The sequence below is a fragment of the Mirounga angustirostris genome, unplaced genomic scaffold (genome assembly GCF_029215605.1).
Source record: "Mirounga angustirostris isolate CCGP_5_RB_7025 unplaced genomic scaffold, mMirAng1.0.hap1 SCAF_10, whole genome shotgun sequence".
In the NCBI taxonomy this organism is placed as follows: domain Eukaryota; kingdom Metazoa; phylum Chordata; class Mammalia; order Carnivora; family Phocidae; genus Mirounga; species Mirounga angustirostris.
In genome coordinates, this window is record NW_026991718.1 from 30,066,065 (window position 1) to 30,138,153 (window position 72,089).

Sequence of the window (72,089 nt, forward strand, 5' to 3'; positions counted from 1 at the left end):
TTTAGGCTTGTTCAGGACTGTAAGTGCCCACAGGCTCCAAATCACATTCTTATTCTTCTTTAAACCAACACCATTTTAAAAGCTTGCTATAATGGTTCTGTCTTATTGTAGCAAACAATAATAAATTTCTATAGGGCTATATTCTTTTATAAGGTAGATAACAAAATGTGTAAACATGGAAAAACAATCCAGATCCATGGAAACATTTGCAAGTATATATATATATATATTTTTAAAGATTATATTTATTTATTTGAGAGAGAGAATGAGATAGAGAGCGCATGAGAGGGGGGAGGGTCAGAAGGAGAAGCAGACTCCCTGCTGAGCAGGGAGCCCGATGCGGGACTCGATCCCGGGACTCCAGGATCACGACCTGAGCCGAAGGCAGTCGCCCAACGAACTGAGCCACCCAGGTGCCCTATATATATATTTTTTAAAAGTCTCAGTCCTGTTAGTCTCCTTTTAATACATTAGAGACATGCATCATACCTTGTTTTCTTTTTCTCAAAAATTCTTTTTCAGAATTTATGACATGGCTCTCATCTAGCTAAGGCTCCTGAAAAGTCTTAACTTCTTGTGGACTTTATATCTTGTGGACTAATAAAAAAAATTCTTCGACGAGCATTAACTTTAGTTGTCTACTTCTTACCCATTTACTCATTCTTTCATCTTCGCCTTCATGGAACAACAGCCCCTGAGCCTGGCTGGGGGTCCGGTGTGAGGACGGTGTCATCTCTTCACAAGGATGAGCTCAGCTAGAATACTGTGGAAGACCTGCCGAGAGAGGCCTGCACAAAGCGTGATGGGACACAAAGGAGAGAGCAGCTGACCGGCAGGGTTTCTCATGCAGGCATCACAGAGAAGGTGTCAGTGGGTTTGGAAGAGGGGAGGAGCTCCTGCCAAGATACAGAGGCTGAAAAGTTGGGCATTTGGGGAAGTCAGCCATAGTTGATATGATGGAAGCCAGGGGTGTAAATGAGGTTGGTTAGTGACATCTACAAAGAGAAGATAAGTGGGTTCATATAACCTCAAATCCTGTGCTAATCCTTGTTATCAGTCCCCAGGAAAGGGACATGCTGTTACCAGCCAGAGCTTTAGCTCTCACACCTATGCGGGTGCCCATTCTGGCCCCCACACCCATGGGATAAGCCTTGGGTGACATGTAAGGACCCCCTGCCTCCTCTAATCTCAAGACCAGAAGCAGGTGAGGGGACATCCCTGGCTCCTTTCTCCTGGACTTGATCTGGTTCCTGCTTGACTTTCTAAGAGTAGGAAGAAAGATGATGCTTCTCTACAATCATAAGGAGACCCCAAACCCATTTATCCCACCAGCAGCTAGGAAGGAGAGACAAGTGATCTAAATTTTAAGAAAGTTGAAGTTTAAAGATTTTTATTTATTTATTTATTTGAGAGAGAAAGAGAGAGTACATGAGCAGGGGGTAGGGGCAGAGGGGTAGGGAGAGGGAAAGAATCACAAGCAGACTCCTCGATGAGCGCAGAGCAGGATGACGGGCTCTATCTCATGACTCTGAGATCATGACTTGAGCCAAAACCAAAAGTTGGATGCTTAACTGACTGAACTACCCAGGTGCCACGAGAAAGTTGAACTTTAAAGGAAGAAGTTCTGAATGAAGAACCCACTCAGAAGTAAGGATGTTTATCTTCTAAACTTAACCCTTAGCAGCATAGATCCAATTTTTACCTCCTTGGATATTTAGATTAGGGTGTTGCGAAGGCGGGGGGTGGGGGGGGTGGGGGGGGTTAAGCATTAGATTTGATCTGTGAAATTTGTTCACAAATTTATGTTTTTTTATGTTCAGCTTCTACCACTAACACAGTAAGTTCATGGAGGGCCTTGCATGCCTGCCTAGGAGTTTGGGCTTTATATGGTAAGAGGGAGTCTCTGAAGGTTGTTAACTTGGAACTTTATGGGTTTAGATATTCATTTGCACAAGTCTAGAAGATTTTTTTTAATATTAAAAAGTATTTTGAAAACTCACCACCAGCAAAATAACAAAAAAACATTGGCATGGGTCAATATGAAGACAGGGAAATAGTCCGGAGATGTTGCTATAACATAAGCAAGGGATGATGAGGAACTGAACAAAATTAGTGGCCATAGTAATGGAGAAAAGAGGTTGGATGTGAGAAATATTAAGGGGGTGGAAGGAGAGGGTTGTAGGAAGGAGTCAGTTCCCATGTTTTTGTCTTGAGCAGCTGGATGGCTTGTGGTGTCATTCACTAGGATGGGAGAAGGGGAGGGAAGCATGTTGTTGGTGATGGTGAGCTCCGTTTGGAATACAGTAAATTCAGGGTTCTTGCAGGACAAACAAGTGGAGGTGTGCAGTGCTCCATTGGGTATGTAGGTATGAGGCTCAAGAGTTGAGTCTGGGCAGGAGATACAGATCTGGGAGTTATCAGTAAGTAGCTGGGAGTTGAGGCTATGCCACAAACAGAGAGAGGGACAAAGAGAAGGACAAGGATGACCCTGGGGGGAAGAGTAGTGACAGTGTTACTGATCAATCTATCACAGCCACTAACTTAGGAAAGGAACAGTGAGCCCTGGCCCTGCTGGGGCCACCCACTCCTCCTGGGGAATCCCAAAGGGGCTGGACAAATCGGAAGCATAGCTCCTGGCTGGATTCACCAATGCCATTGCCAAACAAACTCAGATAAACTCGTTGCAAGAGAAGCCATAACTCAAGGGATGAGGGTTTGGAAAAGAGAAAGGGAGAAATTTCTTTCAGGTGCCAGCAGCCCTGGGAGATGGTAGGCACAAGGTTTAACCACTAACCTCTCCACCCACAAGATGGACACTAGAGTTTTATAGAAGAGGTTCAGGGGGGTAATGGTAATAGAGGCTGAAGGTGCTCTGGGGGGCAGTAGGTGTTCAACTCATGATCTTGAGCAGACAAAGGGACGTGTGGCGTGTGGGCTTCTAGGTATTCTGTTGCTATCAGGGCTTTTCTGGTCCGGCAGTTGGAAAGTTCTGGTCATTGCAAAATGTCAATGACTCAAGAAAGTGCAATAAGAAATAAGCACACTGGGTTTTAGAGCACAGTTAAGCAGTCTTCTCTATTTCTGATTTCGACTGTTGAAATCTATAGTGGAGTGAGAGGGCTTGCTGACAATGGGGCAGGTTGATGAAGAGGAACAAGAAAGGATCTAGACTGGAGTGGAGGGAGAAGGGGAGAGAACAAGCAGGGGATCAGTTGAGTCAAATGCTGCAGAGAAGGAAGGAAGGAGGGTTAGGAAATGGCCGTGACTTTAGGAACAGAGTTCATTGGTGACGGGGTTGAGGCAGCTTAGGTGGAGTGGAGTGTAGAAAGCCAGAGGACAGTGGCTTCAGTGAACGTGAGATGAGGAATGGGGTCAAGGGTGCAAACTACCCTCTCGAGGCTCTGTAAGAGCCTGTGAGGGGTTTGGTTTTCAGAGTGGGAACTGAGCATGTTCTCCATCTCACATTCTCCAGTGGTCGATGACATGGATGAGCTATTTCAGCCCTGGGTGGTCCCCGGCAGACTCAGTGCTGCTTCTCCCATCATCGGATGGAAGGATTTTTGCTCTTTAGCTCTTCTCTTCCACTCCCTGGGCTCAACTCCTGGGCCCCCTGTCCTGGCTTGGTTCCCCGTCCCCTGTTAGAGGTGAAGGGTTTGAAGTGTTTGTCACCACATGGCACTCAGGCGCCATGTTCGGTATCCCTCTAGGGTCACTTTACTCTTTCATCTGCTTGGGCCACACATGGGTCCCAAGTCTTGGAGTCCAATGAAGAGCTCAGGGTGGTCCCATAGTCAGAGGGGCCAGTGGGATGACAAGTTCTCTGGGGTGGGACTTCCCACAGTGCTGCTGTTGGGTGTCCAGGCGTTACCAGGGTGCTGAGTCATTAAACCCACAGCATCTGTGGTGATAGGTATGGCCTGCCTCAGCTGTAACAGTCCTTTCATTCCCCAGGGTGTCCTTCAAATGCCTCCTTTTCCTTTGTGTGCCATGTTGTGGGAAGCACTGACCAAGGAGCTCCACCTTTAGCACTCTGGCTGGCTCTTTGCCAGTCAGCTTCCCAGAGGATATTTACAATCCCCTCAGAGCACCCCTGGGTTTCCGTGAGCTCTCTGGCCTCTTCCTAGATTTGCTCTCTGTAGACTGGGAAGGCCAATTTACATTTGCCTGCATTTGTGTGGGAAGGAACACGTCTTAGGCAAAGAGCTACTGAAGGATATGTCCCTATCAACAACCGAGCGCCCCTCTGAGGTTTTCGTTGCTTCCCTTTTGTTGTTATCTGGATGACAGGGATAATCTGGCCCACATCAAATACTGTCTGGCGCTGGAAACAAGCCTCAAAACATGTTTTAAATCCTTTATTTCTCTCCATCTCCCCCAAATCTGCCCACCGAGCACACACTTGATTAACCTCACACAGCAACAATCAATTGGGAGTGACAGTGACCCTCCTGAAGGTAGCCGCCATGGCCCCCATAGGCTAAGGCATCATACCTGGGTCTGATTAGACACTTTGTTACCCATCTACATAGTGTGGCACATGAAAGCAGCTTTCTCTTGTGCACTTGTAGGGGAATGCTTTCTGGAAATGGTAACGCAGGACTAGACTTTGCTCCTGCTGATCTCCTGCCTGTAATGTTCTCCCCTTGCTCACCACCAGCCGGCCACCACAGAATCAGTGTAAAATCCTCATCTTATGGTGGAGACTGAGGTCCAGGGAGGTGGGGTCATGCTTGGCCTTATCCTCTTAAAGAAGCACTCTTAAAGGGAGTCTTCTTTGTTAACTCTCTATTGGTCTGCTTGGGCCACCATAACAAATGCCACATATGGGCAGCTTACATAATAGGAATTAATTTTCTCACTTTTCTGGAGACTCTAAGATCAGGGTGCCTGAGGGGCTCTTTTCTCCAGAGGTCTCTCTCCTTGCCTTGCAGATGGCACCTTCTTGTTGGGTCTTCACATGGCCTTTGCCCTGTGTATGTGGGTGGAGAGATGTGGGGAGATTGGGGGTGGAGATCTTTTTCTCATCCCCTTCTTGTAAATCCACCAATCCTAGCAGGCTGGTCCACCCTTATGGTCTCATTTAACCTAAGTATCTCTTAAAGGCTCTATTTTCCAAAAACAGTCACATGGGGATTAAAGCTTCAGCATATGAATTTAAGGGGAAACACAATTCAGTCCATAGTATGCTCTGTCTTTAACATGCTCCATTGTTCTGCCTTCTGCCCAGTGCTGGTGGATTTCCTATGCTGCTTTAACAAATTACTTCATATTCATTTATTATATGAATTATATATTCATTTCCTATGCTGCTTTAACAAATTACTACCAACTTGGTGACTTAAACAACGGAAATTTATTCTCTCACAGTTCTAGAAGCCAGAAGGCTGAAACCAGTATCCCTGGGCCGAAATCAAGCTGTCGACAGGCTCACAACCCCTCTGGAAGCTCGAAGCTCTAAGGGAGAATCTAATCTGCTCCTTGCCTCTTGCAGCTCTCACTGCCTACCAGCATTCCTTGACTTGTAGCCACATCACCCCAATCTCTGCCTCTGTTGTCACATTGTTTCCTCCTCTTGTGTGTGTCACATTTTCATCTCTTTCTTGTAAGGACAATTGTGATTGCATTTAGGGCCCACCTGGATAATCCAGGGTAACTCCCCATCTCAAGATCCTTAACTTAATCATATGGGTAAAGATCCCTTCTCCAAATAAGGTAACATTTTCAGGTTCTAGGAATTAGGACCTGATATCTTCGCGGGCCATTATTCAGCCTACCCCAGGTATACTGTTCATATACTATCATTTGGTGTTTTCAGAGGGGAGTCAGTCTATGAGAGGAGCCCTCACTGGAAGGGTAAGAGACACACACATATCTTTCTTGGGCATGTCTAGGCGAGCTCACATCCTGCAAAGCATCCTCCAGACAGCTTGGCTCTGTCCTCTCCCATGGCCTTCTCAGAAGATCTGAAGGGAGGGCTGGGGACTGGGGGCTGGGGAGGGGGTCTCCCTGGAGAGGAAACGCTCAGATGATCAGGGGTAGGAAGGAAGGAGAGTGTCTTCTTTGCAACCCCATTTCACGGTTGCTAAGAAGGATGGGCTGTTTCACTTGTAGTACTTTGTTTACTTCTGATTCAAGCCATCTCTGAGAGTGGGGTCTCCACTAGGAAGACCCTGATTCCCCTCCTCTCTGTTCTCCTATCAGGACACAATTTCCCCTTTCAATTACCTAAAATGCCTGATCAATTTTCAATGTGCTTATGAAGTCTGGAGAGCCAACTGTGTTGAAAATTGGCAATTTTAATAACAGTGAAGCTACCACTTTTTTTTTTTTTTTGGTAAAGAAGGGGGGTTAGTGTGTAGTGAATCTTCACAAACAGTGCTTTATTTGGTCACAGGACCCATGGTCTGCTATGAGGGTGGGAGAACTTTATTGGATGCTAATCTAATAGCTAGGCTTGTGTTTGTCTGATCTTCCTTCTGGCCATTTATGGTAAAAAAATCCGAGGCCAGAACACTGTAAATGTTTTTCTTCTTGTATCTAGTCCCATCCCAATTTCATTTTCATGCCATCAGAGTAGGGATTAGAAGATAATGAGCAATTTTCTTATCCCGCCTTTGACAACACCTCTGCTTACTTTACAAAGAGATGTTTGAACGTTCCTGCTTACTCTGAAAAATTCAACATGTAATTTTAATGTTGTTTCGGGCTTTTCAAAGTTTCATGTGCTTCTGGAGCATTGCTAATGGTTTACCTCAGAATGCAGAAAAATTATTGTAAAGAAGACTGTAGGAGAAAATCACAATCTCCTTAAAGAAGCCATATCACTAAGATGGCATTGTTTAGTGGCAAGAGGGGAAAGGCAGAGGGAAGATGAGTGATTCAGAAAGATCAACACTTGGCATCAAGGCATTCATGCCTGTAGCCTGTAGGGTGAGTGGAACCATGTCAATCACTGAGAGCTTTACTTTAATCTCTTCCTGTACTATCTAATTTGTGTCGATTCAAAATTAGATTTAATTGCAGCGGTTTAATTTACTCCTCTGGCACCAGGGAGACCGGCCAACTATAACTTTTATTATCTCTTCTGGTGAAGGCCACATTTGGTGATAGGTAAATATCTTGGAAAAGCCTGTCTCCCCACCTCCTCTTTTATTGGGTTCCAGGCAAAACTCTGCATTAAGTGAACTCACTCTTTGTGCTTTTCCCGGTGTCTCTTAACTCTGTGTGTCCCTTGGCCCAGGCCATTTGCTAGAAGCTTGTGTACCTAGAGTGGATGTCTGATAAACAAGTTCATATCCCATTGTTAAAGGCTTTAAAATGCTGATACTCCAGGGAGTATTCTATGAGGACTAGTTTCCTGGGCGCCTGGGTGGCTCAGTTGGTTAAGCGACTGCCTTCGGCTCAGGTCATGATCCTGGAGTCCCGGGATCGAGTCCCACATCGGGCTCCCTGCTTGGCGGGGAGCCTGCTTCTCCCTCTGACCCTCCCCCCTCTCATGTGCTCTCTCATTCTCTCTCTCTCAAATAAATAAATAAAATCTTAAAAAAAAAAAAGAGGACTCCTTTCCTAGCATAATGCCTCATCCAAAAGAACCCATCTCCAATGATGGATTTTCTGGCCCTGGGGTAGCTACATAAAGAAGTTGTTTTGAGTGGGATTGTCTTTCTGGGGTCACTCAAGTTTTCTGCCTATTTCACTTTCAAACAACTCTGGTCATGGGTATGGGGACAACACATCCTTTGGGGGTTTGAATCCGCATTTCTTGTGACTCAAATTAAAGACGGAATTTTCCATGGAAACATTACCTCAAGGGCGTCTTTGTTCAAGACCCAAATGTAATAGAAAGGTCTTCCCCCTTCTCACTGGTGGTTATTTGTAAATGTTGGGGACTTCGTGCTATGCTGAGATGACCATTTTCCTGATGTACCTTGTAGGGTAAGGGCTGATCCCATGGTGAATGTGGTCTTCCCTGAGGGGTGGGCAGACCAGAAGTCACCGCTCGGAAGAGGCAGGGACTGACAGGAATCCTGAGTCCTGAGTCTGGATGTCCAGGGCTTCTGCCTCTTTCTTGGCCTCAGTTCTGTGAGTGTGGACTTCAAGGAATTTGCGAGAATGTCAGGGGCTGTTTGCTTCTACTCCGATGAGCTGGTTTTCCTCTCAGCTGAGACTCTTCAATGACATTTAAACTTTTCTATTTCCTGAGAAGCTTTATCCTTTGATCTTGGGGATGTTCAACCAGAAATTGCAACCCAGCTGGGAAAAGATGGTTGAGAAGGGGGCTGGGAGAAGCAACCTGGAGGTTCTGTTGGTGGGGCAGCTGCCCAAGTTGGTTCAGTCCAGGTACTGTAATAAGAACTTGTTTCATCTGGTGCTGTTTCAGGAGATACTTTGCCCCTCTTGCTTCTTCCATCATCATGAATGAATTTCCCTGAACACTCATTGGCCTCACAGTCAAAGTGTCCCCAGGCTGGCCTTTGGGTCATAGTGTAGGCACCGTTCACTGGACGTGAGCTTTTACAAGATGGTGGCTTACTGTATATCAATTTCTAAACTTGGAAGCCACCTGTTCAGCAATCTCTGATTCCAGAGTCGTCTTACTCCACTGGGAGACCTCCTCAGGCACGGGCCCAATTCTTTCATTTTCTACTTCGATCCCTGTTCCTGGACTGTTTTTAGTAAAAAGCCTTCCAGGATGCAGTGTATTCTTTTGTTTGCCCAGAATCTTCTTCCTCCTGAGTATTTTCCCTCTCCTGAAAAACAAATCTCACTATTTGGGCCCTCCTCTTCCATGAAGCCACCCAGGTCTTTCCCTCCCCAGAACTCAAAGGTCTTTTTTCCCGATGATCTTTTGGCAATGAATCACACACGTCTCATGACTTATTCCAGTAATTGTTTTATGGCAAGCATAATATCCACTTTACCTATTCAGCCTCCCTAATTTTGATGTATGGCAGGCATCTTGGTCTGCACAAGGAGACTCTGGAATGTGAACTGTATTCGGCGAAGTGGCTTTGATTTGGGCAGATGTTTTTATGTATCTATCACCAGTGCTGATCTGCTTTCCATGAAGGAAATTTGGCTGACCTTCAAAGTATAAAGATTATTGACCTCCCTTGGGAGCCAGTGGAAGTGAATTCACTATAGAATTTTTTTTTAAGTACAAATGGAGGACAATTAAATGCAGTATATTACGGTTTCCCCCCTTATCCACAGGGGATATGTTTCAAGACCCCCAGAGGATGCCTAAAACCACAGATAGTACCAAACCCTAGGTATACTGTCTTCCTATACATCCATAAAGTTTAGTTTCTAAATTAAGCACAGTAAGATTAACAATAATAATAAAACAGAACAATTATAACAATATACTGTAATAAATTTATGTGAATGTGGTCTCTCTCAAAATATCTTATTGTACTGTAGTCACCCTTTTTGTGATGTTTGATGATAAAATGCCTACCGAATGAGATGCCATCAGGTGAGTAGGCATCGTGACAGAGTGTTAGGCTACTGTCGGCCTTCTGGCGATTAGTCAGGAGGATCATCTGCTTCTAGGCCGGACGGCACGGGTAACCGAAACCGCAGATATCGGGTACTGTAGTGACCCAGCCTTCCCTGTGTTACACATCTCTTTGCAGAATAAGCGTGGTTCCCTTTCTTCCACATGACTTCCTCTGCAGCATTTTACCACAGAATGACAACTCCCTTACAACTCAAGAAATGTTTAGGCCTACTTCTGAATAATCACTTGCTCTAAGAATAAGGAGAATTCAACATTCTCAGATGGAAGACCGGCTGGATGAAATCATGTGCCATCTATCCCAACCAAGCATGCAACTCTCCAGGTATCATCAGATGAAACAAACATGTCAATCAAGCAACCAACCAGGGAGATCTTCTTTGGAAAATAATTGTATTGCTTAGCAACACGTTAAGTTAATGTGTGAGTATCGTTTTGGGTATTGTGACATTCTCAAGCCCCATACAGCCAAATAAACCAGAAGGCGACCCATCTGAGTCAATGCTAGCTTATCATTTAACATCTGGAAACTTCTCTTATATTGCTGGATCTGGCCGGAAAGTATGGGTGGAGACACAGGGAGGCAGCCAATAACCTAATTATGTATGTGGTTTATTGACTTGCCAAAGAAAAAAAGTCAGTCATTCATATTAGTTTGGTAGACTAACTCTAAAGTCTGAGGACTTCTATTAGAACTGCTAAATTAGGGACTAGGTTGGCAACGGTTTCCAAAGGAGAAACTCTTATTGGAGAGAAACCATCATGCCAACTTGTTTTATCGTTTGTATGTTTCACTGTAAAATGATTCATATTAGGAGGTGCAAAGCCATCACGGAATATATGCTTTTGTCTGTGTAAAAACATTTATCACGTTAATGGATTCATGACTTCCTCCATTCCACAACTTCAAGTATTTTGCGCGGAGACTTGAAAACCTGTAACTGAATAATAGAAGATCGTGATTCTGGAGACCTGGGTTTCTGTTTGACTGATTTAGTCGCCCGTATTTGTTGACAGTGATCTGAATCACTGAAATGTGCTAAGTAATGACTTTGTATTTGTGAAGAGCTAAATACCCTGATGTTCTGATTTTTTTAAGCAAATAAGCTGAGGCAGAAATAATATATGGTGTCCTCTGTTAGGTCTCATCGCCCAGGGAAAAGATCACCTCCAAGAACCTCGCCTACAACACAAAAGAGTCTCTACTTACACAAACTGCATGGTCTTCTTTTCTGGTTGTTGGGTCACAGGTGGCTCAGCATTCTGAGTTTGCAAATAAAGTGCATCTTGATAAATTAGGTTAAAAGTGGGAGAATGTTCACAGACTGGGAACGTCAATTCAGCTCTCAGCAGGTGCAAGATGAAAGTGCCTTTTTGCAGAAAGCCACCACAGCTCTGCACCTGCTCCTTGGAGAAGGAACCAGGTATTAGAAGGGCTGCCACGGGAGAAATGACTTCACAAAATCGTAAGCAGGATGGGGCTCTGTTTCCCCTCTAAGAGGGGCATGTTTGTGCCCTCTCAATTATACCTACCTAACCTAATGGGAGGCTCTATGTGAGAGTGGCCAAAGTGTGATCGTTAAATACCTGTGAGGATGCATTATTACTCAGATTCTATCAAATAAACCCAAGCAGAAGAAATGTGCAAACATTACTGTTTCAGCTAGTAGTTTAATCTTTTCCTTGAGGCCATGCTGAAGATGAAGAGTAAAATGAGAATAAACGTGACCGCTAATGAAGATGGGGAAAGTGTTGAAAGGGTCTCGTTGACAGAAAAAGAACACTAGAAAATCATGGGCTAGAAATGCAGCTGGGAAGTTAAGGCTGGTACTTGGTGCTCTAGGGAAACTGGTTTCCTCTTCTACTTGGTGAGTTGTCTTGTGTCCTCCCCCCCCCGCCCCACAGCCCCCACCAACCAGGTGGGACAATCATTGACGTATTTGGGAAGAGGAAGTCATTTCAGGGATATAGTTCTAGGAGAAATGAAAGTTATTATGTGCAGCTGTTTGACTTTGAAGGGGGGAAGGGTGGGTGACAGGACAGGAACTGCTGTATACATTTCCTCTTCCTGTTTCCTTAACTGATGTCCTCAGGCATCTCTCCGTGGCAGCGGCGGGCGGGGGTGGGGTGGGGTGGGGTGGTATTTTCTACTGCCTTCTTTTTAGCCTCCTTCATCTTGTTTATATGGCACCTGTAGCCAGGAAACATCTGTCTAACAGGGACGGGATTGGGGTTACAAGAGTTTGCTACAGAGTGTGTTAGAGTGAGGTTAGGAGATTCACAGAAATGAGTTTTGAGAGGCTGGCTTCAGTGTTGACTTAAAAATTCTGATCTCACATGTTCATTTTTCCTAAAACTGAAGGGTCCCGTTTCTGGAATCTCAAACCTTTGGGCAAAAATCAAAATTGCAGAGTGGATGGAAATCACCTCTTATTTTAAAGGCTCACGTACACTTTAGAGAAGCAATTTTTCTAGCCCTGGACTTAAGGAAAATATTATTATTCTCTTACGCTTCTGTTTATTACTATAAACAAGCAACTTCATTTTAACATTTACTCTTTATTGTGTCGCATGAAGTACCTATGTAATGCAAGTATGTACTGTACTAAAATACCTAGATTTCCAAATAACATTATATGGTGTAGCCCACAGTCTCTGCAGAAGCATCATGAGTAACCTGTGCCTTTATATTTAACAATCCATTGTTGGGTGCTGTGAAAAGTATGCTAACAGATGAAGAAAAAGAAATAAAGCTAAGTATGAATACACTTTTCCAAACATATACATACACAGCTTACAATGGAACTCCAATGGAAACAAGTCAAATGACAACATTTGATGTAGTATCTATAAAATGTAGACTCTGCAATAAAAAGCCAAAGGCACATAAAAATATATTTTAACTTTAAAAATAACTTAGTTACAGTAATACTTTGCTTGTGTCTTACCAACATGTAGCTGACGGTCAAAATTGCGTGATATAGATATAATGTATAGGGATATATAAGAGCTACGAGAAAATCCCCCGAACCCATAGAGTTGTTCAAATGTGAAAACAGAGAACAGTTTTAATACTGAAGAATTTGCTATGGTGAGCCCAAATAATGTAATATAGAAAAGAGTCTAGAAAAAGAGGCTTAGGTGTTAAATAAATTTTGACTTCTTGCTCAGAAAATGCTGGAGTATCGTCAAGTTCTTTAATGTGACTTGAGCAGCCCTTCGTAGCTAGTGCCAATCCTGGCCAAGCCAAAGTTCTTACGTTTCTGGAAACAAAAAAATGTGAGCTGAACATCAGCAATACCCGCCGAAAATGGGTTCTGAATGACTCACTTCCTTTCTGCCAGGACGTTTTTTGTGTTTTTTTTTTTTGCCTTTCTGTTTTTGCAAACAGGGCATTACAGGTACAAAAAATATTTCGTAGGAACATTATCTTAGAAAACACACAACTGCACACATAGCCAGTGAAGCTCTTCTCTTCGACTGTGGTTTAGTTTAGTTTTTATTTTTTGATACCTTTTCCCCCAAAGGCCGAGAGTCGGCGGTGTCTGTTACTTATTTTTATCCATGACATTCAGCACCTCATCCAAAAAGGAGGGCCCCAGATCGAGCTGCAGGGAGAGGAGGGAACCCGTGAGGTCGGAGAGGGACTCCTCCGACTTCGTCTTCTCCTTGACGAGCTGGTCAAACATGTCCTCGGCCGGCCAGTCGGGGTACTGTTCGGAGAGGCTGGAGGAGTGGCTGTCCCTGCCCTGGCTAGACTGCGATGCTGAGCCGCTGGAGCCCCACGAGACGTCTCCCTGGTGGCCCGTCCCGTTCCCCAGCAGACTGCTCTTCTCCGGGGCCTTTTCCTCCACGACCGGCTCACAGCTAAGTCGGGGCAGCTTGGCCGGCCCAAAGGACTCCTGTTTGGAATGAAACGTCACTGGTGACAGCAAGGGCAACATGAGCGCCTGGGACCCTCCGATGGTCGGGAGGGAGATGGCGTTTTTGAGCACCGGGGAGGGTGTGTCCGTGAACATGGAGTCGGAGGTGCTGTTGGCCCGCAGGAACTCGCTGTGCCCTGGGAATGGGCCCAAGCGCGCTCTCTCCTGGTTTCCCGGGAGCAGTTCGTAGTTCCCTTGCAGGAACGAGATGTCACCGAAGACGTCATGCTGGCCTTCTTTGCCGATGTGAATGGTGTGGCGGAAGTCTCCGAGGGGAGGGCTGATCATATCAGGGGACAAAATGTCCCTCAGTTTAAATTTCTTGCCTTTCTTGTTATTGGCAGCTTTTAGGTAAATTGGGGTCTTGGCTGGCATTTTGGAATTGGAGAATGTCTACTTTGAGAAAGGGAAAAGGGCCACTTTCTTCGAAGGTGTTAGGTTTCCAAAAATCCTTTCTGATAGGATCTGTCACATCATCCTTTTTCTCAAGTAGCTTCCAGAAGTGGCTGGGAGAAGAGCTGGGGTTTAAGAGGCCTTCCTGCAGTTACAGCCAAGGAGGGGCGTCCTGGAGAGCCAGGGACATCATCCAACCCCTTCCAGGATGAGGAGAAACCTGAAAGGGAAACCAGAGCAGGTTATAGTTAGCTGGTCCTTCGGGGTTCACTGGGGCCTGCCTTTTTCACAAGAGCCTGTGAATAATGGCAGGCCCGGTTCCATCTAGAGCCAAGCTTGATTTTGTCTTCTCCCTCTATCAAGGAGGATAAAAACTTTAATCTTCGGATAAAAATTTAATCTTTGGGTCTTTTACTAAGGGTCCACTAATCTTAGTCTTATTTCAGGGGGAGAAAAGGAAAAAAAAAAAAAAGGAAAGAGATTGAAAAACCTCATGACATCAGCACTTTTTAAATGGATACAATTTTCTGCACATGTCTAAGATTTTAGATTTTTCCTCTATCATAAGAATGGCTGTCAGCATATGACCAGAGTGATTTCAGCTCCTTAAATACAAGTGGATTTGCTTTACAATGTGTTTTCTCCTTTGTCTGGTGTTCACACTAGCAAGACTGACAGTATTTTGTTGTTGAGTCCCGTGTCTAAATAAAATTAATGCAATACAGTGATTAGTCTTATAAACAAAGGGACTGGAAATATTTATTAAGTGACAGTAGCTATTTATGCAGCAAACTGCATTCTTACACATGAGAAAACAGGGATTTGGGGGTCAAAAAATAAATCACCCTTTCTCAATCACCTACAGCCAGGAAATAGAAGAGCTGCAGCTGGAATCAGGTTGTGGCACGAAGAACTGGGCTGTCAAGGGTTTCAGGACTTGAGTCCTTCTGAGATGGAAGCAAAAGAACAAAACTGCTTCTTTTCACAGAAAAAAACCAGCGTGATCATCTATAACAGGCTGGGTCTTCACTTGGGAATACTTTTGGAACATTTACTGGTAAAGCACATATCCTATCCCTGGGGTGGGCGGAACCCCAAGGAAACCTCCGTGATACGGCTCCTGGTGTCAATGCCTTTGTGGGCACAACCTGGGACTTGCTTCTAACCTACAGAATATGGCAAAGGGGATGGGATGTCCCCCTTGGTAGGTTATATTATGAAACAGTCCATCTTAGCAGACTGAGAAAGACTGCTTTCACTGGCCTTGGGAAAGTAAGCTGCCGTGCTGAGGGAGGACCGACGGAGATAAATTCTGCCAACGACCTGTGGGAACTGGAAGTGGATTTTCCCCCCAGTTGAGCCTCTGATGAGACCGCAGCCCTGACAACTGGCTCACTGCCTGATGAGACCCTGGAGCAAAGCCCTGCTTGGACTCCCAACCCACAGAAACTGTGGGGCAATCTCTAAGGGGCGGTGTAAGCCACCGAGCTTGCGGTCATGTGTTATCAGCATGGAAAACTCACACACCCTCCTCACACATGCTACTTAACACAATCAGAAGTGCTAAGCTAGGAGGTGTGGGGCTCCAGGTTCTCATCCTACAGAGGAGAAACTCTTCGTCTCTTAAAAATAATCCTCTAGGGGCTCCTGGGTGGCTCAGTTGGTTAAGTGACTGCCTTCGGTCATGATCCTGGGGTCCTGGGATCGAGTCCCACATCAGGCTTCCTTTGCTCTGCGGGGAGCCTGCTTCTCTCTCTGCCTCTGCCTGCCACTCCCCCTGCTTGTGCTTTCTCTCTCTGTCAAATAAAGAAATAAAATCTTTAAAAAAAAAAAAAATCCTCTAACTCTTCAGTCACACCGGCTGACATGGGGAAGTTAAAACCTTTCCCACAGTGGGAATTCCTGAAATGGCTCAGCTAAGACCTCTCTCATCGGGCTCTCCTCCCATTGGCAGCAGAGCAAATAGATAAATGTATCAATCAATACTCAAAGGGCTGAGTCGGGTGGTGGCTTGAAGGGAGAGCCAGCCACATTCGCTTTGCAGCAGTTGGAGGCCATCCGTGTCTGCTGCGTACTTCTTTCTTTTCGGCGAGAATTTTAAATCCATTTCCCCGTGGCAGGTGGAAAGAACGGTGCCCTGGCACCCTCTGGCAAGGTACCAATTAGCTGTTTGGGAACTGGCTTGCACCCAGGCTCGAAAAGGTGGAGAACGAGGAGCTGGAGAGGCCCACCATGCCCTGGCTTTGTGTGTGGGGAGGAGGCCCAGGCAGTGTGCGAGGGGGACTGTATCCGGAGTTCGCTAACCTAGCTGTCACCTGGGACCACACACCTGCCATCTTTCTTTTCTATTTAGTCCCGATCCTGGCTCCAAAAGCTCCCCAAGGTGTTGCTGCTGTAGCCACACAAAGGTGCCCCGAGCTTCTGCTTCCCACTTGAGGTTAGGATCCCAAGGAAACACTGTGTTACTAATAGAGGTGCCTGATACCAAAGGGGACATGCATATGTAAGAAGCCAGTCTGGTGGGTCCAGATGCTCTCTCAATTTTCACTCGAATTTGAGTCTGGTGGCAGTCACAAATGTTACAAATCCAAAGCCTTGGATTCCAACATCAGAACCTCCTGGTAAGTGTCTAACAGCCCGGGGCCCCTGCCACCCGGGGTAGCTGGCCTTGCCTTCCTGCGCCTATGGGCACAGCGTGGTGGGTGACAGCCTGCAGGGGCCGCCAGGGAGCCCAAAGAAGGTGGGAGGCAGCCCGAGGGACAGGTGCCCACCAGAGTGGTGTCCTCAGCACACACGGCCAGGACGACAGCTGCCAGGGAAAGATACAGCGTGTCCACCACAACTCAGGGGCAAGTGAGGGCTGCCCGTGCTCTGCTGGTGGAGTCAGGGTTATGCGAGGCCAGAACCCGAGGCAGAGCACCTCAAACTATGCAGAAAAATATCACGTAGATGCAGCCAGCGAACGGTTCCCTGCCCTGCTGATGGCATCCCACACCATCGCCCTGCACTTGAACAAGGCCTGGGTGAGCTGGGGAGAAGGGAGAGGAAACACTTGTGCCCGGAAGGCTCGGGGCGGGGGGAACGCCCAGCCCTCCTTCCCTCCCTGCCCGGCCACAGCCATGACCATGACCACGGCCACTACCATGGACACTGCAAGCCGTTCCCCAGAGGCTGGCTTGGCCTGGTCGGAGCTGGGTTTTATGTCAGCGGCATGAGCACGAAGGTGGGAAGGAAGTGACAAAAAGTAAGGAAAGGCTTGGTGAGTGAAAGCCACAAGGGCTACAGGCAATGAGACTGGAGTGGGAGAAGCGAGAAGATCCTGTAAAAGGCATTTTTCTTCCTAGAAACATTTACGTAGTGTTTACTGCCTGATAGGGATGTAGGCTTCTAGGACTTTGCAAACAATTTGTATTGAATTTCTTTTTTTTTTTTTTTAAAGATTTTATTTATTTGAGAGAGAGAGAGAATGAGAGACAGCATGAGAGAGAGGAGGGTCAGAGGGAGAAGCAGACTCCCTGTCGAGCAGGGAGCCCGATGCGGGACTCGATCCCGGGACTCCAGGATCATGACCTGAGCCGAAGGCAGTCGCTTAACCAACTGAGCCACCCAGGCGCCCCATTGTATTGAATTTCTACTATATGCCCATGCTATGAGCTCCCAAATATACTGGGGGAAAAAAAAAATTTTTTTTTTTTAAGAATTTTGGACAAAAATGTCAGTTTTACAACTTCAGATGAGTTGCTATTTGCGATGCGATGCTGGGGAAATGGAACTCCGACGCCATCCCTCTCTCTTATCTGTCCTTCTCCAGCTCAGGGGCAACCATGCTTGATCCCACATATCACAATCTAATAAGGAGGATGTCTTACACTGGCTGCTTCCTCCCCTCCTTTTTGGATATTCTGGGCTCCCGGGCTTATCAGCCGATGGACATCAATGCCCCCCTTTACTGGCCTGACTATTCTTTCCACATCTTCTCTGCCATTGCTAGTATAGAAACCTAACGCACAGTTTCTTCAGCGGAAACAAAGTGGCTGGTCCTGGGGGGGGCGGGGGGGCGGGTATGCGCATGCTCCTGGGAACCACCAGCACTGAATATTACTGAGAGCCTCTCTGTGTTCTGGGCACTGTTCCAACCTCCTAGCTCATGCACAAGAACCCACGAGGCTGCTACTGTTAATAGCCCCATTTTACAAATGACGCACTGAGGTACAGACCACGAGTCTTGAGTCCCTTTGCCAAAGCTACGTGGCTACAAGGCTCTAAGCCAAGTGGCCAGGCTCCAGAGAAGAAGGTCCCGACACTGAACAAACACACTTGCCGGGAGTTCATAGTCAACTCCCCAGTTAGGAAAGGGGTGCATCCCAAAGCCTGTTCAAGATACAAATGTGTGCTAATACACTGGGCTGATGAGGGGAGGGGGGGTCAGGCCTTGCATACACCCATGGTGGGAACCCCAAGAGACCCCACCTGGGTGGCAGGTGGTTTGGCAGGATCTATCAAAACTGCAAATCCCATGCCTTCGACACCAGAATTCTACTTACAGAGATTTATCCACTTACATAATACATGTACAAGATTATCAGTCCAGGAATTTACAACCGTCTGAAGTTGGAGACAACCTAATTGTCCACTGACAGAGGAGAGGACTGGTTAGATTGAATTAAGGTGCATCCAGTACAAATGAATATTATACAGGTCTTAAAGAGGATGAAGCAGCTCTTTGTGCACTGATATAGAAAGAGCTCAAAGATATCTATCTTTGAAGGAAGAACAGGTGCCGAAGCATATAGACACACTTGTCTCGGCTTGCACCTCTGTAAAATCTCTCTGGAAGCATACACAGGAAACTAATAATGGTGCTGCCCACAGGGAAGGCATGGACGGAATACGACAGACGAGGGCGGGCGAGAAACTTCTCACTGTACATCCTTTTATGATTTGGGGTTTTTGAACCATGTGAATGAATTAGAAATTAGCTATTAAAAAAAAAAAATGTGCTGCTTAGGGCTCAGGCTGCACCTTGGACAGAATTTTATATATAGGTCCCGAAAAGCCTACTGAATCTGACGTACTGGATCATAATGCAAACACTTCTGTGGCAATTGCATTCAAAAGCCCAAATCTAGGGTGGCAGCGTGTGTGGGGGTGAGACCTCACGAGAGGGCTGACCTTGTCTCGCTGCAGCGTGGCCAAGGGACAGATCACCCCTTCCTGCAGGGAACAGGCATTCACGCGTAAGAGGGAGCACCAGGGTTATTTGGCAGAATGGAAAAGCCCTCACAAGAGAAGGGTTTTTAGTCAGAAGGCAAGGAGAAAAGGCAAGAGGCCTAAGGATGCAGCAAGTGTCCACATGGAAGGAAGCATGGGCGGGAAGAGGCGCTGGGGCTGGGCGTAGAGCTCCTGTCCAGATGGCGGCTAGTGACATAGACAACGCTCTACGATGGGATGGTCCTAAATGCCCAACACGAAATCCCGTCCCTGCTCACTGGTTTCAGAAAAGGAGACCTGGGCTCCGCAGCTGACCGACGCGGCAGTAGGCAGAGCAAGGATGAATCCCAGTGGGAGAGCTTGGGTCAGGCTGACACCTGAGAGGCTTTGCCCTCTGCCCACAAGGAGGTGGGCTCACTTGCTGTAGGATGGGGTGGGAGAGAGGAAGGAGGGGCTTACGGGCCAGATGTGAACTACTCCACCAGAATTGGTGAGCAGGCCCTCCGGGTGTTCCACAGGCCAAACGAAGAGAACCGCTAGCCTTTTCCTATCAGGCAAGACTCCACCAACCATCACAACCACTTGGTAGGGATGCTGCCCGCCCACACTTGGGGGCTCTCCGGGCTCTCCAGCTTTCTTGTATTGCCCTCATTCCTGTACTCCCACTGTCTTTCTCAAACCCAAAGACAGAAAGTCAGAGAGAAGGCAGGAAGGCACGAAAGAAACAGAGGAAAACAGAAAGAAATCTTCCTATGTGTAGCCTTTTCTCAAAAACCCTCCCCTTAACCCTGAAATCTGAACTCTCCATGATTGCTAATCCCTTTCTCTGCATTCTTGGATCACTATTTGCTCCTCTTTCCCCCCTTCGATGACACTTGAGATAATATTCATCTCGTAAATTAGATCCCTTAGAAAACAAAGGTCCCAGTCCCTGGGCACTGGAAGAGGACAGATTTGCCAACAAAAGGGGTCAACTCCCTGGGCAGTGGCTTGTCCCCCTCTCTCAAGGTGACAGACAACGTCCGGCAGATGTGGAGGCATGGAGTCCAGCTGCAAATGCAGAGGCCCCCGCTTACAGGAATTTATGAGACATCCAAGGGTTCCAGGATACAAAAGGACTCGAGGGAAGTTTAAAGTCACGGTTTTGATAAGAATGGCAGTGTCGGGGTGTCCTTCTGGCCTTAGGCTAGCCGTTCCATTTTCTGGTGACTGAATAAAGTGTAAGTGACAGTGTTAATAAGAGAAATCATCACAGCAGGGATAATTCAATGAAAAAAAGAAAGAAAACCCCGAAGCGGCCCTTTGATTCATTGCCTTACTTTTGGTAAACAGAATGATGCCAAAAAGACCAAAGCAGGGCAGTGGCCAGGAGGTGGGGGGAAACAGGGTTCATTAAGAAGTGACACATGAAAAAATCAGTTCCTGAATCACTTAAGAGTTGACTGGACTGGCAACTCATCTGAAAAGAACAAAGAGGTTTAGATTTTAAAAATCACATTTATTTTAAGAAAGGAATGTTTGGTTGGTCCACTAATTATTTTTAGAGTAATTCTTAGTGGAGAGAGAGAGGATAAAGAAGTTCTTGCAGCCTACAAAATAGGTTGCAATGTTAATCTGAAACACACATGTATAAAAACAGGGACAGGTGGGGGGTGGGAAAACCATCCCGAGGGACCTTTGGGCTTTTTCCTTTCTTCTACTTTCGGGAAGTGACTATGTGTGTACTTCCCCTTGCTTGCTTCATTGTCACATCCTTCAAGGACATCCTAGCTTCTGACCACTCTTCACTTTGCCTCCCTTCTTCCCGGCATCAAGACCCAGGACTGCCGCACTACCTGGACCCCAGGCAGAAATATAAAACGGGTCCTCCTTCAAGTCTGAACCATCAGTCCCAGCGACGGATGATGACCCAGTTAAGAACCTCTCCACCCCCAAACATCTTCGGGGTATTTCTCTCTGCCACCAACAAGAAGATGCTACTGTGATAAGCCCCAGGAAACTGTATTTGACCCTGGACTCCACAATTTATTGATTTTTAAAATTATCTATTTATTTTAGAGAAAGAGTGAGAGAGAGCAGGGGGGAGGCCCAAAGGGAGAGGGAGAGAGGGTCCCAAGCAGGCTCTGAGCTAAGTGCGGAGCCCAGCGCGGGGCTGGATCTCATGACCCTGAGATCACGACCTGAGCTGAAACCAAGAGTTGGACGCTCAGCAGACTGAGCCACCCACGTGCCCCTGGACTCCACACTTGAGAAAGGATAAAGGATACCTGAAACATGTTCCTATATGTTCTGAGGAGTCCAACAGGGAGACAAAGAACTTGGTCATGACATGCGAGAAGCTGAAGGAGGGGAGCAGCTGAAAGAAAACTCAGACGGAGGGGAAAACAAATCTTTAGGAATCTGAAGGATTCATTCAACCGTAATAGAAAAGGGACTAACTTGTTCTCTGAGGCCCTAGGATTATTGGGCAGAAGATACAAGGACCTAGATTTTGGCTTCTCCAAAGGAGAAGCCAGGTTTCTCACAGATGGAGTGGGTGGCTGTGGGATGTGTGATCAAGGTCTGGGGACATCACAGGAAGCAGCCCTGATCCCAGGCCTCCTCGGTGGTGTGTGGCGGGTGCCTGCTCATTCTCTACTATCACTGCCAACTTCCTCATGGCCTCCTGTCACATTTGCCTGTCAAAGCGCTCACAGACTTTACCTAGAAGACTGTCCATTTGAAGATGGCTGTGTTTTTACTAATATAGGGAAGACAAGCCAACCTCCTGGATCAGAAACACTGAAACATTACCACAGTGTGGGCACTCACGCCAGTCCTTTTGCAAACCTCTGCAGGAAGGCTTCTCTGAATCAAAGAATTTGAAAGTCATGGAAAAAAAAATCCGTGTCAGAAGCTTCACCATTGAACTTCAATCAAAATCTAAGACAGAAAAAAAAAAAATGTAACCAGAGGAACACCCAATAAACAGCATCCTGAAGGGATGCTTTTCATATTTTTAGTCTATTTACTCCACCCATGAGAAGATAAGAAGATGCCATTTCTATTTTTAGATTCTTATCCTCTTGTGTATCATCCAAGCTGAGGACGACACAGCTACATGCAGGAGACTGTGAAACTCCCCGAGCTCCACCCCCAGCGGCTCAGCTTTCATGCAAATGAACTTAGAGCCAGACTGAGCAGACTCTATTTTATGGACCCACTCAGAAAGTCTGATACATCTCACCTTCGCTTATTTATAAACGGACTTCTCGTTTATGATTCAGCAACAGCTTGTATTTATTTTTCTTTTACGACCTGCTTTATAGAAACCCACAAAATACCACATGGGAGACTCACTGCTAATTCAGGTACACACCTCACATTTATGGGATCTAATTGTAGTAGTTGAGAGATTTTTTAGAAGCAAAAGTGGAAGACGGCACCTCCACCTCGGAAGTCTGCACTTTTGAAGACGGGCCATTACACACCCTTCCTCCCTATTAAAATCAGTTATTGGGGAGGACTCAATATGGACATTGATCCCTGGGTGTTGTAGTATAAGGTGGGAGGAGAACAGGTTCTCTCAAAATGCCTGACTCACTTGTCACAACTACTTTCGTATGGGGCACAGTCTCAGGGCTGGAAGGACCAGGGCAGTTTGGCAGATGTGAATCAAATGATGCCATTACTGTGAACTGCTCGCATGCTTCCATAACTAATGGATCCCACCTCATCTGCAAAGCTGCAATGACATTATCAATATGGAAAGAGAATTTGGCCCCAAAGTTTAGGCCCCTTGATTACTCTATTTCTCTAACAGGGTGAAAGGACAGATAATGGGATTTTCCACGTTATTCTCCCAACCTACTCCAGCCCTTGATAATCATTCATTCTCAGTGGATGGGCTGAAACATGGCTTCTCCACCTCATACCAGCACTGGGTATATTTGGAAGCCAGCAGTGGCCATTCCATTCTCCACCCACTTTCAAGGCAGACTCCCCTGTGTTATTTGTACAGAAATACCTGTACACAAATGTTTGTTCAATAAATGAACGAATGTCCCCTCAGACCAGGTTGAGAGCTCATCTCTGGACACAAACTGGATCTTCTCTTTCTGCCTCCCGCTACACAAAGCACGCAGTGAACATCAAGTCAAGAAGTTTTTAAATCCATAACCCCTGCTACCCCTTCCATCGTGAGGGATGAGTTGGTTTGCTCCCGAGGGCCATCCCCCAGTCCAAGTCTATAGGGGCTCCTCAAGGAAGTGGCAAATTTGAAATTCCTGTTTCTCTAAGGAATTTACACTTGTGAATATGAATGGCTATCATGTGAGTGTTTGCTATGGGCCAGGTGGGTATTAGAACACACCTCTGAGGAAGCAATCTTAGATTATGCCCATATCTCAGGTCAATCAGCCAAAGTCGTGGAGGAGCTGAGATTTCAGCCACCGCTGGACTCCACAGTCTGCGCTCTTAATTGTCGCTGGTGGGCAAACGTGACAACTCGCATGCAAGTGAGTTTAGAATGGAATGGCCACTGCAGGTTGCCTGCCTCGAGGTCTGACGGGACAAAGAAGAAATGATACACTATGATCTCAACATCAATGAGAGGCAGAGACAGTAACTGCACCTTGTCAGGGACCAAGAATGAATAAAATGGTCCTAGACAGCAGCCAAAAGAATTTTGTCAAAAAGAATCTCAAAAGGAACTTGACTTAATGTAAAAGAAAAGCCAAAAGATTAAAATTTTGCAGTAATGAAAGCCCCCTGAGGCTCGAGGAGAAAAACAAACATCCTGTTCTAGAAAACAGTGTTCAGCGCTGTTAATTCTTTTCCCAGAGGAAGCACGTGCACCGGGCCTCGCACAACCAGCACACGGCTTTCACTGGGGACAATGGCTCCCTTCCCTCACTGGGGACACTTCATTTCCCCCGCAACTTTCTGGAACTAAGAACCCTGTGTTCCTTATGTGGAATGTCCTCCCACCTTCTTACCATCAACCCTACTCATAACATCCCCCAAGATCCGCTTTAGTCACTTCCTTCCCAGAGAAAATTCTCTAACTCACCTCACGTAATCCAGGCTCAGTACCGCGCTGGCGGAGGCTTTCTGAGGACTCCTACCGAGCCTATTATTTATTTTTGTTTTCTGGTTTTGTGATTTTATGTCCGGTATCTCCAGGTAGGTGCTAAGCTCAATAAGAATGAGGTAGGCAAAGGTGTTATGAGTAAGAGCTACTGTTTTGATAAAAATCTCCTCTTTATGATGGATTCCCAACAGAGCCTCCTTCTGGGCAATGGACACCCAAGGCCCTCAAATGTTATGGAATAAACCCTTTTAGTTTTCCCTCTGTCCATCCCTTAGGCCTGCATCTGCAAATTACAGTCAGTGGGCCAAACCCAGACCTTGGCCTGTTTGTGTAAATGAACTTTTATTAGAACACATGTATGCCCATTCATTTATATGGCAATGTCCAGAGATATTCATGGGTGGGGCCAGGGGAGATGCTCGACATTCTACAGCGCACAGGACAGCCCCCCACAACAAAGAATTATCTGGCTCCAATTCTCAGTAGTGCTGGGGTTGGGAAACCCTGTTAGAGATGCTTTCACAAGACAAGGTCCGAGTTGGGTAGTTATGGACAGGCTATGGTGGCCCTTTAGGTCTGAAATATGAACTGATTCTTTACAGAAAAAGTCTGAGCCCCCGCCTTAGATGCGGCATTTCCACAGGGTTGGATGGGTGTTGTCCATCCCCCAACCCTTAACAGTCCCCCTACAATCACAACCCTGCCCGGGGCTTCAACTATCCCCTCTAATGATAACGTCCAAATCAGTGTGTCTTTAGCCCACACTTACGTAACTTTAGTCTCGAGTTAACTACTCAGGGTAGCTCTGTAGGCAATGGCCAGGCGATGACAAGATGAGTAAAGAAATCAAAAGTGAGCTACTAGAAACTCTTTTGACATTGCTGTAACCATCAAGGACAGGACCGGTGGATTTTCTCCTTGGATAGGCTACTGGCCAGTTTGGGAGCTGGGTGGCATCTGGCTGGCATGGGAGCTGGGTGTGGGCCCAAGGGACTCGTGGTGCACACAGCATCAGTACGCAGTGGATTGGAAATTATAAAACAAACACGAAGAAAACACTGCTCCTTCACAGAGAGCATTGGACTTTTCTCCCCCCCGGTCTTTTTAGACTTCACCTGGCTCCCCGCTGGGCACTGCCTAGTCAACTGTGCCATCTTTCCTCCTGCCTCCCTAGCACAAGCCTCCTGTACTTTCCTCTTGGTAAACGGTAGGAAGTCACCCAAATCCCAAACCCGGCTGTCATCCCCAACTTCTTCCCCTGCCTCATTCTCCACCTGCCTCCCTAGCACAAGCCTCCTGTACTTTCCTCTTGGTAAACGGTAGGAAGTCACCCAAATCCCAAACCCGGCTGTCATCCCCAACTTCTTCCCCTGCCTCATTCTCCACATCAAGGCCCAATGCTGTCTCCCCTCGTCAACCCCAAGGCCTCAGCCTTTTCTAGGCCTCAAGATCGCTCTCCTGCATAAGGGCATCTGCCACCCCACCTGTCTCCCTGCCTCCAACCTCGTCTCCTTGCGTGAGCCAGCTACAATGCCCAAGTGACCCTGTCACTCTCGGGCTTCGGTGGCTGGCCCACCCTTACAGCCTGGACATAAAACAACTCGTGTGAGGCCCACTTTAGCAGTCAGGGTCCTGCCCACCCCCGCGGCTAGTATTTCCAGCCGGCTCCCCCAGGGCCTCTTACACGGAGCTGCTACTCTGTCTTGTTAATACCTCAAACCCACCAGCTATGACACTTCGCTGTAATCATTACTGGGTCTCCCACTAGGCTGCCTTCTTCTGGGGAGAGACAACTAGATTTAATTCATAGTTGGCACTGGACAAATGTTTGTTAAATGAACAGATGAGAAAGTTTGAAAGAGACTGCCTTGACTTTCTTCCCTGCCCATCCTGTTGAAAATGCAAGATGGAGTCTTTCTAGGCCTCCTACAGGAAAAAAAAAAAATAAAATCATTTAACAACGGAGCTGTGGCCTCTTGTGGCAAAGGCTTTCTTTCCTTTTTCCGTCTGTAGGACATTTTAACCTTTCTCTATCCATGCAGAGTAAGAATCTTACAGCCTATCAGTGCAAACCCCAGTAATTCTCTAGGCTCTTACAGATCTTTGGGATTAAGGCAGAGAATATTTGTCATCGTGCTGTTTGAAAGGGAAAGGGCTTCTATCCTTGACTGCAATGTGCAAATAGCGTCTCAGAGAGACAGGCAAGACTCAAGAATAAATTGACAATACATTCCCCTGAATGCAGACTCGCTAGTTGTATTTAAGTCAGTCTTAAAGAATGAGGCCCTGGAGAAACAATGAGCTCGCCCTCCTGACCTTTCCTTTCAAAAGGAAACAGGTTAAGGGGAAATTTGGATTATTTGGCCCAAGAGGTACAAAGAAACCTCAAGAAACTCTAATGGACATTCTCCAGAAAAGGGTTGCTTTGAATAGCAATGTGGGACTAGCACAGAGCAAATACTTGCGAAAAACACCTACCGAATGAATGAACATACTGGCAAACACAACAACAGGAGACCAAGCTGTGGTTCTAGGCCTTAGCGGAGAAGACACCTGGGCTAAAACTTGGAGCCAGACTTGCAAGCTCCTTGTAGAACTCCAGACACACGTGGGTGCCAGTTGCCTTCTGCCTAAATGGAGATTATAACCCCAAACCTGCTTCTCTTAAAGGGGCTTATAAGAACTGAATGCTGTGCAGACACCAAGCATCATCTTTACACCAAATGAAAAACTAGAACATCTACTAGATTCAACATGAAGGAGGGGAGGCATTCTATTAATAAAATAACAACTTTCATTTTCTCTTTAAATGTTGTCTGTAGCAGTCATCAATAAAATGGTTTATGGCCACCCTGTGGACAATCTCCACAACTGGAAGGAATTCCCACCTCCAGCTTGCTCAGAGGGTAATTCCTTCCTCTGACACGGGGCTAACTTCCCCTTGGAATGTACAAGCATCCTTTCTCTCCAGGGCCAAATCTCTCAGCCTTGAGAACGAATGGGACTTCTTGGAGGTGGGCAAATTACTATCAACCGCTATTGGTCAGATAAAGAAATATGTAAGGGCTTCCAGTTATTTTCTTTAAATATCTGATAAGCTGTCAGGTGGGAGGGAATCTGTATGGTCCCAAGGACAGAACTAGGCATGTGATGAAAGTTCATGGGGAGGCCAGGTGGGGCCGTGTCTGAGGAAGAAGTCTAAAACAACTTGAGTTAATCAGCTTGAAGAAAGGGAGAGGCTTTCCCCGCTGAGTCTGAGTTCCCAAGTCAGGATTCCAGAGGGGAGGCAGAGACAAGCATTCCTGCCTGGGGAAGTTAGGGGAGATTTCCTCTAGGCCATGCTCCTAACTTAAAGGAGCAGTCCCTGGCAAGTGCATGCAAGCTACAGACACGCAGAGAGGATATAATCATAGATTTGTGTGGAAGATTTATCTATCCTTAGTATTACAAAGTATTTTACGATGGTGGTTCTTCACACCGCGTTCCCTGGAACGCTCGGAGCTCAAGGCAGGCACCTCTGGGTCACTGGTGGAGGGAAGGGAGACTGAGAAAAGTAGGGCCAACTTCCCTACCTGTTCCTTCCTCCTCTTTCACTAAAAAAATTTTAAAATCTGGTAATAGACTGGCTTTATAGTAAGATTTTCTTTCTTTGCTTTGGCTAGAAAGAAAAAAAAAAAAAAAAGCTTGAAAGAGAACAGGGCCAAGGAGGACTTGTTTTCTGTCACTCAACTCTTAGGGCCTTAGTGTTATCTTGTCACAATGAGAGAGGAGGGCCGAAATAAGGACCCTTCCATCTGTGAAATGTTAGGGTCTGTGATTCTACGTCTGCAGAAACATCTAGTTTCCAGGGAATTTTAAGGAAAAAATAGAATATTTTTTAATGAAGTTAAGTATCCTCAGAATCCTTATCTAAGTATCCTTAGAATCAAAATACTGGCCACCAGCTTATAAAATGTTCATCATCTTTTCCCATCCTTCCCGGTACCAAATTAAGGGTACAAAGCAATGCCAGTAATTTTCTCTGGGAGCCTCAGTTTGCTCATCTGCAGAGTGGGGATACTAACAATGTCTTCTTAGGAGGAGAAAACACACATCAAGTGCTTGACAAAGTTCTGTTAGGCCATGAGCTGACAAATCAGTGGGAAGAGAGTTTACTATTACTAATTATTCCAAGAAACCAGAGCTGCAAAAGGAACAAGAAAGGCCAGAAGTTCATTGTTGGGATTCTTCTCCAACCTTATTTCTTTTGGACCTTGGGATCTGGCCACGTGCATAAACGGATTGTTTTAAATTGTGTGAAAACCCCCAACATGTTCTGGTTCCAAGCATAATTCCTCATTCTAAGAAAAAACTGGAATTGGGAAGAAGTCACCGTTTCCCCCCCACACTGTCCCGGGGACATGTCGGCAGCTGTCCACCCCACCTGTACCACAGGGGAGCCCACAGCTGGTGAGAACAAAACCCACCCATCAACAGAAACTTATACTAAACTTACATGAAGCCAAAAAAATCAACATTATCGTGGAAGACATTTCACTCTGAAGCCATCTGAGGGCAGGAAAAACTGTGATAGGCATACAGTGGGCCCTGTGTCTTGAGCTGATGGACTCAGTGAGGTCACCTGCCTTCATCCAGCCCCTGGCTAGTGACTCACATCCACCAACAGCTACCCAGCCGAGAAGTAAGCTCTGGGGCTGGCTTGTTCCTCGGAGCACCTTGCATGATCCTTACCACCAGAACCAAAGGACAAGAGGTGCCTCCCTTTGAACGTGCGGGTTCTGTCGCCTGGGAAAGAGTAACGTTACTAGGGCGGTATTTGAGTAAGCTGGAAGTGAACATGACTTCTGGCCCGACAACACTGAGAAGACCGTGCCAGAGGCAGAATCACATCACAGGCTAGGGCTAGATTGTTTTTCCATTAGGTTCTGTTGTAAAAAAAAAAAAAAAAAAAGATGAAAGCGGATATAAACTAGGTTCAGCCCCTACTTCCAAGGAGCCGGCAGTCTAGCTAGGTAGCCACGAGGGTCAATAAATGATCATTTAAATGCAGTAAGTGTGGGGCGCCTGGGTGGCTCAGTCGTTAGGCATCTGCCTTCGGCTCAGGTCATGATCCCAGGGTCCTGGGATCGAGTCCCGCATCGGGCTCCTGCTCCGTGGGAAGCCTGCTTCTCCCTCTCTCACTCCCCCTGCTTGTGTTCCCTCTCTCACTGTGTCTCTCTGTCAAATAAATAAATAAAATCTTTAAAAAATAAATAAATAAATGCAGTAAGTGTTACAACACAAAGTATTAGACACTGTGGAAATGCCTCAGATACAAGGGGGAGAAAGAGTCATAGAATGACACCAGTCTAGAGCCAGAAAAGAGCCTGGAAAGTGTCTATCTGCTTCCTCTGTGCCCCCATCCCTCCCCTTCCATGGCTTCACAGATGAGGGGGCAGAGCCTACCCACAGAAGGGCCAGCATTTGCCTTGGGACACAGAGGGCCAGTCGAGCCTCGTCTCCTGCTGTGTTAAAATCAATGTTATATGTCTGAACTGACCCTTGGGGGAAAAAAAAAAGGTTAAAAAAACTTAAAAAAATAAATAAAAAGGGAAAGAAATCAAATACATTCTGAAATGGCAAAGCCACATTAAACCAAAAATGCCTTGTTTAAAAAATGTGTGTAGCCTAAATGATTATAATGAATTTGAACAGGTCTTTTTCAACTAAACACATGGTTATTTATCATTGGCATGATGTGTCCACAAATATGACCTTCGAGTTGTCACCAGAACATGACAGATTCCCGAGCGTGTAAGCTGTCTAAACAGAGGCCTGGCTTTGAAGTCCTCTGGCTTGCACGCGGGCTCAGGCAGTCTCGCTGCAGATCCGGGTTTTCTATTATTAGTAGTAAGAGAGCTATGCTGATAAGTGTCACTGCTCCGGGCTCACTGGACTCTACAGCTAGAGGTGATCTAGCACCAAACGCCTCACTGAAGAGATGAGAAAAAAGGCCCTGAGGTCCGTCACACCTGGATCAGAGCTAAGACCAGACGCTGTTGTCTCACGTCCGGTACCTCTGTGATTGTTTCCATCAGTCTTGCATTAATTTGATCAAATAGCAGAATGACAGGTGTGCTCACACCTTCTGGTGTGTCCTTGTGGCTGGTTCTCTAGAAAGTCCTTGGCTTTCTTCAGCTCCGCAGGGCAGACTGCAGTGTGTGGCTTCTGCCTCTGGCTCACTGGCTCCCAGAGTGTGTTTCCGGCCAGACTAGCCCTGTCAGCTGCTCTGTGGGCTAATGATTTGAGACCCTGGACGCTGTCTCCTTGTGGCGATTCACTGAACACAGTGACGTATTAAATGCTCTGACAAGTCCTGCAGAAAGGGACCTTAAGCAAGCTAGTTTTCCAAAGAGTCCTTGCCTGATGCTATTCGGAGCTCAGGGTCCCAGTGAGGTGGTGCTGTCCTAGCTAACTGCAGACGTGTTATCACTGCGACACGGTTTAACAAAGAACCAAAGACTAGAAAGTAGGTAATGGCTTTTTCAAATACACAAACAAAACCCGAATCACTGAAAATCAGGCTCTTTTAATTTCACATTTGAGACTCGAGGATTCTACTATTAATCCATGGCTTGGGCGAGCAACAAGGAGTCAACAAATACTAATTTGGAACTCACCAGCTTCCAAATTCATCAGTTTGCTTGGCTCTTCAGAAACAAGAGAACTTTCAATAAAATATCAATATCATGATTCATATTATAAAACTGTGGTCTCATTTTAAAAATGGCTTTTCCACCAGATGGGCGAACGCAGCCCATCATCATGAGATACTGGTGAACTTGGCATTGAAGAAATGTATCAAGGCCAAGGAAGGCATTTTTTTTTTTTTAAAGGAAAGAAACATACCCAACCATTGCTGTAAAACTACTTGGCTACTTATATTATTTATCCTGGTTTGTGGGGTGCTGTTTCCTTTGTAACCTTTAGAAGGGTGGGGCAGGAGAAGGGCAGATTCCAAATGGAGGCTGACAGCTGGAAGACTACTGCTCCTGGTTTTGAGGCAACCTGAGTTATTTCGAGCCATTCTTTCTAGAACCCTTCCTTAGGTCTGAGCAGCCTCCCCCAGCTAATCGCAATCCCACAAATCCAAGGCACAGAGGCCAGGCCAGCCCCCCGCAGGTTATCCAGGGCACCTCTGGTAGGTTTCCCAGGACCCCTCCCCTCTATCTGTCGCACCAGACACTTATCTGGCAGGGCCCGGGGCATATGTAGAACTTGAAACTGTTAATGAGGCCGACTTCCGCCAAGGACAGAACCTTCCTGCCCAGCTTACTGGTGGCTCCTGACTCTTGCTTAGCTCCTCCTGAAGCAGCGTCGTTAGGAAACATGTATTAAATGTCCACTGGATGCCAGGGAATTGAAGGGCCAGGCACTGTGGGTGTGGGCGCTGGCCTGAAGGAGGTGACCATCCAGACTAGTTATGGGACACTGTAACCCCTGGCTTCTCAGAACTTCAACACAAGGATGAGGTCCACCCTAAGCTCCACTTCATCCTGAGCTCGTTCCTGGATGTTTCGGGCTTTTTTTTGTCCCCCCTCTTCTTTTCCGAGTTCTACATTTTCACGTAGCACATCTCTTCATTTCTGGTATAAACTAAATGCTCAGGTTAACTCTAGCAGTTTGATGCTGGATCCACTGCAGGAGAAGACTGTTGCCATACCTGTGAGACTAAACTATCTTCAAAAATGAAATCACTCACATGGTATTCCCCAAGGCTGGCAGTTACTGCCATCTTCCTTTGAATAGAGTACTACGAAAGGAGCTCTCTGCCAGAAGCCAAAAACCCTCAGAAGAGTCAGATTTAATAGCCTCCCTGCCCCTCCTCTTCCCTCCCCCAGGGGTGGGGGTGTGGTATTTAGTACAAGGTCAACTAGACCTGAATTCCAAACCTGATTCTGTTACTCAGCTGTGTGACCTTGGCCAAGTTATTAAACCTTTCTGAGGCTGTGTTCTCATCCGGAAAATAAGAACAATACTATCTACCTCAAAGAGTAGTTATGGATATTAAACAAGAGAGCCAGTATTAAGCACCTAGGAAAAAAAATAAAAGCAACAATGAAAGCATCAACCTTTTCTTGTGCTTACTCAGGACTGGGCACTGTTCTGAGTGCATTACTTTTTTTTTTTTTAACTCATTTCATTCTCAGAGTTCATATTATTATCCCTATTTTATAATTGCTAAGCTGAGGTATGCAGGCTAAGTAATTTGCTCAAAGTCACACAGGTATTAAGTGCCAGAGTTAGGTTATGAGCCCAGGGCAGCCTGACTCCAGAGAGGCTTCTTAACCTTAGGGTTTTTTCCCCATCTCCCTACCCTCAAGAGGTGCTGACATTCATTCAGGATTAGCCACTCCTGCGTGCCAATTAAATTACATACGCATATTTAGATTTGTTCCTTTTAGTGTAATTTTGGGCAAGTATAGTGTAATTTTGGGCAAGTATAGAACAGATCTGTCCTCAGCTTCCACATCTGTAAAATGGGGATAGTAACAGTTTTTCCTTCACAGCATGATTGCTAGAAATAAATGAGTTAAATCGAGGTAAAGGGCTGAGAAGATTGCTTGGCATTCAGGACAGGCTCCATGTAGGATACATTTATCATCCAAAGTCCTGAACAGCGTGATGCATTAGCGGAATTCTTGGGCTTCAGTCCTTGGTAAAGGAGATTTTGTACCTGGCTGAATCTACTAGTTTCAAATGACTACCCTTATTCTCTGGCAAACATACTGCATTTAAAAATAGACTGAAGTTCTTATTCAATCAGTGAATAATCGGGTCCACAGGATTTCTGGTTAGAAAGAATGAGGCCAGGCCAAAACGAAATTAGACCCCAAATAAGAATTTTAATAGTTACAAAGAAAACATCAGAGCAGTCTTTTTGGAGGGTCTCTTCAGGTTATGACTTGTACTTTACCCACTGGATAAATGTAATGGCTACTGACTAGGCAGAGAGCTTGGGAAAAATTTATGGCCTGGTAAAAATTTTGGGGTGATACAGGCAGGTTAAAGCAACTTTATCCCCACTGCTGTTGAATACCATGAATTCTAGAAGCAAAAAAGGGCAGCTTTTGTGAGCATGTTGGACATAAAACACCACACTAAAGGGAAAGCTGGACAGCAGATAGACAAACCAGCTCAACGTGAGCACATCTGTGATAATTTTTAGGGCTTTGTATTTACTCTTCTTGCACATTTACATTTACAATGAAAAGCAAAAAAAAAAAAAAAAAAAAAAAAGAGTTGCAACACTCATTCCTTTAGCTGTCTTTCCATGTTACATTCAGATAGAAAACAGAATTTCCCCGCTCAGATCTGGAGGGAAGGGGGAGCTCATCTGATTTCATGTCTGTAGCTGCTCCCATAGCCACAACACCATGTTCCAATCATGGAATTCATAATGTAAATCTCTTGCAGATGATACCACTGGAAAACAGAAACTGCCATGGATCCAGAAACACTTCCAAATTTCTGCAAAGTTCTTATCTGCGAGCCCAGAAGCTGGTACTCAAGGGTTGTGTTCAGTGAGTGAGGCCCATTGGGAAATCGACATTCTTTGGGGGACTTAATGGAGAACTTTCCACCATTCCTGGACTATACAAATATGCGCAATCCCTGATTCCACATGTGCCAATGCTGAACATGTCACAACTGCCCCAACTTACCTCCTGAGCGTTTAAATCTATTCTGAAAAGGGTTTATGCCACGCACATAGGGTCTAGCTGACTCTTTAACTGCCAATCGATACATACAAATCACAGGTGGTGTCAAAGAGAAGACCTCTAGAACCGTCCAGAAAAAAAGAGAAGCTGCGTTTCTTGGTTGTTAGATGCAAGATCTTTTCTAAGTTAGAACATTATAGGAGTCTTTTAAATCGCCTTCGAGATACCCCTGCGGCATGATCACAGCTTCATGTGGAGCCTTTTGTCTCCCTGTGATGTGAAGGGAAGTCTCCAAGACTGGCTTTGCTATTCAAATACGGACATCTGCTGCACTCCTAATTTCTTGTTCTTTCTAAAAGGCAGCACCCCCAAGAAACTCTTTAATATTGTGAGGCCTAAAAGTTGGGGGTGGGGAGGAAATCTTTGTCTCCCTAACACATTCATCCATTCCCTCCCCCTTCCCAGACACATAAGCAGCGACTCCCCCAAATATACCAGGTCTGGAAAGATTCATGTTGCAATACCCTCCTGACATTCCTATTCCCGCCCTCATTTTAATTCACTCACTTTTTTTTTTTTTTTTTTTTAAACAAAATGTAATTACTTGACTGTCAGCCTGGGCTGCACTCTGGGGCTTTTACTCTTTTCAACACAGCTGTGCTCTGGGCTTTGATGCTGCTGTCCACGCAGCTTGTCCCAGCCACAGCCTGGCTCTCGGTAATTCAACATTCAAGTGCATATTTATTTTTAAACTGACCTCTCCTAGACTGTACAGTATAAAGGAGGTCCTGCCAAAAAATATGCTACTTTCTATTTATAAGATGAAACACATGCCTCCCGAAGTCGAGAGGGGGATGGAGTACAATAATTCATAACAAAAAAACGACTGGCCAGATCCATTCGTCCTCACATGTCTGATACTCGTCTGTGTCAAGGCAGTTTTAAAGAGAAAAAAAATCTTGAAAACGCTTCAGCTGTTCAGAAACCACCGTCCAAAAAAAAAAAAAAAAATCAAAAAATCCAATTATAAACTGCCAGATCTGCAGGTTGGAGCTCCTGCCACAATGCCCCCTGTCAAGGGAGGGGAGGGCACCCGGCGGACACTGCCACCGCAGATGTGCACGGTACACCCAGGTGCGGTCCTGGTGCCAACCCACGACGGGAGGGGAGCGGTAGCCATGTGCGGTTTGTTCTCAGATGGAAAAATGCAATACGCGCCCAGAATGGCTGTCAATAACTCAGAGGGTGCAGCGTAGCCGTGCAGCCCCACCCTGAAAAGTGGTGGGCACAAATGGTGGAGCTCTGCGTCCCGCTCATGCCACCCGAACACCTCCTGGTTTGCTTTATGGTCCCCTTTGGTCCTTTGGACACCAGCTGGGAAGGCGATGCTCTCGGTATCCCCGCTCCCTGAGCGTTTCTAAGCCTAGTACCCCGCGCACGCCGGAAGCGGCCACGACCGCGGATCGGACAGACTCACAGGCAAAGAGGAAGGAGCCCTGGGCAGGCAGCAACTCACCAGCCACCCCGACGCTCCCAGCCGCTGCCCCAGGGCGGGACGCCCCGCACGGATGCCTCCCGAGGGCACACGCAGTCCCGGCCCGTTACCCGCAGATCCAGCCGGCTCGGCCCGCGCGGCACCTCACAGCACTATCCACTCCGAGTCGGCGTGAAGGTGCCCGAGGCCACGGGTCTCCAGGCGCGGCCCGCTCTCCAGCCCCGCCGCTGGGCTCCCAACCCGCTCTGGCCACCGCCGGCAGGGAAGGTGCGCGCCCGACTGAGCGCGCGGCGACGGGACGCAGAGCCTGAACCTGTGAAGGGCGGGGCTGCTCGGGGCGGGGCCGGCGGCGCAGGGGGCGGGCCGGGGCGGGCCGGAGGGCGCGCGCAGCCCCGCAGACCCACCCCGGCGCGGTACCTGCGCCCCGGCCCCGCAGAGCGGGCGGGGGTCAGCCGCTACAGCGCCTGCGGGCCCCCGGAGTACAATGGGCACCCGTTGTTACCGCCCTGCCGCCACCCTTAGGGATGCGGCTTTGCTCCGAGCAGTAGCGTTCAGCTCTCTCCGCACAGGGAGGTTGCGGGAGACGCTCGGTTCAAAGAGGGACCCCGGGGTGCTAGCGCCTGGGTGCGCGAGGACAAAGGGACTCCACCCGCACCCTGGACACCTGCACTAAAAATCGCGCCCACCTCTCCTGGTCTCCACAAGCCGATCTAGCCCGGCGAGGCTCGGGCGCCTTGGGCGGGTGACTCTCGAGGAAGCGGGGCCACCTGACCGCGCCGACCCTGCCCGGCCCCGGGTCCCCCGGCCACTCTCCGCCTCGGCTCGGGGGAAAGGTCGTGTTTTGTCAGTTTCCAGCTCGCTCCCTTTGGAGCTGCTGCCAAAACCCGGAGAGTGGATTTGGCGCACTGGAGACGCCTGGGGCTGGGGGCTGAGCGAGTGGGCGCGCCAACAGCCGACGCTGCAGGTTTTTCCAGCCCAGGGGGAGGTGTTTCCTCTCCCGCGGGGTCCCTACAGAGACTTGCCTGAAGCTGGGGCAGGCGGGTGGCGGCAGTCCACGACGCGCGACGAGGCGCAAGTGGCGCAGCTGCCGGCCCGGGAGCCTAAAATTCCGCCCTTGGAGGCACCTGCGCCCGCCGGTCATTCCGGCGACCGCCGCGGCACGCCCCGCCCCTCCGCCCGAAGGCCCAGCTTCGACCTGGTTAATTAATTTTCTTAATCCGTCTCAGTCTCTTCCTTCTCGAGTCCTTCTCCTGGGTTAATGAGTAGGCGACAGGAAAGGGCGGCGTTTTCCGGCTGCGAGGTCCCAGGCCGCACGGTCGGCCTGGGGAGGCGGCTGGAACCCAGTCGGGGGGGAGTCGGGCGCTCCGGGCCTGGCCCGGACCCTGGGACTCTCGGGTTGGACGGAAATCCTGGCACAAAGCAGATACCCTGCAGAGGACCTTGACTTTCCGAGCGCCGTCAGCTTCAGGTCCTCATCGCAACGCCCCCCGGGTCTGAAACCTTAGAGGATGCACAATAAGCCGGGGTTGTAAGCCACGGCTGACGTTAAGGTGAAGTGAAAAGGAAAAAGGAAACGCACACAACCGCTCTGGAGAGCAGAAGACTTGGGTGGAGTGGTAAAACCCTCAAAGAAAATAATAGTTGGCAGGTCAAATGGCCGTCAGGCTGGAAGTCAAATACAAAACTCAGCTGAAGAGATGTTAGAAATCTGACCAGCAAAACAGTCCAGCAAGATAAGAGACCCAGCATTGTTTCTTTTCTTCAAATGACAACGGCTCCGAAGTTTCCTTTGGCAGATACCTGGATTTTACTCCAGATTCCTCAGTTTTACTTGGGGTTCATATTTCAAAATATATGTTCCATTTGGCACGAATGTATATATTTTATGTATGGATTTATTGAAAAATATTAAATGTTACTGGCCTACTTAGATAAAGGGATTTTTATAAATATTTATGCATAGCTTTCATTGCATGTGGTATTTTTATAAGTACAAATAATATGTGTATATATTTATTAAATACCACATGAAAAATTCCTTTTGCACACAGACATTCTTTACACATATGTCTTACGTGTAAATTTTTTTTCATTTGCTCTATAGTTAGCTGCTGTTAAAAACACTTTTTTTTTTCCACATTAAGTAACTTTTACAGCTTGCGCAAATATAGAGTGGCAGGTTGTTTGGAGTAGCTATTTCATTCCAAAACCCCATTTTCACTTTTCTACCCCATTCCTCACCTTCTAGAAACTTTCCGTCTCTGCCCTTTGTAAGACTTCACTTCTGGGCTCAAGACAGTTTATCCCAAACCTGCCCGTTCTAGGGCTGGTGGTGCTGATTTGATGTATCCGGGTCTCTTTGATGTTCCACATTATCTGTTTGTACTGGCCATCTTTTTGCTACTGAACATCCTCAGTGAGGGTGAGCGCCCTCATGGAGACAGTGAATTATCCTTCCAAATGAGTACATTTCATGTACTAACTCTGAAGGCTTTTAGGCTTGGTGGATTTTTATTTCATTTATGGGGAGAGAAAAGACTTGCCTGAGGAAGAGTTTAGGGGTTCTGAGATTCAGCTCTGAATTACGGAAAAGTTTAGCCTTGAACACTTGGGGGTAACCTTAGAAGCCTAAGTGAGACTAAAAAAGTGGGCATAGAGGAGATGTTCTAATCAGGCTCAGTTAATGCACTCATGTCTGTAGAGTTAGGCATCTGGCAGGCCCGATGGTGGGTCTTTTTCTATTAGTCCCAATTGTGGGACAAGAGCCAAGAAGTGTGAGTGGTCCTCTTGCTGTCCAGAAACCTGCAGTCTGCTTACGGGGCAGAGCAACATGCCAGTGTATGCAAGCAAGTGCTGGCTAGAATTATTCTAGCTTTTTGCCACCCAGTGTGGCCGTGGGACCGTGGGACCAGCAGCACCAAGCCTCACGCCAGGGCTACTGAATGGCAGCCTTCATCTTAATGAAACGTCGATGGTTCATGTGCACATCTGATGTTTGAGAAGCACTGGGCAAGAGTGGTGGTTCTCCATCTTTTTAAATCAGAGATTCATTTAAAATCTCATGGGACTTAGGAATACCCTTGTCAGAGAAACACACACAGAGAACTACCCACCAACGCTTATGCCTTCAACTTCTGAGCTGCCCTGAACGCCAGTCTATGGGTGGTGAGGAAGTCCCCAGTAAAAGTCTCCAGTTGCAGAACCAGAAAAACCACTCTCACTGTCAGCCCCAGCATCCCCAGGAAGGGGCGCATCCTTCCAGGAGGCAGAGCTTAAATTATGCTTTGGAATAGGGGAGAAATTAAATAGGGAGAGGAGTCAAGAAGGGCATTTCAGGCAGGAGAAATGCAGAGATAAGTGGGCCCAGGAGATAAAACACCCAACATCCATTTTTACATTCAGTAAGGTGAAACTTAATGAGGAGATTGCAGTTTGGTAGCGGGCTCGCCTTGTAATTGATTATCATCATTTGAAGCTCCAGAATATGAAACTGGGCTCGGTGGCCCTTTCACTTCGGGGACACCAGGAACCCTAGGACATATGGTTTTCTCTAAGACCTCATTTCCGATTACAAGCCATCCCTCTCATTCACTCCACATGGCCTTCAGGCTTTTCCAGGAAGTCCAGTGGTGCCTGGGGCACTCCATCTGCTCTGGACACTTCTTCCCCAGATAACCAAACGAACCATTAATGTCTTTATTCAAATGAGACTTCAGGGGAGAGGCTTTTTCTCTAAAATAATGGCCCCACCCACATTCCCGTCCTGGGCTTAAAGCAAGAATTATTTCTTCATTACCTGATATTACATTATATTTACTTATAGATTCATTTATGGCCTGTTTCCTCTGATGTGTGGACTTGGTTCTTGTATCTTTCACACCTAAAATGGGACCTGGCACGCAGTAGGTACTCAGTGAATATGTATTGAATAAACGACCTCTTGGCTACAACCAGTAATGGATGTAAAAGCCGTGTTCACAAACCCCATAGCTCCAGAAATAATAATACATTAAACATTCCTGAAATATGCCACACATATGCGGAGACAGAATTTTTGACCACTTTTCTTTAGCGTAGCTGAACAAGAAATACTAAACACATGGAACATTTTAAGTTCTAAAAATCAAACATTGAAAAGTCAGGCTTACATAAAACGTCTTTATAGTCCATGTATAATGCATAACTATTTCTCTTCTAGCAAAGCTGAAACATACTCTTGTGTACTCAGCTGGGGTTTGCCTCCAAAATGCCACATTCAGACTGAATCTGTGTGTGTATGTTCTCGATTATCCCCCTAAGTTAGATTTAAGGTAAATCGTAAGAGAAGCTGGAAGGTTAGAACATTTTGAACGAGAATGTCCTTGTAGCTGGAGGATTCCTCTCCTTGCTCCCCAATTAGAATGTCACCAGTCCTGGAAATAAAGCTAACCAATGCTAATGAATTTGGGTGAACAATTGGCGAAAGCTAAGGCATTTGCCAGCCAGTGATTTCATTTCCTTGTAGATAAAGAACTTCAGGTCACATCTCTTTCGCCTAATCAAATGCAGCAGGAAATGGCAAACGGGGAGACTACATCAGCATGCAGACAGCAGGCCTAGCGTGTAGCTCTGGGCAGGTTAGACAGTCATTCACAGACTCTGCCAAATCCTAGGACTCTCTTGGCATTTGAATTAGTTTTTTAACTCAGACAACACCAATTTTCTTTGTGGATAGGCCTTCAAATATAGATGCATATTCGCTTGCTGCCTGGAAACCAGTGGCTAATAAATAGCCTTACCTTACATTTCTATAGCCTTCTTTGCTTTACGAAACCCTTTACATTCATCTGCTTTCTTCCTCCTCTCAGGTGGTTTTGGTAAGGCCCTTGTTGTTGTTTGACACTTTGCCTGGTCCCAGAAGGGACTTGAGGCAATTTAAAAGGCTTGTGTGTTTAATAAGCCATTCCTATTGTACTCTTTGGGATGTTCTCTTTCTCCAGATACATGTATGCCTCCCTCCTTAGCTTTTTTCAGGTGTCCACATAAATGGTAGCTCCCCAGAGGCCTTCCCAGACATTCTGTATCAAATGTCACCCATGGTCCTTTTTATCTCTTTACCGCCTTTATTCTTCATGGCACTTATCACTCAACATACTGTATATTTCTTTGTGGGTTATCTCCTCCACCCCACACCCAACATACTGTATATTTCTTTGTTGATTATCTCCTCCACCCTGCACCACTCCATTGTCAGCTCCATGAGGGCAGAAAGTTTGCCTATTTTATTCACTGCTGCATCCCAACAACCCAATGAGTGCTTGGCACAGAGTAGAGACTTACTCCATATTTGTTGAATGAAAGAATGATTCCTCAGTACTTAGTGTAGATACATGACACACAGTGAATATTTGTTGGATAAAACAATATTTGCCTGAATGAATTAGAGGAAGGTCTGTGATTCATTCAAGGTCATGCAGATAGTGATAACTTGATGTATAAAGATTTCAATCCCTACTAATTCTTTCTCTGCAGTGTCCTCATTTGTATACCTGCCAGCGAGTCCCGACTATTGTATTGGCAGAGTTTCTTTGTTCATCCAATTTCTACCTGCCCAAATGCACATTACAGACCTATTTCAGTGATTATGAGCAGGAAATGCGATTGATCATTTCAGTTAATGTTCTGGGTTAGTGAGAAACAAGATGAAAGCATACAGGGAAGAGAGAAGTCCACAATGATACTCCCCCATTTCTCCTACTCCCCAAGTGATTCATACACATACATGGCACCACATGTACCCATGTACCCCTCCCCAACCCATGAACAAAACATACTCCTGCCTGACAGGTACACAATGTCCTCACTGTCTCTGCCTGTCTTGCATTACCCAGTGTTAGAAGTCCCTGCGCACAACGGACAGACCATCTTCTGAGGGGTTTACTATAGGTCCCCGAATCTGGACTCTCACAAAGCAAACCAGGAAATGTGCAGTGGGGGAAGAACACCTGGGACTGTCCTTCCATTTACTTCCCAGAGAATGTTCCACAGGGCTGTTCGAAAACCAAATCTGACAATAGTCTTCCACTCTGAGGTCCCTGAGGTCACGTGGGCTCTGGGCCAAGGCCTTGTGGTACAGCCCACCCTGCTGAGGGGTGTACCAGACTCCCCAGGATACCTCTCCCTCCTCCTCAGGGGATGCTCTCCTTAGTCTGTGTCATCAACTCTCTAGAAACAATGGTTGAGGTATTTGGTATTTTCCTCAAGAAAGATAAGAGATAGGCAGGCGTTGGCCTTGGCAGTGCTTTGAGTTGCCTGACTCCTGACTGAACAGGTTGGAGCAGGAGGGGAGGGGGGCCATTTCACACATTCAACTCATATTTATTAGGCACCACTCCGTGCCAAGGAATCGGGCCAATCATGCTGGCACTCCTCTCAGGCTGACCTATATTTCTCTCATCTTTCCAAACCTGCTTGACTAATGTGGAAACTGTATTCCAAAGGCATTCATCATAGTCCTCCGGGGACATCTAGGTGGCCCTGACTGTGGTCAGGTCACTTTTCTCAGCAGAAGGCCACGTTAGGCAAATTAGGCACGCACGTAAGAGTTAACTCTTGGTGACACCATGCTTTGCATCTTAGCCCAGAAACAGTGAGATTTACACAAACGAATACCCCAAAGGCAGGGGTCTCCTTTGTGGCACAGTATTAACATCTGTTCCTACAGTGGCCTAAGACTTCCTTTTGGGTTTGTAAAATTCTATCTCCAAGTTGCTTCTGACTGTGTGTTTGTCTAAAAGGCAAAGATAAGAATTTAGCACATTCATTCCATAAATCTGCTTGCTAGTGAATATGATCTGATATTCTTATTGTCATTCAGCTTATATTTGTTGAACACCAGAGCGTAAGGCACTGGGACAGGTACTCTAAAGGATGCAAAGATGAATACACTTTCTACACGTAAGCAGTTTAAAATTTATAGAGAGGATAAAACAAGTGTACACGTAACTATAATACAGACAAGATATGAGAAATGTCATCAACTCCATGTTATTTTCCAAGTGCCAAATGAGGACACGTACTCTGATATGTTATCTGACAATAGGCCAATGTGTATCTCAACTGAGACCTCTGGGTTATTGGGGATGGATGGCCGAGTAATATTGATATTTCATTATACATTTGTGGTTACAAAGTTTTTCCTTTTTTAAACGGAATTGTAAGCAGGACCCCGACGTTTCTGACAGGTGAAAGTACAGCTGTTCTGGAACCCTTCTTCTCTGGGCCTTCTCTGCTCTCATCAAGGAGTTTCTTGAAATTCCTTCCTGACTCTTGTGGGCTCCAGGAAACACAGTTGAAACCATGGCAAGATGATCAGTAAGTGCAGAGATTGCTTCCGGTTAGGGTGATGAGGATGACCTGATGGAGGAGGCAGCATTTGAAACAGGCATTAGGACAGGGTGGTCATTGGACTTTCCCTTGTGTTGGGCTGGGGCATGTGGCCCGGGTGCCCCTGTACGGCAGAGATCTTTACGATCCCAGAAATGGCCTCCACAGAGGATGGCAGTGAGGATCCAACACTTGATTTGTGAGTTTCATGGTGGGGAAGGATCTGAGGTTTATCTTGGGCCTCCTCTGATTTTCTCTTCCTCATTCCTTATCATCCTTCTTTCTAACCCACTATAAGGGGCTTTCTGTTGTCTCTTTGTCAGCTTAGAGCCACAGCTCTTCTGGATATTTGTTCTTTACCAGCGGTAGCACTGACAGTGAGTGGATTCTAACGTTTTTTTCTTTTAGCAATACACCCCAGAAGTACATGCCCAGGTCACTGTAACAATGACCTGCCATCCTTAGAGGGTGCTGTGCTTTCTTCCAAGGAGGGCAGGCTTGGGAGGGAGGATCCTTTCAAGAGCCATAGAACCAATGAACTAGAATCCTAATCCTTTAGCACAGCATTCTGGCTGATCAAAGTTTTATACCACCTTGGAGTATAGTTAACATTGCTTGGAAGGTAAGCTGCCTACTCCGAGCTTCATGCTGTCCTGAAATACCTAAAGATTAGGATTAACATGCAGGAATGACCAAGTCAGAGACACCATTCTCTTCCTTAATTGCTTTATTATTCCTTGTCAGGCGAATGACCTAGTTCGTTGTAAAAGAAAGCAGAGTTTATGGAAAACCCAAAGATGGAACTCAAACTCAGATTTACAAATTGTAAGGGTTGCGCAGAAGATTCAATTCAATTAAAACATGTATCTGGGCGCCTGGGTGGCTCAGTTGGTTAAGCAGTTGCCTTCCACTCAGGTCATGATCCTGGAGTCCCAGGATCGAGTCCCGCATCGGGCTCCCTGCTCGGCAGGGAGCCTGCTTCTCCCTCTGACCCTCCCCCCCTCTCATGTGCTCTCTGTCTCTCTCATTCTCTGTCTCAAATAAATAAATAAAATCTTAAAAAAAAAAAACAAAAAACACGTATCCGTTATTTCCTTTATTTTCTAGAGAAGCCTCAGCGGCGCGGCAAAACTGAGCAAAAGTACGGAGTTTCCATCTACTCTGCCTCCACACACATACAGCCCTCATCAGAGTGTGCTCCATTTGTCACAAACGAGCCTGCACTGTCTCATCATTACCACCCAAAGCTCATAGTTTATATTAGGGTTCATCCTGGTGCCGCACATTCTCTGGGTGTGGACAAATGCGTTGCCTTGCTTCTGTTTTACCCCTGATGTGAGCACACTGGTTTCAATACACTGAGTCTGTAACACTGAAAGACACGTTTTGACAGAAACGCCACCTAAGAAGATTTTGAGGTATTTCCTGTCACAGGTGAGCAGGAAAGGCTCTGCTTCTCCCAATTGTCTCCACCTCCAAGCAAACGGTTCTCCAAAAGGGTGCTGCAGATGTGTCTGGTTGGTTAAAAGAACATCAGAGCTTAATGGGACCTTAACCCGTCCTGCCCTGCCATTGTACAGCAGAGGAAACGGAAGCCGAGAAAAAGTTAGTGATTTTCTCAAGGTCATCCAGTCAGTGGCGGAGCCTCCTAGTCTAGAAAGGATTTTGTTTCTTTGTTTGCTTGCTTGCTTGTTTCTAAATAACCTTGCTTCTTTTTGGGGGGAAAAAAAAAGACACTCATCCCTGCACGGGTTAGAATGGGAAAGTGCTCTGAATTATGTCTCTGGGAGGGCATCAAGGCGAAAAGCGTGTGCTCTGGAGTCAGACTCCTGGGTGCAGACCCCAGCTGTCCCTTAGCTAGCCGTGGGACCTCGGGGCCAAGGCTAATGCTCTCGAAGCCTTCGTTCTTTATCTGTAAGAATGGTGGGTGGGTGGGGAGGTTATCCTAGAACACATCTTGAGAGTGGGTATGAAGATTAAGTGAAATAGTTCTTATGAATGTGACTAGCACATTCTTAGATCTCAAACAATATATTCAGATCTGTAGTTCCTACCAGGTAAGACGATTGTCTCTGTGTCCCCGGGACCTGGCACAATCCTTGTCACAGAGTCTGTGTGCAACAAGTGTGTGTTGAGTGAGTGAAGCATCAGGAGTGGCTGAGGAGAAACACTAGCACAAAAAGCTGGGAAAGAAGAACGAACATAGAAGAGAATAGATGGATAAGGGAAATCTGTTTAGATTCTCAGGCAAGTGGAAAGATTTGAGAAATGTTAAATGGCAGTGAGAGGGAGAGAGGAAACCCCCACCTCCAGGGTCCACTGGAACCACACAACAGGTGCACTTGACATGCCTTGCAAAACATGAAGTACAAAGCAGGTGTGCACGGGTCGTCAATGCCAGAAACAACCTCATCTTACTAGGACCTGAAGAGGGAAAGTTTGCCCCAAGCATCCGGAGAGGCTTATACTGCTCAGCCCTCAGAAACCAGGGAGGTCAGCGGGGAGGGAGTCTCAGGCAGCGCCAGTGAAAATAGACCCAACAATAAAGACTCTGCAAGATGGGGTGTATTAAGCATGCCTTTTTATTCTTGTCAACACTTTTCAGCACACAGGGTGAAACTTAATTATGCAAATTTAAAAATCCTTTAGGAGGTTATAGGATCCCAGGATGAAATGCAAAATATGACAAAAGAATGTAACTGTGTTATAAATGCCTAAACCATCACTGAAGAGCGGGTGGGGGAAAGTGCTGACCGAAGTCACTTTGGAAATAAATGGAGTTTGTAAAAAAAAGGCAAAAGGAATTGTACATAAGCACTCTAGTTTATAAAATTATGTTCTACTGAGGTTATGGGTTAACAATGATGTAAATACAATACACTGGGACTGAGCAATTAGTCCATGGATAGCTGATGGTGGGAGCCAGATTTCTTGTTGTAAAGGAGAGGATGCAGACGAGCAAGGGAAGAAGGTTAGAATGATCCATGTGGTACTGGGTTACAGTGGGAGACATCAGTATGACCCATATTTAGCTTAATAGAGATACAGAGAAATATTCATGGGTATATGTGTATATACATGTGTTACACACACACACACACACACACATTCTTTCTGCAGCCAGGAGGACCTAAAAGCAATGACCCCACAGCAGCATCCAGCACACCCAGATCATAATCTCTAACACCATTCTCCAATAAAAGAACCAGGGCTCCTTGGAGACATGCCTGATTCTAGGACAGGAGCAGGAAATATGCAAGATAAGCCCAGAGCGTCTAGTAGTTCCAGGAAGGAAATAGGCAAAAGATCACAGGGACCCAGGAACCAACTGAAAGAGCTCTCAATGGCCAAAGCTGGAACACTTTGAGCAACAAAATAAAGTAGTATTGGGTTTTAACCCAAAGGGTAAAAAAAAAATATATCCATAAATCCATTCTGGTATAAATAAATGATTGAATAAATAAATAAATGGTGTACAATAGACTGATCTCCCCTGCAGAATTCCAAATAATTTATATAAATATTTTTCTGTCAATGAGGTAGAGCACAACTCTTCACTCCTTAATTGTGGACTGCACATAGTGACTTCCTTTCAAAGAATACAATATACAAGGGTTGGGGGAAAGTAGCTTTACAATGGAGAAACCCGACAAACACCACCTCAGCCAGGAGATCAAGGTCAAAATCAACAGTCATGGACTCCTGTTGATAGTATGCAGCCTTGATATGACATGATGAAAACAGTACTTTACCTCTGTGGTCTTCCTCCCCAAAACCCATAGCCAGAGTCAAATAATGAGAAAAACATCAGACAACTGCTGATTGAGGGATATTCTACAAAATACATGACCAGTATTTCTCAAAAATGGCAAGGTCAAATCCAAGGAAAGACTTAGAAACTGTAAAAAGAGCCTAAGGAGACGTGACATCTACATGCAATGTGTTGTGCTGGATGGCATCCTAGAATAGAAAAAGGATGTTAGGTAAAAAGTGAAGAAATCTGAATAAGGTATTTTATTCAGACTTGAGTTAAAAATAATGTACCAGTATTGGTTCATTAACTGTCACAAATGTCCCATATTCATGTAAGACATTAACAGGGAAATGGTGTATGGGAACTCTGTATGATCTTTGCAATTTCTTTGTAAGTCTAGAACTATTTTAAAATTAAAAGATTTATTTTTAAAAAAGTTCTAGGAAGAGGATCTGGGCTTAATCATTTTGCTTAAAGTTGGTTTCCACCTTTAACTCATTGTTCTTTAATTTAGAGCTTAGAAATTTAGTAATAAAATGAATAAATATTAACTCATTATAAGGAGCTGAAAATACTTCTTTTAGAAAATTGGAAGGAAACAAATAAACCAGCAAAAACAGGAGTTTATATGTGTAAAAAAAGTATAAAACTCTGTATTTTTTTGGTATTGTTGAGAAGTTGATCATTGCACTATTGATCTGCATTTCTGAAATTAAAATATAAAAGTAAACTTTACATTCATCTAGACTCTATATCACTATATACCTTCAGTATACAAAATACTGCTGGCTTTGGAACACGGCTTAGAAATGGATGTCTTGAGAGAATCCTGGCGACCATAATCCTTAGGTATCAGTAAATAGGTGAGTGGGTATCTTGAAATTTTGACAAGAAACTCCTGCTCACTTTTGCCTTGCACTGGCAAGGGTATGTCTGCCAGTCCTTGGAATCTTCTAGAAATTATATAGACTCTAGTGCCCATCATGTCTAAGAAGATGGGCAGCAGGGACCCTCTGAAGTCTTTGAAGGTCTCTGGTGGCCATAAGGGTCTGTCTGAAAAAAGGGCAGAATGGCAGGGAAATTAATCTCTCCGCACAGCAAGTAGTTGAAGGATTTTCTCTTGTTTAAGTACTAACCCTGCACCATCTCTCTCCCCCGCCGTTACCAGACACAAATTCTGGGTTTTCTGTTCATTCAACACATATTTAGAGAACAATATGTGTGAGGTCAGTACCAGAAAGTGTGAATAGCACAAAGTCGAATTAGACATGAATCTCTCTGATCTTCCCTCAAGGGACAGATAATCCAATAGAGGAGATAACACTTGCATAAATAATGAAACAAGGTAGACAGTGAGCACTGGAAAATATTATTACCGAAAAGATAGAATTATTCCATTTTTTTCCTCCTGCCTACTAAAACCTGTGGGATCACCTAAGACTATTTGTTTCTCAGTTATACTTCTGGGTGAAGCCCTCATCATGTCTCACTTGGAGCTTTCATCCGTACCCTCTCTCCAGATCCAGTTAGTCACCAGGTCAGATAGATTGGACCACCTCATGAGGCTTCTCAGAGCCATAAGGATAAAATACAAAATGGCTAAATACTTAGATGGCTAAAAAAAACCTTGTGTCATGCCCTGGTCCTTGCCTTCTTCTCCAACCCCGTCTTCTAAACCATTCCCGGGTTCCAAACATAATGACTGACTGGTATTCAGAACTGCTGTGTTCCTTCCCTTCTCTGGGCAGGGCGGTTTCTTCTGTCTGGAATGCCCTCACCTCTGCCCTCCATCTGACTATCACTTCCAGCATCTTCAAGGCTCACTTCCTCTGTCAAATGCTCTCGAGTCCTGTTGTCTGGACTGTTGTCCCTCCTCTGGGTTACTATAGCACCTTGCCCATGGCTCTGTCTCATTTCTTACCTCCTGAAATATTCCTCCCCTGCCCATATACTCGTACTCATTCTTCGAAACTCCTCTTTTGGAGGTAGCCTTCCCCCCTTTAGTTAGAATTAATACTGACTACTTAATGCAGCCCTCCCCTGCTCCAGTGACTCATTCAGGTTTTATCCCTCCCTTATAGTACTGAGATGCCTCTGACGAGCATCACAGCAGGCATCCCCTTATCAGTGGGGTATACGTTCCAAGACCCCCAGTGGATACTGTTTTTTCCTAACCATACATGCCTATGATAAAACTTAATTTACAAATTAGGCGCAGTAAGAGATTAACAACAATAACTCAAAATAGAACAGTTACAACAATATACTATAATAAAATTTGTGCGAACATGGTCTCTCTCAAAATATCTTATTATACTATAGTCACCTTCTTCTTGTGATGACGTGAGGTGATAAAATGCCCACGTGATGGGATGAAGTGCGGGGACTGGCGTAGGGGTCTGTGACGGAGCTTTAGGCTACTACTGACCTTCGGACCATATGTCAGAAGGAGGGTCATCTGCATCCAACGTGCGGTTAACCGAGGGTATCTAAAACCAGAAAGAGAAACCACAGATTAGGGGGGACGACTGCAGTTACCAGCATGTTTGTTTTGGTGTGGCTTCTCTACTTGATTGCTCTAACCATTTCAGAATAGGCAGTTTATTTTCATCTTTTATTTAGCACAATGCCTGGCACAACACCTATGGATTAAGTTAATTACCCTTTCTGTGGTTCCTGGCGCCTCTAGGCAACCAAGCATCGCAGGGCTGAGGCAGAGGCGGCCCTAGCTGGCCCCATTTCTGGCCATTCTGAAAGGCAGGCTCTGCCAGTCTTTATAGGACTTAATGAGCCTCCAACAACCTGGAAATGGAACTTACAGCCTGTTTATGTGTCTTCTCTAGATACCTGTTCCGCAATTGTGACCAAACAGAGGAATAAATCCAAACCAGAATCTGAAATGTAAAAAGGCTATTTGTCAACGATAGCATTGTCTTCTGCTGGAGCTAGCAGAGCAGGCTCGGGGGCACATTCCTGGGACATGAATAATATCAGTTGTGATTACACTTCAGTATCTCATCCATCACCAGCCTCTGAACGCTGAATATAACCTAATTAGGAAATGCAAAGGTCCCTTTGCTGGGGAAGCACAGGTCCCCATGCCTCTCCCCAAGATGGGGCTCCTGCAGGCTCCCGCACAGGTTTTGATCCTGCGGGGCTCAAGGGCCGACCTCACCCAGACATCCACATTCCTCACATAATCGCCAGGAAGCTGAGATCGGGACACCTTGGATTCCATCCTCTGTTACACTCCTCCTCAAATGTTGCAAAGGACATATCAGGACTGATAAATCAGTCACCTTCAAATGGATATTAAGGTATTAACTAAGTGATTAATTCTCTCTGCCTAACAAAAAATTTTTTTTTATTTATTACTTTTGACTGGCCTCGAATAGGAACCTTGAATTTGTTGACAATTGACTTCTCATTTTTTATTGAATTCTTTGAAGTGTCTGTCTTCTTCTACACAGCTTTTAAAATGCAGACAGAGGGCTGCCTTCTCTTTTCCAAAGTTCCAAGAGCAGAGGACTAAGGATGACTGCAGGCTTAATCACGAAGGATGAGACACCGTCCTTAAAATTCCTTTGCATGAGAGGAAAGTACAGGGTCTTCTGTGCACAAAAAGCTGCGGCATCTGAGGCCCCACTTGTCATGCGTGGACTTTTAACTTGTATTTAGGATTCAATCCTCTGTCCATGCACTCATCTGACTTGTTGAGCATCTGCTGTGGTGCCAATCTGCCCCCCCCCCCGCCCCCGCCCCGCCATGGTGCTCTGGCACTCAGCATTTACAGGGTAACTGCCAGGAGCAAAGGAGGCCTGTGGCCACAAGGCAGTGAGATGGATTCACCTGCTCTGGGACCGAGTGCCCAGCCGAGCACACAGAACCTCAACTGACTCAGCTACCTGACACATCAACCTTAATTCTACTGGAAGACGTTTTTTCCTCTGCCAACTCAATGTACATTCTTATAATCTATACCTTGCCCGGATAATGTGTGAGCTTCACTGCCAAGGTTCTTTGGTTGCTGGGCAAGGGGTCTCTGAGATGACCCCTAGAATTCTCTATTTGTCTTGAATCATGGTTAAGCCACTCTAGAGTGTCCTGATATTTGCCACCTGTTTCCGAGTGTCCCCTGCCCCCCTGATTTCATAGAACTGGGCTTCCCTTGGATTCCCATTCTGGGTTTCTAGTCTATCGTCCTATAATTTTGAATGCTGGGCTCTCTTCCCAAGAGATTTAACCTGGCTTTTTGGTAAAGACCTCCATGAAATACTGGGATGGTGAATACCACACACTCAGTTTTGCTCACCAGGCTTTGACCGTGACAGAGGACATCCTACTACTTCCTCCTTCTAACCTGATCTTTGCCTGCATCATGTCTGGACACTGCTTAATTCCCTTCATTGCCATGTCCTACCCGCTTGTTTGAATTTCTGTAGCCACCCTCGTTCCCACCTGTCCCAGCAGCTCCAGCCCTGCTCACACCTTGTCCTGCTGCCCTGCCTGCAGAGGAATCCTGAAATTTGATAAACAGGTTATTGCTGTTGTTACTACTCTTGCTTTACTGTTAGGGAAACTGAGGCTTACACAGATTATGAGACTTGGCCAAGTAGATGTCTAATACATCGTAAAGCCAGACCTTAACCTAGGTCTCCTGTCTCTAAATAATTTGCTCTTTGCCCAAATCCATGCTATTTGCTCTGAAAATCTTAGGATGTGATAAAAAGGTGAAAATACACAGAAATACATATTTTATTGTTATTCTCATCAGCAAGTGAGCTTCCTCCAGTTGCCACAATGCATTTTTGGGGGGTCTATCTAGGTCTTTAAAACAGAAAAGGTGCTGCTTCCTGGATGAGATGATCCAGTGCAAGCGGAAGGAAAATGACTACAATATTTTCAGAGGCCAGGTGTGAGCCAGTCACATTCCAAAAATTCATTTGTGGTTTATCTAGAATGGAGGACTCCTTTTCCCACACAGATAACATTATAAATGGTGGTTAGGATCTTGGGTTATCCCACAAAGGCTGTTCCATTCATAGTGCAGCTGGGGTCCATTTCTAGTTCATAAGGTAGCTGAAGGAGCATCTATATGATGCCATTGCAACATGATTGACAAGCCCTGATTAACCAAGTCATGTTTATTTATTTATTTATTTTTAAGATTTTATTTATTTGACAGAGAGAGAGAGATACAGTGAGAGAGGGAACACAAGCAGGGGGAGCGGGAGAGGGAGAAGCAGACTTCCCGCTGAGTAGGGAGCCCGATGTGGGGCTCGATCCCAGGACCCTGGGATCATGACCTGAGCCGAAGGCAGGCGCATAACGACTGAGCCACCCAGGCGCCCCCCAAGTCATGTTTATTTTGATCCCTGTAAAACTGTCTACTGACAGCAGTGGTGATTCTGTCACCATTGGCTCTGGAGGGGTTAGGAAATCTCCCAAATTTTGATAGCTGAGAGAGCTGGTGTGTCAGGTGAGACGTGAAAAGGTGTTCTAGAGGTCAGGTGGCTTGGAAAGAAAAAAGTGCAGCTGTGGAAGAGATAAAAGGAAAAGAGGAATTCTAGGAACAAAAAGAGATGTGAGCAGAGTAGTTGGAAGAAATCAGAGTTATGTGAGGATGGGAAGTAAAATCTGACACAGAAATGGGAACTAATAAAAGGACTCAGAATGTGAATTTAGGAGGTGAGGGATTTATAATGTGAGAAACGGGATGCTTGGGCAGAGGATGGTTCTGGATGGCTTTGGATAGCGCCAGCTCATTTTTAGAGAAATGTTTTAAAGGAGAAGCTATTGTGAACAACTTGTGTAACTCGACTCTAATGAGGCGTCACTAGGGGGCTGCCAGATTAGCCATGGATCGTCACTGACAGGGGACAGGGTACAGCCCAGGAAGGACAGGAGATCGGAAGACTGATGGGAAAGAGCCTGACAGAGAAGCTAAATGTTAGCCCATACCAATAAAATAGGAAAAAGCAATCCTGTAGAGAAAAAGCAGATGGCTTTGGTGGACTGTGCGTCTCTATGTTAGTCTTTCCCCTATTTCCAATACTAGCATGGAGGAAATCTTGAGTAGAATAGGATTTGGTCCAAGGTAAAGAAAAGCTATGGTGTAGCTGTGAAGTTGATGGCTCTATTATTCTCAAAGTTGCCATAATGGGCTTCTTGGTTGGTTGGTTGGTTGGTTGGTTGGTTGGCTGGTTAGTTGGTTTACAAAAGGAAAAGCCTGGAAAAGGTCTGGACACAGGAGAATAGGAACAGGGGATTGATATGTCTTTGTCAATAATGTAAAAATGCCATCTCCTTTGTGACCCAGGGAAAGCTGTTCAGATCATGTTGCCTTTAGGGAAATGTTTCTCTCTTTTAAAATGGGTTTTGACATTTGCCCTGCCAGAGACATGTGTGTACATTGTTTGGCTGGAGATACAAAGTGTTGTTTCACATTGAACAACTCGACCTTTGGGGGCAGATACTGCTGTGACTATGATATCTCATGGATTGCCCTTATTGGAGCAGAGGAGGAGACCGACCTTCTAAAGTAGAGGGATAAATTTTCATAGAGGAAAGTAGAGGTTTGCAACATGATGGATTTAAGAATATTCTTTCTCTGTTTCTGGGGAAGGAGAGGGGACCAAGGCTAGGAATCAGGGAACCCAAGGAGAGGATCTGTGTGAAGGTTTTAACTTGATTTTTAATTTTTTTTTCGTAGACCCTGGGAACAGTGATGTTTATGGTCATTTTTATTTTTATTTATTTTTTAAAGATTTTATTTATCTGATAAAGAGAGAGAGAGAAAGAACACAGGCAGGAGGAGTGGGAGGGGTAGAAGCAGGGTCCCCACTGAGCAGAGGGAGCCTGATGCAGGGTCAATGCCAGGACCCAGAGATCATGACCTGAGCTGAAGGCAGATGCTCAACTGACTGAGCCACCCAGGCACCCCAATGGTCATTTTAATATAAAAATTATAATTGGGCGCCTGGGTGGCTCAGTTGGTTAAGCGACTGCCTTCGGCTCGGGTCATGATCCTGGAGTCCCGGGATCGAGTCCCACATCGGGCTCCCTGCTCAGCGGGGAGTCTGCTTCTCCCTCTGACCCTCCCCCCTCTCATGCTCTCTCTATCTCATTCTCTCTCTCAAATTAAAAAAAAAAAAATTATAATTATCTCCACCTCCAAACTGTTGATCAAGTCCAACAGCCTTGTGTTGTTAATGGAATGGTGTGAATTACGGAATGTGATTGTAGAGGAAAATGTAACCTTCTGCTGAGGTCAGTGTGATGGCATCAGAGTTCGAGGGAGAGGACCTTGTCCTAGAGATCTAAGTGGTGAACTAGCAGTGAGTATCCAGAGGCTCAGGGTGTGGCTGGCCGAGCAGCCATGATGCTGGACTGCTTCAAGACCAGGTGAGAATTGGAGTGATCTTTAATAGGGACAGTGTCCCCTGGGGTACACAAATCAAAGAGGGGAGGCTTTTCCATCTTCCCTTCCATTAAGATGTTGATAGAGCAGATTCCTCAGGATCTCAGATAGCTGAGCGCATATGCAGCTGAGGATTGCCCAGAAATACTGTATGTGTATTCTGGAAGGGTTGAAGATGAATGGAGAAACTGGGATCCAGGAGGGGACCCATCAGAGGAACCCTAACGGAGGCCAGTGGGGAAGCGAAGTCAGGAAATCATTCCACCTCATTGGTCACTGTAGTGAGGTAGAAAAATGCATCCATAAAGATGTAGGATTTTGGTAGGACTAGCAATTGCCATTCCTATTTGCTATTTAGGGATACTATTTATTGTGTTGCTTCCTAATTAAACTTGTATTAAAATAATCTTGTGGTGACAGTGTTGGAAAGAAATACCTGTTCTTTATTTCATTACGAGGCAAATTGGGGCTGTTGGCAGAATTTTCCAGCAAAAGCAGTATCCTATGAAGCTATCTGGAGAACCTGTGGGAGAATTTCTGTGGTGGGTGTTATACTGAGATGAGGAAATTTTCAGGCGTGTGGAGGTCCCAAAGGATTTATTTTTGAGATAGGATAGCTGAAGAAGTTTGGGGTGTGGGAAGAGCCTGAGCTACTGTTGTCCCTGCAAAATGAGAACGAGGTTCTGGCAATGCTTCCAACCATATCCTATCATCAGGCAGGAGACTTGGGGGAGGGGAAAGGCTGGGAATTTTGGCTCCATTGTATCACATTTGAAACGTTGATTTCAATTTCTGTTTGGAGTTTGCTCCATTTATTCCTCCAGCCTTTGAAAATGCAGTAATTTATCTGCACCCAGGAGTTCAGCCCCATCAAGATCTCCCCTTCTTGTTGGGTAGGGGGACTGGACCTTAATCCAGACCCAGATGCCATAGCTGAGATGCTGATTCATTGCTTTGGGGGGCTTTTCCTCACCTCTAGCACCCACGAATGCCACTGTTTAAATGGCTCTTATTTCATGCCGCTTTTAGAATCCCACATCTCTATTTGTCTGCAGGATAATGTCATTTAAAGTCTTTATATAATGTATTTAATTTATTAAATGAACTCATATAGTTTTCTTCTAGTACTCACCTTTCATAGTTTGTCTTCATTACTATCAAGAGAACCACTTGGCTTTTCCTGGTTCCCTAAATAAAAACTTGGGAGATTTTTGACGTCTAACATCCAATCCCTTATCAATTTTGCTAATTCCTTTTTACATAAAGTCCTACAGATTTACCCCTTTAATTAGACTTTAACAAAGCCTGAGATACTGTGTATGTTTTCTGTCTCAACCTCATGTATTACATTTTACAATCAGCAGCTAGCTGCACCTTGAAACTCCATGTTCCAGTTTCCAGTTTCTAGATACCTCTGGCTTCAGTTCATTCATCCGTTCCATTTCCCCCCCCCTCCCCAATATTGTTGACTTACTTATGCCAGCCTGGTCACTTGGAAATAAAGAAATAGTATCTCTTGTAACAACATGTGTCTGTAATGCAGATCATCTTATATATGACTGATAAGTGGAAGAATAAGATCAGAATAATGCAGAAGTCATGTTGGTTTATAAGTTTTCCATAGAGTAACATTTGGCCATTCTTTCATTCATTGTCTTTACATAAAAGAGAAATCTCACCTTCTGCAGCCAGCTCTCATTAAATTCACCCACTTCTGACTTTTCTTCTTCTTTCCAAATTCTCTAGACATGTAGGTATTCAGTTTGTGTCTTATGAATTTTCATTTGCTGAAAGGTTTTCTACAAACGATGTATTGCCAAATATTGCAGATGTGTCTCGTCATATCAGATTGTAAACTCACGAGGACCTGGGCTTAGTCTTGCCTCTTCCCAGATCACCTAGATCAATTATTTTGCATAAGCCAGGGTGCTCACATGAGAGAGTGATTCTACGTGAAAGTGAATTTGAGGCATTTCAAGAAGTTGTAGCATATCTAAACAGCAGAGGTCAAGAATGCTAGATAAATAGGATATAAATATTTAGTAGGTATTTTATTGCTGAATGAGTAAGTGAATGCCTACATGCATGAAGGCCACTGGGACTTGGCAAATTCTTTTTCAGTGGAAATTATTTGGGTGCATCAAATATTTATTAAGCACCTAATACTTTCCTGTCACTTTGCTAGACCTACAGATGGAAATGTAAAAATAAAATGTATTAAAAAATGTAAAAAATGCAGAGCCTTTGACCTCCAAGAAAATAGATACAGGGGAAAGATGCATACACACTCACATGGCTAATACAAACCAGGCAGAAGATGCTGGGAGAGTATGGGGAGGGTTACTGAGCCTGGCATGATCTCTCAGGAAATGGTTCCTTTGCAAGATGAAACCAATCAAAGCTTAGTGTGTAAGAGACAACAAGGCAAAGTATGGGGTAGAGTGAGGAAGGGCATTTGAAGCAAGGGGGACCACACGAAGAAAAGTTCAGGATTATTTTAGCATGATGAGTGCAACAAAGTACTGGTCATTTAGAGCACAAAGCAGGAGACAGCAGTTTGGGGGAGATAAGAATGAAATGGTAGGTAGGGACAGATCAAGGAGGGCCTGTTTTCCCTGAAAGAGAGCTCAGCCAGGCTTGGGAGAGTCACTGAACCAGTAGAGGCAAAGGAACGAAATGGCCAGCTCTGTGTTAGAGATCCCTCTGGCAGCTGGGTGGAGGATGGTCTAGGGTGAAGTGAAAGCAGGAAAGGAGTATGACCATGTAGGCAGCAGATGAGGCCTTGAACTAGACTTTACTAATAAAAACACAAGAGAAGGAATGGGTTAGAGAACTACTTAGCAGGAAAAATGGTCAGGGCTTGGTGAGTGACAGAATGTGAAAGATAAAAGAGAAAGGTGAGGGGCGCCTGGGTGGCTCAGTCGGTTGAGCGACTGCCTTCGGCTCAGGTCATGATCCTGGAGTCCTGGGATCGAGCCCCACATCGGGCTCCCGGCTTGCTTCTCCCTCTGACCCTCCCCCCTCTCATGCTGTTTCTCTCTCGCTCGCTCTCTAATAAATAAATAAATAAATAAATAAATAAATAAGAGAGAAAGGTGAGTCTGGGTGGATCCCCAGATGCCTGGCTCGGGTGGCTGGGTAACTTCTCTGTCATTGTGTCATGGAGGCGTGGGGAAGAGAATGGATAATATAGGAAAGATGGCAGGTTCAATTTTGTCCTTGTTGAGTTTGAGGTACCCATTGGGATAGTCAAGGGGACATAGGGGCTCCTTCAACTGGAGCAAGCTACTTGGGAGAGCCATGTCCTCAAGGGAGAGCCCATTTTTGGTTAAGGTCAGGAAGTGGAGGAGCATCTGTGAAGAGTCTGAAGACACAGGGTGGCTGGGTTAGGAAGTGGAATTCCAGAGGGCACAGTTGAAAGCTATGGGGCAGGAGGAAGAGAGGAGTGGTTGGACAGACACAGGAGGCTTAGAGTCCTGTGAGATGAGTGCATGAGAGGGTCAAGGGAACATCCATGGCATTTTGTTTGGTGACTAAGGATGGCATAACGTTTAGGCTTGTTAGAGTCAGCTGGCCTTGAGAATCTTCCATGGAATTTGGGATTTAAGGCAGGGCAGTGTTTGGGTTTGGCCTTGGGCAGCCCCAGTCAGGGGTGATGAATACTGGTGGTGATTTTAGCTTCATGGGACTGTCGTGCCAATGGAGTCCTGTGACGGTGGCCTCCAGGGTACGGCCTTCATGAACTTCACCAGCCCTGTGGTGAGTGGAAGCCAGACTGACAAAAAATGGCTCCAACATATCTATATAAGCGATTGTATCTAAAAGTTTACATCAACCAGGAATTTAGCCAGAAGATACTCATTTAATAGTCAGAATATTTCAAATTTTCTTCTACATCAGTAATGGAGACAAAGTGGGGAAAAACAAAGAGATTAAAAAACCTATAAATGCTAAGAACCACATAAGTTAAACTGTCTCGACTCCCGCTTTGTTACTCAGAAATGTTTTCGGTCATTTGCAAGAGCAAAATGAGTTTCTAGAAGAGATGCCTTTTCCTCATCCATTCCAACTTCTAATGACCTCTCAGGCCTTCTGATTTTTGCCTGTGTGTTTCTAATATGGATATTGCAGGTGGGTATTTGACCAATTAAAAGGTACAGCAACAGATAAATGCTCCAAAATAGAAAGGCATTTTAGCACCAGAGTACCGTGTTCGGGGCATTCACAGCATCGGGAATTTAAGAGGTGAATCTTCTGGAATGTTTCATGGCTTTGTCCCACGTGTAACCTCACACAATGACCTCCCATAGTCCCCTGTATCAAAGTCTTAGCATTTCTTCCAGTCTTTCGGAGCCTGCAATAATCTGGTTTTAATCTCAGCCACCAAGCGGGAATAATAACAGCTACCCTATTTATCCTACAGGTTTTTAGTCCAAACAAAGGAAACAATACATGTGAAAGTGATTTGAAAGATGTAAAAGCTGTACGTGTTTAAAAGGTAGTTCCTTTATGACTTTGCTTTTGCTGGATCCTCCTTCCTTTAGTACTAGGATTTTCTGTCCCTAAACTGCAGGCTCCCTAATACCTGGTGGCAAGATTTCTCTAACCCTCGACCATGCGCAACCTCAACTGATGACCAGCACCACCTCCGTTCGAATATTCACCTTTGATCTTAGGCTTCAAAACAATGGTTCTTCATGAAATGAAGAGAAACAGCTCTTGAGAGCTGGACTGTGGAGACTGGGTTCAGAAGACCTGGTAGGCCAGGGTCAGGAACAGAGGGTGGGCCACCACCTGGGACAGGCATTGCTGGCCGACTGGCTTTGACAGGATTTTCAGTGTGGTACTTGGGTATGGTACTGGCTGCGTGGAGAAGGCCAGGGCTGGGGCCCACATCCTGGCCTGACAATCAGTCTCCCCTATTCAAAAACAGCTTCATTCACGTCCACTGTCTATGGAGAAAGTCCAAACTCCTTAACCCGGTGTGCCTGTTGTGTTCAGGTCTCACTAGCTTGGGGACTGAAACGTTCCCATTTCCTTTAATGACTGATCATGACATGATGCTGGATGGCGGGCGGTGGTGCTGGCCCCCCAGCCCCCCAGGAGCCAAGCGCCTCCTTCTCAACCTCAGCCCTACTCCTTAAATCCTCCTTTTCTGTCTCTCGTCTTCTCAGAGGGAATCATGGGGAAATGGCCTCAAAAGATACAGTCGTGTCTTCCCCCGGATTCAGTTTCATTCCAGGGATGCTTGACATTACAATTTAGCTTCGATTTGGCCGTGGAGATTAACACTTTATGGCCATAGTTTCTGCCTCTCTCATAGCCATTTCTTTAAACCCACTCATAATCATAGACTCTCAGACTGGAAAGCACCTTACAGATGGTTGAGTCAGACTTCCTGGTGTTTTTAAATAAAGAGAAAAGTTAAGTGACTCTCTTAAATGACACTTACTTAGGAATAGTTAGCATTTGTGTTCAAGTTTCCTGATTTCCAGCTCAAAATGCCTTCCCTCTGCCACCCAGTGTCTTATTAATTAAGTAACAGGTAATTGAAAAGATTTTATCGGTAAATGCAAGATCCAGTTTTATGAAGTAAATAATTGTCCCTTCATGTGTCTGCCTTGTAAGATTTAGTTTTCATGTATTAGGTTCCTAATGACAAGATACCCTCATATCTGATAGAGATAATGATCTCAAACACTCTTTACTGCCTACCTGTGTGAGTCTCAAGACTGAGAAAAAGTGGACTTTTAGAGTTACCCCATAGTAGAATTGTGGGATTACAGGCTGGGAGGCGACAGTTACGAGTGAGAAGGTTAATTTCCTGCATGTGCCCCCTCCACTGATCTAAGGGTCCCATGAAGCAGGGACTCTGTCCTGGTCTTCCCCACGTTGCCCAAGGTGCACACAGTGCCCAGCTCAGAGCAACGACTTGAGAAGTGCATGCTGGACAAAGAGCAATGATTGAAAGAATGTTCCTTTTTCCTCCACCAATGATGGTTCAGAAAATGAGCAGAAGAGACGGTCAGGCATAACTGATTGGTGAGGGGGGAGACAGGGAGTGAAGGAAGGGGATAGTTCATGTTTTAGTTCTCTATTACTGGGTAACAAACTACCATAAAACTTAGTAGCTTCAAACAACAATAATGTATTATTTCTCATTATGCTGTGGGTTGATTGGGCTCAGCTGGGTGGTCCTTCTGCTCCATAAGTCGCCGGCTGGGGTCACTCACAAGGCTGCACTCAGCGGGGAGTTCCTCTTATCCTCCAGGGCCTCTCTTGTTGGGGCCTCATATCATTCAATACTCTTGTCTGAGTCTCTTAAATAGTGGCTGGAACCAGGAGGGCCAGGGGAGAACTGCCCGTTCTTGAGGCCCGAGCCTGGAAATGGCAAGATGTCACTTCCATTACGTCTTATGAATCAAAGCAGGTCACAAGGTCAGCCCAGCTCAATAGGAGGGAAAATAGAGTCCGTGTCTTAATCGAGGTGGTGGCGTGCATGTAACAGGAATGGAATTGTTGTAGCAAATTGCAATGGGAAAGGAGGAAAGGCTGTCTAGACTTAGTGCCTTGGCTGGCTAAGGTGCCAGGAGAGGTGTGGAAGGCAGACACCCAGGCAAGTGCCTATGTTGAAGGCAAATGTCGCTGTCCAAGGCTATGAGGAGGCAGCAGATAAAATGAAGTATGATTTGCTCAGATTACCAATCAGACCGCTATGTCTGTTTTATCACCTGAAGTCTCTGATTCAAGAAATGCCTTACCCTGAACACTACTGTCTGCACCCAATGGGGTTTTTTCAAGACGTGAGCTCTGAGGGCAAGAGTCTAATAAAGATATTCAGCTACTGCAACTTTTCTTCAGAGTGTGCTAGGGCTTTAAATGAAAGCAGTAAATTTTCTTCTTCGGCAATGATGAGAAAGCCTCAAACCATTTATGTAGCATAATTCAGAAGTTATAGGACAGTTTACAGCGAAGCATTTTTATGAGCAATCAAACCCAACCGTAAGAGATTTTTTCCTTATTCCTGCTTTAAAATGCTAAGACTTACAGCCACGCTGTGAACCAAGGACAAAAGGAAATGGAGCACACGGGAAGGGAATCAGGAGGCCCAGGTTCCTTTGCAAACTCTGTTCTTCACTAGCTTAGGGCCAGGGTCGCTCACCCACCTGCTCTCTGCCTCTGTTTCTGGATTTGTCAAGTGGGGATGATAAAGTGGGGTTTGCCTTGCCTGGTCCCGCCTGCGTGGGCCACAGCAGTGCAATAATAGATGTGAACAGTCTGAAAACTGCCAAGTGCTCTGAATGTTGTTATTCGGTCTCAGGGAAAGACTGGGTATAGTATCTGTCAATAGCTAAGGTGAATATCATTGGGTTTTATGTAGAGGCTTTATTACTATTACTATCTTTAAATTATAAAAGTCATACCTGAACGTGGGCTAATTGCAAGAAGCTCAGACACATACAAGGCAAAACCAAACCAAACCAAACCTCAAAACACTTTGTTTTAAGTCCCAGCTCTCACCCTACCCCTCTGTCTCCTCTGAGCTAACCACAGTCCTACTTGATGTGTATCTTCTACATCATTTTCATACTTAAGAAAATCCATAAACAGACACACGCAGTTTTTACATAAATAGTATCAATTATTATGGACTTCCATACCATTTGCAGGCAGCTTCTTCAGAAGTCAATGAAATATTTTCCGTATTTCCAAATAAAAGCGTTGGCTAAAGGCTTCCCACCTTACTACAGACTCTTTGTAAATCTCATGCATATCTACTGTTTTTCTCACTTTCATTACTTCCTGGAACGCATTTTCTTTTACTGTATCCTATGCATCTTTGTAAGAGTTCTTGAAAGCCTTTAGGAACAAGATTTGAAATACAGAAAGAGCTTGTCAAATGTTGGTTCCTTCTGCTTCTTCCTCCCTTTCCCTGACCGCTTTGATTTTCTAAACAAACCCTCAAGCTGATGCGAACAAGACACTTCCCTCTCTCCCTGCCTCCAGTGTTTCCCTGGGTCATTCCAAGTTCAGGGAGTGACTTTTACCTCAGATAACCCCTTTCTCAAACACAGATCCACATCTACCTTTGCATTCCTCCAGCATTCTTTCAGAGTTACCTCAGGAAAATCTCTACTCTCGGCCCCTCCCGGATTCACTCGCTGGGCTGAAAAACATGGCCTGCCTTCGGCCTGTGCTGGTGATCACTCTACAGGGATGAAAACACGTGTTCGCCAATTTACTCGTGTTAAAATACTCCTCCTGTGACTACACTGTGCCAGATACCACGGACCACCGGATTGTGCGAACACGTGTCCGGGGAGCCTGGCCCAGTTTAGGGGATCATAGGTGGCTTCTCTGAGGAAGCACAGGCCTGAACTGGGGTCTGAGAGAGGAGGAGGAGGGGGGGGAGGTAACTAGGGAGGTAATTAGGTGAAGGGGATGGGAGTGTGGGGGTGTACATTTGCGTTTTGAAACGATGCCTCTGACTTAGGTAGGGAAAACAAGTCAGGGACATGCAAATAAGTTGCATGGACAACAGTTTCAAAAGATTCAGGTAAAAATAGATGGTGTTTTGCGAGGATTAATAGGTTCTGATAATCTTGAAATGACACAGATGTTCCCTTTAAAATCTTAAAAAATGTTCCTTTATCACCTAATCCTCTGATGATTACATCCATTTCAAGCATATAAGAGTTATTTAAGATAAAAAGTCGAAGAACCTACTTCTCAATTATGATGAATCAATCATATGACACCCAGAAGACTTCTACTGTTTGGGGTATAAACCCTGCAGTGGTCCTTACTCTGGAAGGTTCAGGGAAAGAAGGCGCACGTGAGGCCAGGCGAGGAGGCCTTGGTGTATGTACCTTCGGGAGGCACTCATCGAGGCTCACCTTGGTGTATGTACCTGGGCCAGGATGTAGTCTAGGTCTTCAAGTCCCCAAACTTCATTCATTACCTTCCTGCCCCTACAGCTCTAGTTTCTCCCCATTTTGTTTGAAATAATTTATTCATGATCCAGATTTTAATATGGTCATACTTATCAATAAACTCCCAGAAACCATTTGTTGAAGAGGCAGTAATAAAAATATATCGATGCAGTATGAGCCAGAATCCCTAAAGCACATGCTTTGGGACAATGTCAGCAGCATATAAAAATCAGGAACATATTTCATTCTTGTCCCCAACAAAAGGCTCGACAGAGCAATATTAACTATAATGGAGACAAACAGAGACGCTCACAAACATAGATCAGCTCTTGCCATTTAAGGATTGTCTCTGAGGACGGGATTCTGCCTTCTAAAAATTTCATGATTCTGATTTAATCCACACATTAAAATATTTAAAAATAAACCCATCGAGAATACTGAGAATGGGTGCTGTCCAGGTGACATCATTAAAATAAATCTTCACTCGCCTTTGTTTCATGGGATACTGATTTCTATTTTAGTCTAGTTTTAAACCATGGCTTCATGTATTTCTACACTTTTTTTTTTTACTTTGCTGTGGTATTTCTGGGCTTCACTTTCCAGGATGCTTGAATAATTTGTGAGAGAAGGTGATGAGGTGACTGAAGCCAACGGACAGAGAGAGATTTGAGGATGCTAGCTTCGACGATGGAGAAAGGGGGCCATGAGCCAAAAGCTATTTTTAAAAAAATTTTTTATTGTTATGTTAATCACCATACATTACATCATTAGTTTTTGATGTAGTGTTCCATGATTCATTGTTTGTGCATAACACCCAGTGCTCCATGCAGAACGTGCCCTCTTTAATACCCACCACCAGGTAGCCCATCCTCCCACCCCCTCCCCTCTAGAACCCTCAGTTTTTCAGAGTCCATAGTCTCTCATGGTTCGTCTCCCCCTCTGATTTCCCCCCCTTCATTCTTCCCCTCCTGCTATCTTCTTCTTCTTTTTTTTCTTAACATATATTGCATTATTTGTTTCAGAGGTACAGATCTGTGATTCAACAGCCTTGCACAATTCACAGCACTCACCATAGCACATACCCTCCCCAATGTCTATCACCCAGCCACCCCATCTCTCCCACCCCACCCCCACTCCAGCAACCCTCAGTTTGTTTCCTGAGATTAAGAATTCCTCATATCAGTGAGGTCATATGATACATGTCTTTCTCTGATTGACTTATTTTGCTCAGCATAACACCCTCCAGTTCCATCCACGTCATTGCAAATGGCAAGATCTCATTCCTTTTCATGGCTGCATAATATTCCATTGCATATATATATATCACATCTTCTTTATCCATTCATCTGTCGATGGACATCTTGGCTCTTTCCACAGTTTGGCTATTGTGGACATTGCTGCTATAAGCATCAGGGTGCACATACCCTTTCGGATCCCTACATTTGTATCTTTGGGGTAAATACCCAGTAGCGCAATTGCTGGATCATATAGTAGCTCTATTTTCAACTTTCTGAGGAACCTCCATACTGTTTTCCAGAGTGGCTGCACCAGCTTACATCCCACCAACAGTGTAGGAGGGTTCCCCTTTCTCCGCATCCCCGCCAACATCTGTCATTTCCTGACTTGTTAATTTTAGCCATTCTGACTGGTGTGAGGTGGTATCTCACTGAGGTTTTGATTTGGATTTCCCTGATGCTGAGTGACATTGAGCACTTTTTCATGTGTCTGTTGGCCATTTGGATGTCTTCTTTGGAAAAATGTCTGTTCATGTCTTCTGCCCATTTCTTGACTGGATTTGTAGGCTGCCTTTGGAAACTGGAAAGGGCAAGGAAACAGATTCTCTCCCAGAGCCTTCAGAAGGAACGCAGCCCTGTGCACCCATTTTAGACTTGTGACCTCCAGAACTGTAAGATAATACGTGTTGTTTTAAGCCACTAAGTTTGTGATAATTTGTTATGTCCGCAATAGAAAACGAATGCAGTTGTGGTTAGAAAGGACCTATTGGAGCTTCCCCCTCAGTCACCTCCCGGTGGGCGGCCTATCTGTGGTGAGTCACTGCCCCAATCCTACAGGAGCTGGAGCTTTGAGGGCACACCTGAAGGCAATCAGAGGCAGGCTCTGCAATGCTGTCCTCAGAGACTTTCAGACAGTGCCTTGTCCTCTGCATCACCTGCAAGCAAACTATACCTGGCCCTGAACCCCCTTTGCAGCAGACCTGGGCTTTGGTAGGAGCTCAGGGGAGCCAAAGAAGAGAGGGGGAAGCAGGAGCCCGCCCACACACATTGCAAGTGGTGAATGGCTGGCTGTGGTTTTCCTGCAAGGCTCTTAAATGGCTTTCAGAGAATTCTTTGTTGTGCCCCTACATTCTTTGGCAGGGCTGTCATGACCCACGGGGTGTGGCCAGCAAGCCACATTCCCTTGGGTGTTTTGTGGGCTGCTTTGCTGCGCGGCATAGGGACCCTGGCTTGACAGACCTGCTTCCCCCTAAACTTATTACTCAGGAAATGTTTGGCCCTTTTCTGTTTATCCTTGAGATGAGCAAGTCTCTCCAATTTTCCACTATGAAAAGGAGTTTGTCCTTAAGTTTTAGGAATTGTTATTTTGAGTCTTTACACCTGCTAAATATCACCCCAAGTCCCAAAGACCAAAAGTAAAAGGCAACATCACTTTCCCTCCTGTGATGCTAAAGCAATGATTTAGCCACCGGGGTCAGACAAGAGGCCATTACCCTGTTCTGTAATGTCTTGCTCACCCCTATACATAGCTTTAGTCAGTTGCCATATTAAAGCACTTTTTCCAACATTCTGGAATCATTTGATTCCCCTTTTCCAAATCCATGTGTTCTTCAGTGTCGGGATCATGCCTAATAGTACTTGGTATTCCTAGAGATTAGCTGGTGCTTGGCACATAATAAGTTATTGATAATGTTTGCTGGATGAATGAACTTTACCCTCTGTAGTTATTTATGTACTTGATACCCACCAGATGTAGTTACATTTTTTAAAAAAATTGAGGCATAGTTTTTATATATAATCCTCCAAAATGTATTAAATACTCTGTTCAATGATTTTGACAATTGAATACATCACGATGATTGAATTCACCAAACAAAAGATAATTACTGTTTATGTATTTTTTTTTTCACCATGGACGCATTTTGCTTATTTGGGACTTCATATAAATGGAATCATACGGTATATGCCTTTTTGGTTAGCTTCTTTTGCTTAACATAACTGGAAGTCTTAAGATCCATCAATGTGTTGTATCATCAGTGTTTGTTGTTGTTTTATTTCTGAAATACAATTCCAATTTATGAAAATATCACATTATGTCTATCCATTTTCCTATTGATGAACATTTGGTCTATTTCTACTTTAGGGCTATTGTGAATAAAGTTTCTCTGAATATCCTTGTTCCTTGTACATATCTCTTTGTGGACATATGTTTTCATTTCCTTTGAGTAATATTGAGTATAGAATTTCTGAATCATAGTATAGATGTAGAAGGTAATTTTTTTGTTTGTTTATCTAAATTTATCATAGTTAATTTTATAGGAACCTAACAAGCTCTTTTCCTAAGTTGTACCATTCTCCATTCCTACTAGCAATGTTTGAGGGTTCCAGTTTCTCCCATCAACTTTTGGTATTGTCATACTTTGTATTTTATCCATTTTAATAATTGTAAAATGATAGCTCATTGTGGTTTTAATTTGCATATTAGTGATGATTAACGATGTTGAAAACCTTTCATGTGCTTATTGGTCATACTTCTATCTTCTTTTGTGAAATGGCTGCTCAAATCTTTTGCCCATATTAAATAACTACAATTGTCTTGTTACTGAACTGGAGGAGTTCTTCATATACACTGAATATAAACCTTTTGTCAGGTATATGGACTGGCCTTCCTATTCATTTTCTTAGTGGTGTTTTGATATTCAAAAATTTTTATCTTGATGAAAGCCAATTCTCATTTTTATTACTTAATGCTTTTTGTGTACTTTCTAAGTATTCTTTGCCTAGACCAACATTGCAAATATATTATTTTATGGTTTTTTAAATATTTATTTATTTATTAGAGAGCGAGCGAGCACAAGTGCATTGTGAGCAGGGGGAGGGGCAGGGAGAGGGAGAGAGAATCTCAAGCAGTCTCCCCTCTGAGTGGGGAGCCTGATGCAGGACTTGATCTCACGACCCTGAGATCATTACCAGAGGTGAAATCAAGAGTCCAGTGCTTAACCAACTGAGCCACCCAGACGCCCCTATTTTGTGTTTTCTACTAGAAACTTTATTGCTGTAGGTTATATTTTGTTCTATGATTCATTTCAAACTAATCTCATTGCATAGGGTGACATTGAAGTTTATTTTTGTTTTTCATATGGTTATCCAGTTTCCAGCACCATTTGTTAACAAGTCTTCCTTTCTTTATTGAATTATCTAGTCATTTTTACTCAAAAATCAATTGACTCTATATGTGTGGTTTATTTCTGGATTCTGTTCTATTGGTATTTGCCTATCCTCATGTCTATACCACAATGTCTTGATTCATATAGCATTTTGTTCAGTATTGAAGCCAGGTATTAAAAGTCTTTCAACTTTATTCTATTTCAAAATTATTTTGGGATTTCCATAACAGTTTTAGACCCAACTTGTCAATTTCTCTAAAAAAAACCTGTTGTAATTTTGATAAAGATTGTATTAAATCCATAAATAAATCTTGGAGAATCAATGTCTTAACAACATTAAGTCTTCCAATTCATAAACATATTATAGCTCTCCATTTTTTTCTAATCTTCTTTAATTTCTTAACAACAATGTTTTATAGTTTCTATTGTAGAGGAATTGTATATCTTTTATGTATTTTTTCTAAGTATTCCATATTTTTGATACTATTGCAAATGGTATTTTTTATTTCATTTAAATTTTGTTAAATTTATTTTTTTAAATTGTTTATTGTTGGTATGTTGAAATAGATTTGCATTTTGTATATTGACCTTGCTAAATTCACTCATTGGTTTTCATAGTTATTTTGTATATTCCATAGAATTTTCTACATATATATTCATATCATCTTCAAAGAATGACAGTTTTACCTTTTTATTTATGCCTTTTATCTGTACACCTTTTATTTCTTTTTCTTGCCTTATTGCATTGGCTGGAACCTTCAGTAAAATATTGAATAGAAACGGTAAAGTGGATATCCTTAACTTGTTCCTGGTCTAGGAGGAAATATCAGCAAGTATAATGTCAGCTATAGATTTTTAGAGATGCCTTTTTAGCAGTTTGAGGAGGTTTCTTCTATTTCTAATTTTCTCAGCATTATGATGAATAGGTGTTGATTTTTGTCAAAAATTTTTTATTCATCTACTGAGATGATCATAAACTTTCCCCCTTCATTCTTTAATTTCGTTGACTAATTTTCTAATGTCAAACCAACCTTGCATTCCTTGAAAACCTTATTCGGTCATAATGTATTTTCCTTTTAAATGTATAGCTGGATTATTTTTCTAATATTTTGTTAGGAATTTTTAATCTATGTTCATAAGGAATATTGTCTGTAGTATTATGTCTTTGTCAGTATTTGGTATTGGGATTATGTTAGCTTCATAAAATGAGTTGGGAATAATTCCCTCCTCTATTTTTGAAAAAGCCTGTGTTGAACATTATTTCTTCCTTAAATAATGGTAGATTTTCATCAGTAAAATCACTAGATCTCAAGTTTTTTTTTAACAAAGATTGTTTTTACACTTGATCTTAGCCAAAAGGCTGAGAAGCGATACAGATTTAAAAAAAAAATGAATTCAGTTACTTCAATCAACATAAAAATATTTATTTATTTATTCTGATATCTATTTTGGTAAATTATGTTACTCAAATTAATCTTCTATTTTAACTAATATTGACTTAAAGTTGTTTATAATGGTATCTTACTTTCTTTTGCATAATTGTAAGATCTGTAGACATGCCCCCTTTTTTTCATTCCTAATGCTGAGAATAATATTTTATCTGTTTTATTTGATCAATCTTGCCTGGAGTTTTACTAATCTTCTGAAAAAAAAATTCATTGACTTTATTATTTGTTAATTTTCTGTTTCATTGATTGCCATTCTCCTCTTCAATATTTTTTTTCTACTTTGGGTTTTATTTGTTCTTCTTTTCCAGTTTCTTAATATGGAGGCTTAGATCATTTATTCCATATCCTCCTTTTTTCTGAGAAATTTAAAAGCATAATTTCCCTCTAAACATTTCTTTAGCTATATTGCATGAATTTTGATATGTTGTGTGTTCATTATCATTCAGTTCAAAATATTTTTTAATTTTCTCTGTGATTTCTCCTTTGACCATAGGTTATTTAAACATGTATTATTTAACTTCCAAATATTTGAAATTTTTTCAAATATCTTATTGTTATTGATTTTTATATTAATACCCCTATTGTCGTAGAATGTACTCTGTGTGATTTCAATCCTTTTCATTTTAATGAACCTTGTTTTATGGCTCAGCATATTTTTTCTGTCTTTCTCAATGGCTCATGTACAGTTCAAAAGAATGTATATTCTGCTGTTGTTGGGAGTAGTGTTTTATAAATGTCAATTAGGTCGAGTTGGCTGATAGTGTTGTTCAAATCTTTAAAAACTTCACTGTCTTTTTTTCCTACTTTTTCAATCCATTACTGAGAAAGTGATGCTAAAATATTTAACCATGATTTTAGACTTGTCTTTTCCTCCCATTTCCCCCATCTTCTATCTGGTTTTTCTTCATATATTTTGAAGCTATTTTTTTTCTCTCTGTCCCATCTTTTTTCTTTCTTTTTTTCCGCCATCTTTTGGGTGATTTTACTTATTTTTAAATATTCCACTTAAACTTCTGTATTGACCTTTAAATTCTGTCTCTTTGTAATACCTTAGTGATCTTTTTAAAGTTATTTTAGATACTACAATATACATCTTTAAATTATCATAGTCTATCCTCAATAATATCTTCATAATCAGTGTAAGAAACTTTCAGCTGCATAATTTCACTTAGACTCCTCCTATCCTCTGTGATATTGTTTTCTTATATTTTACAACTACTTATGTGATCAACTTCATAATCTATTGTTAGTCTTGCTTAGGTCAATAATCTTTTAAAGGTCAATAATCTTTTTAAATTATATATATATAATCCTTTAAAAGCATAATTTTATGATATATATATCATTTATGATATATATATATCAACTCCATCAAATAGCTATATAAATATCTATCACTTAGAAAAGGAAAAGTTTTTTTTGTGTGTATGTTTACCTGGGTATTTACCCTGTCTATTGTTCTTTCTTCTTTCTTCTTCTTCTTTTTTTTTTTTTTTTTTAAGATTTTATTTATTTATTTGACAGAGAGAGACACAGCGAGAGAGGGAACACAAGCAGGGGGAGCAGGAGAGGGAGAAACAGGCTTCCCGCCAAGCAGGGAGCCCGTTGCAGGGCTTGATCCCAGGATCCTGGGATCACGACCTGAGCCAAAGGCAGACGCTTAACGACTGAGCCATCCAGGCACCCCTCTTTCTTCTTCTTCTTAATCATTTCTTGTAGTGTGGGTCTGCTAGAGATGAATCCTCTCAGCTTATGCCTTTCTGAAAATGTCTTTTTTTTTTAAGATTTTATTTATTTGACAGAGAGACACAGCAAGAGAGGGAACACAAGAAGGGGGAGTGGGAAAGGGAAAAGCAGGCTTCCCGCAGAGCAGGGAGCCTGATGCGGGGCTCAATCCCAGGACCCTGGGATCATGACCTGAGCCGAAGGCAGATGCTTAACGACTGAGCCACCCAGGCGCCCCTCTGAAAATATCTTTTATCTTACTTTAATTTGTGAAAGATATTTTTATAGAATTCAAGACTTACAGTTTTCTCCTTTCAAAGCTAAAATGCCATTCCATGCTCCCTGAGGTCCAAGTCAGCCTTCATTTATATTGTTTTCCCCCTACATGTCTACGTGTCTTTCTTTCTCTGGCTGCTTTTAGAATTTACTTTTCAGCAATTTGACTATGATATGCCTAGCTTTGGTTCAGTGTTCCCACCACTGTCCGGCAAACAGCATTTCCTGGCGATGGCAAACCTCGCCCACTCTTGCAGGACGGCAGTGGAAAAACTCTCTGGGCCTGTGACCTTGGGGTACTTGTTCAACTGGGATATTTTCAATTTCATATGGTCCTTGGCCATTATTGCTTTGGATTTGTTTTATTGTTAGCATGGGAAAAGAGAGAAGGTCAGAAGTACTGGCATTGGTTTATGACTGTTCTACCAATAAATCATGATATGTCTCATCCTTCATCTTTTATTGCAAGTAAGAAACTCTAGCTTTTTAAAATATTTTTTTAATTTAATAAATATTTATTGAGTGCTATTCAGAAACTTTTCTAGAGCTAGGGCTACAGTGTTGACCAAAACCAGATATAAACTCTGACCTTGTGGAACTTTTACTCCAGAGAGGGAGACTGGCCTTAGCAGTCACCAAAAATGAATTTGAAAATGTCTTCTTTCATTTCTTGATGTCCTGGCCACACTGAACTAATCTGATATTCTGTGGATCCCATATGAAGCCCTAAAGATGATTTACTCTGTTGCCATTATAAAAATTAAGGGCCACAATCGAATGCATGTGTTCTCTAAAATTAGTATTGGTCTAAATTTTTAAACATTTCATTGCTATGCTTTATAACGTGAATTCAAATCTGTAACAGGAAACTTACCATATTTCATTTAATCTAAAATACTGTCAATTGCAAAACCATTATTTTATATATTACTATGAAAGTAAAACTTTGTCAATTAAACTGGCATGTCAACAAATTTAAGGCATAACCTGCTATCAGAGATACTGAAATGTGAACAAGATAGTTCAGTCCTCCCTAAAAAGCGGTCTCTGGATAAAAGTCACCAGCATCACCTGGGAAATTAGGAATTTAGGAATTCAAATTATTAGGAATGCAAATTATTCAGCTTTACCTCAGATCTGGGATGCATACAATCTGGGTTTAACCAACCCTCGAAGTTATTCTGATGCATGAGTAAGTTTCAGAATCATCAGAATAGTGCATCTTAGCATCTCTGCAATACGATATTTCAAAAAGCTTTTGTAGATTCATTCATTCAGCAAACACTTCCTGAAAACCTATTACATGCAAGGCATCAGTCTGGATATACGAACGGATACAGATTTGAACAGGACTATTGACAACCAGAGTTTATAGTCTCAAAGCAGGCCAAATATTGGTGAGGCTTTTAGGATGGAGGTGGCTTTGAAACTGGGCCTTGAAGGAGGTGCAGG

At 44.4% G+C, this 72,089-nt stretch overlaps 1 protein-coding gene across 4 annotated transcripts; it reads right to left on the reverse strand.

Annotated features, from left to right (window-relative positions):
- Positions 1-12,059: 12,059 nt before the first annotated feature.
- Positions 12,060-36,559, reverse strand: CDC42EP3 (CDC42 effector protein 3). 4 transcript variants are annotated; one of them, XM_045884436.3, is made up of 3 exons: positions 35,336-35,618; positions 21,859-21,969; positions 12,060-14,056 (listed from the first exon to the last, which is right to left on the reverse strand). In XM_045884436.3, exon 3 carries the CDS (start codon positions 13,816-13,818, stop codon positions 13,069-13,071), a length of 750 nt encoding a protein of 249 aa, XP_045740392.1. In that variant the 5' UTR covers positions 13,819-14,056; positions 21,859-21,969; positions 35,336-35,618; the 3' UTR covers positions 12,060-13,068. The 4 variants fall into 4 exon arrangements, with proteins under 4 accessions (XP_045740392.1, XP_064428196.1, XP_045740393.1 ...); XM_064572126.1 differs by lacking the exons at positions 21,859-21,969; positions 35,336-35,618 and adding an exon at positions 36,337-36,559; XM_045884437.3 differs by lacking the exons at positions 21,859-21,969; positions 35,336-35,618 and adding an exon at positions 36,001-36,130.
- Positions 36,560-72,089: the final 35,530 nt, after the last annotated feature.

Bases quoted from the DNA above. Each gene is read 5' to 3' on its own strand.
- CDC42EP3 (XM_064572126.1), bottom strand. From the start codon at position 13,818: ATGCCAGCCAAGACCCCAATTTACCTAAAAGCTGCCAATAACAAGAAA.